The sequence below is a fragment of the Nansenia antarctica genome (assembly GCF_963989245.1).
Source record: "Nansenia antarctica genome assembly, chromosome: 7".
NCBI lineage: Eukaryota > Metazoa > Chordata > Actinopteri > Argentiniformes > Microstomatidae > Nansenia > Nansenia antarctica.
Genome location: NC_137677.1, coordinates 47,331,793 through 47,403,881, shown reverse-complemented (window position 1 = coordinate 47,403,881; position 72,089 = coordinate 47,331,793). Strand labels below are relative to the sequence as shown.

The following is a 72,089-nucleotide window of genomic DNA, read 5'->3' as shown; positions in this document are numbered from 1 at the left end:
CGATGCCTGGCCACCACACCAGGTCGCGGCATTGTTGCTTGACCCTCACTATGCCCAAATGACCTTCGTGCGCCATGGACATGACACGCGCACGCAGGCCACTTGGGACCACAGTGCAGAGGCCCCTGGAGACACAGACGTCCCCCCAGCATGAGAGTTCATGCCGTACTCTAGCGAACGGGGCCAGATCCTCCGGCACCCGTGATGGCCATCCGGTGCGTATGTAGGTGCGCAGGGTGGATAGCCAAGGGTCCTGTTCCGATTCCCGCTGCAGCTCCTCTAGTGACACTGCTGTCTGCAGGGGCCCATGCAACATCTGGATGAGCTCTGGCTCTGTGTCGTCATCCGGAGAGACAGTTGGGGTGGGGGCCTCGATAGACCGAGAGAGGAGGTCGGCCACTACGTTGTCCCTCCCCGGGGTGAACCTGAGCTGGTAGTCATACTGCCTGAGCCGCTCCCCCCACCTGTGCAAACGGAGAGGCCTGTGCCCACTGCCTGAGGCTGACAGCAGTGTGGTCAGGGCCTGGTGGTCTGTACGGAGGGTGAACCGCCGGCCGTATAGATAGAGGTGCCACCTCTCACAGGCCCAGACACAGGCTAGAGCTTCGCGTTCGCCGACTGAATACCTCTGTTCGGTGGGGCTAAGAGCCCTGGAGGCAAAGGCAACTGGCCGCTCGACGCCGTCCTGAACCTGTGAGAGCACGGCACCCACCGCTCCGGCTGAGGCGGGGTAGGGTAGGGCTGGACGGGTCAAAGTGGGCCAGGATGGGGGTTGTGGTGAGCTGGATCTTCAGCGAGTGGAACGCCCTTGAGCATGCTGCAGTCCACTTCCATGGCTCCTCTTTCTTGAGCAGTTGGCGAAGGGGAGCTGTGGTCTGAGAGTAGTGGGGCAGGAACCGGAGGTAATAAGCTGTCATGCCCAGGAATGAGGCTACGTGGGAGGCAGAGGTGGGCTCCGGAATCCGGTGTATGGCGTCGACATTGGACAGGAGAGGTGTGATGCCCTTTGCTGTGAGGCGAAACGCCACAAAGTCGATGGCGGTAGCGGCAAAGGAGCATTTCTCTGTGTTCAGGGTCAGATTATTGTCCAGGAGGGCTGCGAACACCCTGTGAAGCCGCTCGTTGTGTGTTGGCACATCTGGGGCATGGACCACGATGTCATCCAAGAACACAGCGACCCCAGGGATACCAGCAAGGATGGTGGTCATGACCTTCTGGAAGCAGCTGGGGGCGGAGCTAAGCCCGAAAGGCATTCGGGTGTACCGGAAGACCCCAGCGTGCGATACAAAGGCTGTCAAGTCTCTGCTGGCTGGGTGGAGGGGTACCTGGAGATAGCCCTGGCGCAGGTCGAGCTTTGTGAAAACCGTGGAGCCGTAGAAGTGGGTGGTCAGCTCCTCTGAGGTAGGCAAGGGATATTTATCTGGAATCACCGCCTTGTTGACAGACCGCAGGTCCACACAGACTCTCAACCCCCCTGACTTTTTCTTAGCGATGACCAGGTTTGAAATCCAGGGGGCGGCGTTGACCGGCTCGATGATGCCTGCCTGCAGCAGCATGTTGAGTTCCTCTGTGACATCATCCCTCAGAGCGAGAGGGATCCGGCGCAGGGGCTGCATGACTGGTGACACCTCTGTGTTCACCAGGGGTCTGTGTGTGAAGGCTGTGAGGCAGCCCAGTCCATCGAACAGCGCTGGCCATTTCTGCTCCCAGGTGGAGGTGACATGTTGAATGGCTGACCCACTGTCGTCATGCAGTGTGAATCCCAGGCCGTGAACAGGTCGAGGCCCAGCAGATTGGCACCCCGCTTAGCAATGTGGAATGGGAATGCAGACATGTGCTTAGATCCATAGTGCACTGGTACCTGAAGGATGCCCAAAATCTCGATCTTAGAGCTATCATATCCGCACAGAGGAGTGGAGGGCTGCTGCAATGGCAGATGGGCAAAGAATTTGTTGTAGGTGCTGAGATTGAGAAGAGACGCAGCCGCGCCTGTATCCAGTAACAAGGGAAGGCTGACCTCACCCAGCTGCACTGTGCATGTTTTAAAGCTCACATGGTTTGTAGACACAGTTCTGATTTCAGTATGGTCGCTGCGAGTTGAGCGGGGTCTGGACTGTGGGGGATGAGCCGCAGGTGCAGACCTGCACACTTTAGCAAAATGGTTGGGCTTCAAACAGTTCCTGCATATCGGCCCTCGAGCTGGGCAGTTAGGAGCCCGCTGTGCATTGTGTGAGCTAGCCCCACAGTTACTACAGCTATCAGAGCTACGTGTGTTCCCCTGTCTGCGAGCTTGCTGCACTGGGAACCACGCATCTGTGTCCTCTTGGCTGTCCTGGTAGGCAGGCTGAAGCTGTTGCGTGAGTGAGGCCGTGGGGGCGGAGTCGGAGCGTGAGCTGGCAGTCAGCATGCTAGTACACTGTAACGCTGATTCTACTTGCATGGCTTTAGCTAGAGCATCATCTAGTGTTAGCTCATCTGGCTCCAAAAGTAATTTCTCCCTGATTTTCTCACACAATGTCGATTCAATAAGTTGATCCCGTACGATTTGATCGTGAATCACCCCGTAGTTGCATTTTCGCGCCAGATCCCTGAGATCGGTCCGCTTGTCGGAAATGTCTGTGAAGTCCATGGCTTCTAGGTAGACAGTAAAGTTATCCAGCCATCCTACCCACGGAATCGGAGGCTCGCCGGGCAGAGACAAGAAAGGTGCCGGTGGTGGCAAGGTAAATTCAGCCATCTTCGTCGCCAATGTTGTGTTTGTGTGATGCTAATAAGTGTAGATACACACAGGTATACAAACTGAGCTCTGTTTACTGTCATGTGCCATTCATTCTGACAACACACACACACGGTCGTAAAGTTCTAACGGACGTACAGAACATGACGTTGTAAAGTGCAACAAAGTGCTGCAATGACATACTGTCGTACATAACAGATACAATACTGATAATGTGCATATTAAAACAAGAAAACTGATAAGATATGTAACATCATGACGTCTTGGAGCACCGGTAGCTAGGAGTTAGGTTACTAGGGAAGGTACACGCGTACTACCTACTCTCCGCGTCCTGATTGGTCAGCTGTCAGAAAGGTGCTTGACATCACACAGCGCCTTTCTGAAAAGTTAAATAAATTCAACTGAGAAAGGCAGTGGCAGCCATAGGGTTGTATGTAAAAAGGCGCTGAAGGCCGCGCTTTAAAAAAAAAAAAAAGAAGTCAAGTGTGAACACGGCCTTACACCTTATTGATATGTAAATTCAACTAACCAATCTGAATACATAACCATTCTAATTACTAAAGTGTCAAGTAGAAGCATCAACCCTGTTACATTAGAACCATGGACACCCTTTTGGAATCCTTTTTTCTAGGAGTGTGGGGCTGGACTAGAGTTGCTGCAGGTGTCTGCATTGGATCTGGAGCTACTGCTGGGGAGAGTGAGCCAAGGTTATCCTGACCGGAAGAGTCTGCTTTGAGCTGGGGATATCTGGGACTGGTCTGCCTGGTGCTTGGTTGATGCTGGCTCTGCTTGTGTATTCCCGTTGCGCAGAGCTTCCTTTATCTGTTGAATATTGAGAGTGTCTGTTTTGACATGAGCCAGAGGAGTGCTGACAGAGGCTCTTTAGTGAGTCACTCTCATTCTGACACGACTGGGCTGCGTGGTCTCGCTCCGCTGCCCAGCGGCAAGCCAGGGTCTTGGCCAGGGCCTCCACAGATACAGGGCCTATCTCTAAAAGCCCACAGCTGCCTCCACCCTCTCGCCTGGGTCAAACACACCCATCCATCACAGGGCTGTGTCTCTCTGCACCTCTCCAGGGGCCTCTCAGTGTGTTGGTGCCATTTTTCTCCCCCCTACTCGCAGACGTCAGTCAGGGACAGCTTTGCTGTAATAAAACTGACACGCTGTGACTTTAGGGAGTAATGAATAGCCTGACTTAGTCTATCAACCGTAACAGGAGCCACTTTCGGTTCTCCCTGGTTTTCATTCAACTGTAAACTAATTTCAGCCTAGACGGAGATGCAGTCACTTCCTGTCTGAGTGGTGCGTGGCTGCTGTAGAAACGTCCCCAGGGTGACAATGCTGTGAGTCCTACATAAAGCAGTATGTCTTATACTGCTGACAGTAGATGGTTTGGCTATCTTTATATTATTTATTTAAATTCTTAGCAATCTCTCACACTCTCTCTCCATCTTTCTCTCTATCTCTCTTTCTTTCTCTCTCTCTCTCTCTCTCTCTCTCTCTCTCCCTCTCTCATATTATAGATGGGATGGTGCTTGTCATTTCTCCTGCTACCCCTCCTTTCCTCCTCTCTCCCTCTCCTCTCCTCACCCTCACCCTCGCCCAGTACGTCCTCTCCTTCCTCCATCTCCTCCTCTCCCACCCTCTTCTTCCTCCTCCTCTCCTCTCACCCTGTCTCTTCTCCCCTCTCCTCTCAGCCTGTCTCCTTTCCTCTCTCCTTTCACCCTGTCTTCTCTCCCCTCTCCTCTCAGCCTGTCTCCTTTCCTCTCTCCTCTCCCCTCTCCTCTCACCCAATCAATCATAGGAGGTGACTCTGAGGGTACCGGGGGCATCCCCCACTGTGTGATTGGATAAACTCCTCTGAGTGGAGGGGTTTTATCACCCACTCAAACATACTACAAGACAGCAGTGATTGGAGAGGGTGGTAATCCCTGATTGTAGTGTGTGTACTTGCAACTAAAGGACGTCTGTGTTATTATTGTGAGTGAAGAGCCATGTTAAATAACATAATTGACTTTGAGAAATTAGGTTAGGTTAGGTTAATCGACATGTTCAGTGAGTCGTAACCAATGGGTATTGTCCACCTGTATTGGTTGTAGTCTTATATTTTCCTCTTTTTTACATGGCCAGTCTTCCTTAAAATGCTATATTATTTCAGTGTTGGTGTTGAATGTCCAAGGGGAAGATGATGTTCACTTCATACTACAGAAGTGCTTTCCATTCTTTCCCCTCAGTATTTGTTTCCTCCTTGACATTTTTCTCCCTCAGTCTGGCAGCGCCATTAATAGCCAATAAGATTTGACATTTTGATATATTTCTGGGGGAATTGAACCACTGAGACATGTTGTCACACAGCCACTTGACTGAGAGAATGCTGTTCTATTGAATGACCACAATATCACTCCCAAAAGACACCAAATTATATATTTTTAATACAGCAAGTCTGCCATTTTCCCTGCTAATAGAATGTCTGCTAATAGACTTGTGGAATCCATTGAGTTTGTGTTAATAAGCAAGGCAGAAGGTCAGCATTTAGAGGAACATGAGGAGAGTTATTTAAAAGGAGTCCACACAAAGGTTGTATTATGAAAGCATAGATAATAGTCCATAGCCCTGAGTCTTGTGTGAGCTTTGCTTTGCACGTGTAGAGAGATGTACAGTATGTGGATTGTGTCAAGAGAATATATCTACTATCACAACACCTTTATCATACTTATTTGTATTCATAAAAGAACAAAGAGGAGCCAATATGGAGGAACAAACATCAGACCACTGGTGAGGCCTTACAGCGGGCAGCCCCTACCGGCCCTCTCTCTCTTCCCTCCATTATTGATGCTCCTGGACTCACATCCTCCCAGCTGGGGCTTCAGAATGCTGCTGGTGAAGTGGTCTCTGGAAATGCATATTTGACTTTTCATCTCAGTGTTGCGTTGACGCTCACCGCTGTCGCAGCCCTTTGGGAGATGAAAGCCAAAACCATGAAGAGGAAGTGGTGACAGACAAACGTCCTGTGGGTAACCTACCTGAGTTAGTAATGGCACCCCAGCACCCAGGGAGACTTTCACATGTAGCAACTTTCACTTGGTCTCAAAGTCTCAAAGTCTCATTCCATCACCAACGTGTAACACTCACCTGTTGCGTCCTCCAGCCTGGGTCTAGGGAGAGTCAAGGGAGACGCCGTCACTCAAATCTTATAGTGGCCGGGTACAGCTGTCAGGGTGGGTTTGATGTCTGCTTGCACGTCACTGAACCTCTCTGCTACGAGTTCAGGAGTGAGAGTAATGAAGTTGTTTTTGTGAGTGGGGGAGGAGGTATTGGGAGGGGCGAGGGAAGGGCTGAGAGAGTTATTTAGTGGTGTTGTGGGCTGTCAGAGGGAGTATAAATAGGACCCCAGTGCAAGGCTCAGCAGGAGAGCAGCTCTTCATTAGAGACCCACTGGCACAACCTGCATCCGTCTGCATTAACAGTCAGCACTGATTACACAAAACCCTGCCTCAACATCCTCCCTCCCTGTCCTCCCCTGCTCCCTCCTTGTTTTCCCTTCCCTCTCGCCCTCCTCTACCTTGTCTTCCTCCTCTCCCTCTTCTTCACCCCCTTGATTGAATACAGAAAACACTGCCTGGATGAGGTAACCCCTCCTCCCCCTTTCTCAAACCCCCCCCCCCCCCCCCCACCCACGCACACGCACGCACACGCACACACACACACACACACACACACACACACAGACACACGCACACACACACACACACACACACACACACACACACACACACATACACACACACACACACAGACACACGCACACACACGCACACACACACACACACACGCACACACACACACACACACACACACACACACACAGACACACACACACACACACACACACACACAGACACACACACACACACACACATACACACACACACACACACACACAGACACACGCACACACACACACACACACACACACACACACACACACACACACACACACACACACCGTTTCATGCCCAGGATAGAGGTGATCACAGCTAGATTAACAATCTATGTTTCAAACAAGGCGTGGTGACCTGGTGACATTCTCCAGTATTGAGAAGGATACATGGATGGGACATCCAATGAGGACAATGAGAAAGCTGGGGTAGTGTACCTGGATCTGACTGCTGCATACGACACCGTGTGGCACCGGGGACTCCACCTGAAGCTGCTGAGGACAATACCGGACCGCCACATGGTGAAGTTCATCATGGAGACACTTTCCAACCGCAGCTTCATCTTACAGACCAGCAGTGGCCAGTGCAGTAGGCTCAGAAGACTGAGGAACGGGGTACCGCAGGGGTCTGTTCTCTCGCCGATGCTGTTCAACGTTTACATCCACGACCTACCTGATACAGCATCTAGAAAGTATGGCTATGCAGACGATCTTGCCATCATGCTGAGCCGACCAACGTGGAAGGCGATGGAAGAGGGTCTTAACGTAGACATAGGCACACTGGTAGCATACCTTCGAAGGTGGCGTCTACAACTCAGTGTCGGAAAGACAGTCGCAGCGGCATACCACCTCAGCACCAGAGAAGCCAGGAGGGAACTTGAGGTGCGCGTTGACAACAAATGTCTGGAGGTCCAGCAAGCCCCGAAGTACCTTGGAGTGCGCCTGGATCGGACATTATCCTTCAGGCAACACCTGGAAGAAGTCAAGGCCAAAGTGACATCCAGGGCCGCGCTGATCCGCCGCCTTGCTGGTACAACCTGGGGAGCCTCCGCTAAGACGCTAAGAATATCCACCCAAGCCCTGGTCTTCTCTGCAGCAGAATACTGCGCCCCAGTCTGGAGCAGAAGCCCTCATGCGAGAAAGGTCGACGTGGCTATCAATACCTCCCTCCGAATAATAACTGGATGCTTGAAGCCTACCCCTGTGTCCCTCTTGCCAGTCCTCGCGGGAATAGCACCGGCCGGCCTCCGACGGGAGGCTGCCACCCTCGCCCTGGCCAGGAAGGCACAAAAGCATGATTGGCACATCCTGCACAACACCACCATAACACCAGCACCTCCAAGCCGACTCAAGACCCGCCACCCTTACAACAAGGCAGCACAAGCCATGCTCAACTCCACCTCTGAGGACATCTCCAGAGATGCATGGCTGGCAGCAGCTTGGAAGCAGGAGTGGGAGTCAACCGGGCCCTCCCGAATCCACCGCTACATCTGGGACCCAGGAGATGGCGCCATTGGAGGAGACGACCTACCACGCCGGCAATGGACCACACTGAACCGTCTACGAACTGGTGTCGGTCGCTTTAAAACATCAATGAAGGCGTGGGGCCTGGCGGACAGTGCGGCATGCGAGTGCGGTGACCCAGAGCAGACCGCCGACCACATAATCACCATCTGCCCCTTATATAGACCACCCTCAGAAGCCAGCCTCTTCGACCTAGAACCAGAGATGCGGGCATGGCTACGCGACACCGAGTTGGACCTCTGACGTTACACGAAAGAAGAAGGATGGGACATCTCAGGTCATGTTCTCACATGAAAGTCTGAATCAGGACCCGGAGCAAGTGGATGAGTTTGCAACATTGTTGCATAAATTATTTCTCTGATTTGCGTTCTCACAGCCCTTCATGTAAACGAAGTAACATACGCAATCAAAGCAACAGACGTGGTAGTTGATTGGTCTGATAACACACCCTAAGACAGATCCCTGCTGTATTCTCCTGGTGACACATCACCTATCTACTGTATGACGTCAGACTGTAATGGAGGGATGTGTCATCCATTGTGAAAGAGTCTGAGTAGTCTACTGCATCACTGCCTAGGATCCCATTACACTGTGTGTCCACTCATCACTGTGTGGTGGTGGAGACTCTCTTTCATCTCCTTTACACACTCTAATCTGTCACCAGTTTTCTGGTGGTTGTTGTTGTTGCTGTGGTTCTAACCAGGTAGTCCCCATCATTTATTTATTTATTAAGAGACAATGTATTTTGCCTAAAGGCAATGGGCATTGCAAGTGCCCAACATCAATCTTTCTGGCCCATGAATTTTTACCACTAGAAGCAGTTGATTCTCATAGCTGGGATCCTGATACACTGCGTGCAGGGTATTTCATTCTGCGTTCTGATATGTCCATATGTTCCACATTACTCCCATGCATTCACCAAGGATGTCAGTATAAACATGTCACCCGCATGAAGCAACCCTGAAATGACAGCCCTCTCATATCCAGTTCCCGTCTATTTCCTCTGAGATGCATGACCCTGTCACACACGCACGCACGCGCACACACACACACACACACACACACACACACACACACACACACACACATACACACACACACACACACACACACACACAGGCCGATTACATTTGCAGAGATGGAGATAACACAGCACTACAGCAAGGAGTAAAGGCAGAGGTGGAAAGAAGAGTACTGAAATATCCCACTCAAGTAGAAGTACTGTTACATCAGTGAAATGTTAAAGTAAAAGTTAAAGTTAAAGTGTAGAAAACAACTCAATAGGACAAAGTATCTAATTAAAGAGAATTTAATTTACTACTTTCAAAATTAAAAATGTGCCTTGATTATTATTTGATTGACCTGGTCAAGCGTGGTACTTGCTATTAAATATGATTGGGCACACTGAGCAGTTTTGGCACTGCTGCTTTTTTCTTTGCTAAAAACCTGATCTTTACAGAAGCCAGCAAACACTGGTATGATTCTGCTATGAATATCATTGTACTCTGCAATGGATGATTAAAAAAAGTAGAATATGGTACTTTATTCAAAACATACTCAAGTAAAAGTAAAATTACCTACTTTTCAAAATACTCAAATACAATCATAAATAAACAACTCAGTTACAGTAATGTGAGTAAATGGAATGGACTCCACTTATATAACGCTTTAATCCAAAGCACTTTACGATGGTCTCTCATTCCCCCATTCACACACACATTCACACACCAATGGCGACAGGCTACCATGCAAGGCGCCGGCCCGCTCATTGGGAGCAATTTGGGGTTCAGTGTCTTGGCCAAGGACACCTCAACACGTGGACAGGAGGAGCCGGGGATCGAACCACCGACCTTGCGATCAATAGACGCAGGCTCTACCTCCTGAGCCATAGTTGCCCCTGTGGAGTAGGTTTCCACCTCTGATAACGGAGATCTGGATTGACCAATGACAGGCCCAAGTGTGTGTGAAATATGGCTTTCCTCTCTCTCCTCAGCTCCTCTCCTGTTTCCCTCCTCCTCCTCCTCCTCCTCCTCCTCTTCTCTCTCTCTCTCTGTATCACTCCCTCCCTCCCTCCCTCGGTCTTTCTCTCTCTCTCTCTTCATCAATCTGGTGGAGCGGTGGCCTGTGACCGCTGGCCCATAACTCAACATGTGTGTGTGTGATGTACAGTACTTGAAGATTGTGTGTGTGTGTGAGGATGGATGTGTGTGTGTGTCTGTGTGTCTGTGTGTGTGTGTCTGTGTGTGTGTGTCTGTGTCTGTGTGTCTGTGTGTGCGTGTGTCTGTGTGTGTGTGTCTGTGTGTGTGTGTGTGTGTGTCTAAGGAGCTCAAACACAGACTCTTCACCTTCTTTAAGTTTAATCTACACTGCCTCACCTTCAATCAGAGCTAATGGAGCCGCTGGCACGCGTTCAATTCAGTCCTAGCCAAACACACACACACACACACACACACACACACACACACACACAGACACCAAGTCCCCATTCCCAGCCAAGCCTAGTGTTGTAGGTAAACCAATGGGCCAAGTCTCTACCCCCAAACTGCCCACAGTGTCCGTCCTACTTTTACACAAGGAGTTGAGTAATAGGCAAGGCAGGCTGGTGGAGGCAGAAATGGGAGGACATGCTCATTGTAATACATGGAACGGAATGGGGAATGGTATGATTCCATTCCATGCATTACAATGACGCCGTCCTCCGATTTCTACCTCCACCAGCCTCCTCTGGTACCAGGTGTAGTGAGGTTAGGGGTGAGGACCTCTTTGTGACACCCATTAGGAAGTGTTTAAATTCTGGGTCACTGAGATGAGATGGGGACTGTGAGGTTGCACTACTTACTGTAACTACAGCTACACTCAGCAACAGCAGGGGAACCATCCAATATTTCTTTAAGCAATTAAGGAGCATCGCTCACTCTGACAGGAACCAGCCCAGAATACTAACCACTCCATTAGTGAAATTACACTGGGTCTAAGGGCTCTGGAGAGAGGGAGAGAGAGAGAGAGAAAGGAAGAGGGAGGGGAAGGGGGGAAGAAGAGGTGCAATGAGGAAGGGATGGAGCGGGATGGTGTGGGATGGAGAGAGAGAAAGAGAGAGAGAGAGAGAATGCAGTGCTGTGCTCCCTAAATAGAAATACAAAAGAAAAGCGCAATATTTCAGAGCACCATGGAAATGCCGCAGCTGTAAATTCATGATTCATGACTCACATACAGTACATTTACATTTACATATTTGGCATTTAGCAGACGCCTCATTCCAAAGCGACTTGCAATCAATACATTTGACTAAGTAAGTGATTCATCAAACCACCAGTCGTAGCAGGAAGAGTAATCTAGTTCAGGCCAGTGGCCATTAGCAGTCGTCATGATAGAAGAAGAATTTCATTATTATTATTATAAAAAAACATTGTAGACACTAGAGAAACAGTACAAGGGGGTAGTAGAAATCTTTGGAGAAACAGTATAGGAGGGAAGCAGGAATCTCTGGAGACACAGTGCAGGGGGGTAGTAGATGTCTCAGGAGGAGCAGTTAAGGTGCAGCCTGAAGAGATAGGTCTTCAGTAGCATATGATACATTCCTACAAGCATTGGACATGCAGTTGTGTGTAATCCAGCACACAATTTGGTAAAAAAGAAAAGAAAAAGGAAAATATGTATAATAACAGTGAAAAATATCCTAAAATATACTGACCTATCAGAGAGAATTCCAGTACCCAGTGTTGAGTAAATAATGATAATAACACCTTCTTGAGTTTATGTCGAACGGGCAGAAACGGCAATTAGCATCAGCATCAAAGGATGTGCAGGAGCCCTATACAGTAGGTGTTGCTAAGAGCAGGAGATTGTTCCCAGCTCTGATTCACCCCAACACTGTCTCACTGGGCTAATTGGCTATCAGCCCCTATTGAGGACAGCAGGGACAAATAAACACATTATAACAACCAGTGCAGCCTGTCTCACTGAGATCCAGATGATAGGAGAGGAGAAATGTGCAGAGTAGACATTATACTCTTCTCAATATGGACTCTGCCGTATCAGGTGCAGCTATTGTGACTGAAGAGGGCAGCTTGTCTCTAACATGTTGGTGGACTTCTTATATATAAGTAATCCTTCATACCAGAGTAAAAGTGCATAGCTCGATTCCTTCATTAGGGCTTACAATAAGCATTCTTTTCTAGATGCAGCAGACTTTTAGTTTTATCTGCAAGAGAATATCCATACGGTCATCCCTCATAATGAACTGAATTGAACAATGAAAGAAATCAATCATCACAATAAAAATGTTGAACAATTACAATAGCTTATCTCGGCATGGGATTTATGCTAACTCTTAGACTGTGAGATGCTGTATGTGAGCTGTCCTTGTCCCTAATGTGGGTTCCTGTATTTCTACTGTCTGGGTATCTCCCCTCTGTGTTCTGATCATGAAGAACTGCTGCGCACAACCAAAATCTAATCCAAAAAGCCCCCCATCAATAATATATTAAGGGCCGGTTAGCGGCCTAAAGACATCAGTATTGATTTGTTAGTCTTGCTCTCTGCCTCGTTGGGCTGAGAGACGAATAGCCTCTCCGACTCTCTCAAGGAACCCATTTAATTTCACAGAAAGAGAGACTCTGTGAGACGCCGCCATGGTACGGTACATGTGATAAACTGTACCGCTCCCATGGAGTGCCTTCCTGAGCAATCTTGATTTTCATGATGTTTCAAACCAACGATTCATTCTATAGGCATTGAATTGTAGGAATTCATACAAAAAGCAGAACACCAAAATGTGTCTTTGGTCCATAAAGGAAGTAGCAAGGGAAATGACATAAGTAAAAGGGACGTAGCAGATATTTTGTGAATGAGCGGCGGGCAGGTTTGCTGTGCTTCTCTGAGAGTAGGCACAGATCCAGGATCAACTTACCATTCCCAATATGGTTTGCTGGTAAACACAGGTCTGACTTCAGACCAGTGTCTAAGAACAACTTCATACTCAGTACAGGCCCCAACCCGCTCTTTTATGGCTATTTTAAGGACTGGATCGATGCCCCACTGATTCATCCCTTCCTTTCCTTCTCTTATGGTAATGAAATGTGTATACGGTTGTGACTTAGTGCGGCTCTGACTCACTACGCCACCGCAGCAGCCATTAAGATGATTCCTCTCTCTCGCTCACTCTATCTTTTGTTTTCTTTTATGTTTTCCTTTTGTCCAATCAATCGATGCTCTGCAGAGTGGAGACATGTTTATGCATGACTTTCAAATCATTAACCAGCCGAATGAATACTGATTTGGCATTTATCATTCAATTTGTTAATGTATCTCCCTATTCATGTAAACCAAGCACATTTTCTGTTTTGCCTGTACTTCTTTCATAAGATGAGTTGCTTTGAAACAATAAATGCTATACTTCAAACGTTCAAATGTTCAAACGTTTATCTTAAGGTTTACATTTTTTTTTATAGGTGTCCTATTCCTACACTGCAAACTAGACTGCCGATATAAACTGTCTGGTGATGAATGGTGGTTGCCAGGGGTAAAGATGTCAGTGGCCTTTTTAATGCATCAAAACAGACAACAACTATCCCTGCTGTGGGCCCAGGAGCTCTGACTGTCAGGACTGGGATGCTGCCTACCTGACATCCTCTACAGACTAGAAGTGAACAAAACGTGTTTGTCTGTTTGTTTTCAGATTAGCCCTGTGTGTGTATACTAATGTATACACATTCAGAGAGTTTATCTTTCTCCAAACATAAAATATATTTATATTTATATAATAAATAAAATGTGCTTAGCTGATAAGTTAGTTTGAATCACATGAGAGCCTGGAGGTCTGGTCTCCGACCTACTACACAAACTCTGACAGAAAACTAGAGCAGCTCAGTCCCCCGGATACATTGTGTTTCTCAGAAACAGCCCCAGTGTGTGTGTGTCTGTGTGTGTAGTGTTCACGTAAATGTATGTGTGTGTGTATTTGTTTCTGTCCTGGCTCAGTGCTCCCCTTGCTTTCATAGGGACCTTGAGGGCCACAAAGCACATCCATTCTGCAGAAAGACACATTAGGGCTAGTTAGCCCTCCCCCCACAACACACACACACACACACACACACACACACACACACACACACACACACACACACACACACACACACCCTGAGTTATCCTAGCTTGCCTCAAACCAAAACCTTTTTTAAAACCACTTGTTTTGTTTTTGTTGTTTTTTCAAGAGATTGTAGAGAAAATCTTACAATTACCAAAATGATATGCATACTATTATCACATCCTGTAGCCCTGCCAACTGTACTCCTCCCTCTGCCATTCCCGTCGTATTAGTAATGGAACATTGGTTGGAATTTGAAAATTGGAATGCCGTTTTATCAATTCTGAATCTATGGCCATTCCTCTGGATTTCCAGAGGGTGTCCCAATATGTAGCAGAGGGTATAAATGAGTTAGCCCATGTTTGATTCAATTTTTGCTCCCTGTTCAGGCTCAGGTAATCTTGTTAGCATCCGTGGCTTCCTGTATGGAGAAGAGAGAGAGGGAGGAGGCAGGTATGAGTGGGCAAACCATTGTCTCTCTCTCTCTGTCTCTCTGTTAGACAAGCAGCAATTACATTATTGGAGACATCACTTAAGGAACACATAAATTAGCTATTCCCTGTCGGATGATTCTAAGAATGAGATGACAGTGAATAAAGAGGGAAATATGCTGAACAGAACTATAATAACTCATCGTGATTAAATAGAGGGTTATTGCACTTTCTCTCCTGTGCTATAACTTTTAGGGATTTTGATGACAGTATATGATCATTGATCATACACCCACAAGGTCAAAAGTACTGAGGAGAATTCAGTGTCATTAATGATTTGACTGTGGCAATGTTAGAGTGAAAGGCTTAGTTAGTGGACCTGACCAGGCTGGCACTAATGCACTGGTACTCATAATGTCCTTTTACTCTCTCGACCCACAAGCGACTGCCCTGTATACGACAATTATTAGCATCGTTTTCATTCCATTATAGTCAAGATTTGGGATGATCTATATCTATCTATGTGTATCTCTTTAAACTTGTGTTTAATCTATACCAGCGTACCAGCCAAGAGTTTGGACACACTTCTGTGGGAAACTGTGTCCAAACTTTTGACTGGTACTGTATGTATCTCTTTAAATTTTTGTTCAATTAAGAAATAACACAAATTTAGTCACAGCTGAGCAGCATTGTTCGGCCTAATGTGAAGTGGAGGGCCGTCAACCAATCATCTGTGACTTTGTTCATGATGGAACACAGACTGGAGTAGCTTATTGCTTTTATACAACGGTTACAAAACAGAGAATTATAACAAGAAAACAATGCCTTATGTATTCTCAAAAATAGAAAAACTTTAGTTCAAAATGACCATTGTTGTCATTGTTGTTTATCATGATAAAGAAATATAGTAATTTAAGTAATTCAAGTGTTTGTAATTAAAGTAATTCAGGTGTTATAGCTGTCATAGCTGTTACTTTATCAGGGAATTAAGCACAGCTGTCTCTCGGCGAATCACAATGCTTGTTCTGATCAAACCGTCTATTGCTTGAAATATTATTTGATTTGTCAGTTTTAATTCATTTTATTGTATTTAAATGACTTGCCTGATCTATCTATCTATCTATCTATCTATCTATGTAATACCCATAGGGACTGTATGTTCTCCTCCAGCTGAGTGTTATAATTAGCGCTTGTTCCTGGACTCTGTTTCCTCTCATTAATTAATCAATAATTCTGTGCATCTAATCAATTAGAGATCAGCCTGGGGACACCGGCCCCTGAAATATTTATCCCTTACACGTGGCATGCTCAAATAGACACCGAAACAGATAGACAGGCAGAGGGTGGAAAGCCTAATTTGAAAGTTACGTTAAGTAAAAATTTGAATGCATGCCATGTGAGCACCAAACGTCTAAGATAGTCACAGTTACAATGGAAGACAATTTGCTGGACTAAAATTGAAAGGGGGGGAAAACAACCAAACAATATAACTATGTTGAGGTTGATGAGGTTGATCAGAGAAGATGGTCAGTCGACTGGACTTGATTTAATTGGACTGGACAGTACTGCACTCCTGGAAATGCAATCTGGATGACTCAAAAGAGCCCACCTCATCAGACTTAAGACCCAAACACTTGGCCTTAAAACAGAGAGAGAGAGAGAGAGAGAGAGAGAGAGAGAGAGAGAGAGAGAGAGAGAGAGAGAGAGAGAGAGAGAGAGAGAGAGAGAGACATCAGGGGCTTTCCTATAAATCCAGTTTGCTTGGAACTTTTTTCACTGACACAACAATAACAAATAACAACATTCACTTCCCTCCAGAGCTAATATCTGCCGGTCCCTCTGCTGTCTCTTAAAAGGTTATTTATAGTCACATATTATGCGGATGAGAGGAGCAGCTGTCCTTAGCACACACAACATATCCTCCCTCTCATCACCGGTCAGTATTGCACCCCCCTAAATAGGTCCTGACACCCCCCTCCCCCCAACACACACACACACACACACACAGCCCTGACAGAGACGAGGGCCGATCCCTGCTGTCACACACAGCCCCTCCTCCTGATTCATGGGGGACGTAAAGCATGAACAAATAATGAAATAAATAACCAACACTGGTCAGCAGCTACAGTATGCACACTCAAACACACACACACACACACACACACACACACACACAGACGCACGCACACACACACACACACACACACACACACACACACACACACACACAGACGCACACACACACACACACACACACACACACACACACACACACACACACACACAGGCAGAGCACAGACACCCATCCATCTCAGCCTCCCGTTGCACCCTCAGCAGCTGTATGTGGAGAGGAGGATATTGCCTGGCTAAATCCTGGCCTATCATGTGTCATCTTTAAATGACAGTGTCGTAAAGCATTAAGGGGAGGCGGAGAGGGGCTGCTGCCAGGGGTTTGTTAGCGAGATGGATGAGGCTGTCTCCGATGTGTTTCCCCTGTTAGTGAACGAGTGCCGCAAGAAGCCAATAACAGTTAGAGAAGCAGATACACCTCAGACACAGACCCCGGCAACAGGTGCTCTTTCCTGGAACTGCTGTGTCGAGGGAGGAGAAGGGAGAGGCAGAGGAGGGATGAGAGAGAGGTGGGAAGAGAGAGGAGAGGGATCTCTTGGAGCTGCCAGAGCGTGGCTCCTTCAGAACCTCTGAGGTGAAGGGACCTGATTTACTACACAATCCGTATAAAAGCTACACCTCACATTTCTCCAAGGCCTCCCCCTCCCCTCCCCCCCTCCCCGTATTGCTGCTAGGCATTAACGAAATCACTCTTAGAGACAACGCCCCCCCCCCCCCCCCTCAGCCCCCCCCCCGACCCCCGTATTCCTGCGTAATATCATTTGTGCATTGAAGGTCAGCTGGGTTACTGTTACCATGACGAGAGTCAGCGCCTGCCAGCTCACCAACAAGGACGAAAAGCAGGAAACCCTCTGTACATGTTTTGAATTGTCAGGATGCTATTCACCAAAGAGAGGGAAATAGAGATTGATCACGCGTCGAGTATGGTTGTTTACTCTATAATGAACTTGCTTGAACAATAGACAGCACTGGATTCAATGGTTGAGATTGTCATAAATAATATATCTCTATAAGAGAAGAGCACTTAATTTATGCATGTTTGTATAGGATTCACACATATCTATCATGTCTATCTAAGGTGTCACACTGATACATTAAGCCACCAGCCCTAAACCCTTCCCCATCCAAGTGCTCTAGCAAGCCTAATAACCCAGGGTACTCAACAATAAATTGCCGACTGAGAGCTGAATGAATCCATAGCTGACCACTTAAACTGACCAACTGACCACTTAAACTGACCCCCCCCACCCCCGCACACACACACACACACACACACACACACACACACACACACACACACACACACACACACACAACCTATTAAGACTAAATTGGAGCCAGGCTACTTACCGCTGATGAGATCAATGTAAGGACCACTGCTGGACACACACCATTTTCATTAGTCAACGCAGCTCAATACTGACGCAGTTTCTAGAACAATCAATGAATATGGCACTAATAAAAAAGGTTACAGAATTCATCAGAAAGAATCATTTAAAAGAAAATGTAAATTAGAAGAAAATGTCAAATACATCTGGTTATCCGGGGTCAAATTTCATATGACTGCACTTCAACGGATTGATGGCACATTTCAATTAGAACATTGATTTAAATTAGAACAGTGCAAATTATATTCAACCAATGTTTACATTCCAACCATGTTGATAATAACTCTAGCAGGCTGATAGTGGCAGGAATAGTAAGATGTTTCTTTTGTTAGAATATTTGTTTTTAGCCAAACAGACACATCAAAATTGTCCTTTCACATGATGTTTCAATGTGGTGCAACTCATAGCGTGAGGACTCAGTGAAAGGAAATCAATAAGTGCCTATATTGTTTGGGAGGGCAAGAGGGCAACTGTCAATCACATATGTCCGAGAAGGAAATACTACTCACCTAAACACCAGGACATAACATGACACAGAGACACGCAGTAACATGCAAACAGAAATATCTTCTGCGCTTCAAGGATGTTTTCACAGGTTATAAACACTTGATAATATAAAATTAGAAGCATAGAGTTGACATCACAAAATATGGATTCATTATTTCCCCAGTTGAGCAGTCTGAGCTGAGAACCATGATACAGTGTGCTGTGTCTGACAGCCAGCTTTCGGGGGTTGATGTGTTGCAGGAGAGCTGCCTGTCAGTAGGACACAGAGCCAGGCGAGACCAGAGGAGAAACAAACAGCAGTCGATACGTCACACCCAGCTCTCCTGTGGCTGCCTGACAAACAGGCCTGACTCCCATACAGTACCTGCTGCGGCGCCAACCTGCCGGCAGGAAATGAACACCATGAGAACTGACTCAATGCACCAAATCCCAATTGTTCCCCAAGTTGTAGTTCAGTCACTTTCTTATCTTGTTTAATTTGAGATATGTATTCGAGAATGTATTAAAGTTGTTCAATATCACCAGGTGTTGTTTTGTAAAGGAAATGTTCTTATGACAACAATCTTGTTTGTGACTGCTCATTACAGCAGTAGTGTATCATTATCACTGCCCTATAGCATGTCTTAAACATGAGTTAGGAGCCACCTCTATTGTGTTTGTCTGATTCAGCCTCCCAGGTAAAAGTGTACAGTAGAGAGGAGAATAAATGAATCCAGAATGCTGTTAAGCCAATGCACTGGCCTAATGAGGGTCTGGACATGGTCAGAACAACCCCTCTAGACAGGGATGGACATGCATGCAGAGCATCACAGATGCTCGAAATGAAATTAGACATCGGTCTTGTCATAACACCTGTTCTACAGTACGTTAAAACAAGTTTAGTCGTGATGGGCTGGTCTATGTTAAACCAAGTCGAGTCCTGATAACTAGTTGAGGTTAAACCAGGTGTGGCTAGTCCTGCCATCGGGTCTTTGTTAAAGCAGAGGGCAGTCTCATCAGTCTCAAAGCTACTGCAGGGCTCGCGGGGGTCGATGAAAGAGAGTGCTTTTGAGCTTGCACATCACCAGAGAAAGAGGCATGGAAGAATGATTCTGTACTCTCCTAGAATATAATGTTTGCCTTTCCAGGGAAAAAACGTGTTGTGGTACAGAATATTCCCTGTTGATTACCAGTGCTGTATTACTGTATATCATAAATAGTATAAGTATAAAATATAAGTATATCATAATATGCATAGTCCCAATATTAACTGATGTACAATATTCCCAGCATAAAGTATGTGTATTATACTGTATATCCAGTATAAAGTGAGCAGTATACAAAAGGTCCTCATGTCGGGAATTGTGAAACCTCGCAATCGAGCCAAATAAGTCTTGTTGTGATTTTTTTGGACGAACATTTAAGCGATGAAGAACCCAGTCAATATCATAACCAACGGTTTTACATTCACTAAATACCTACAGTTAGTTAGCAAAGTCGGCTGGGGGGATTTCAATATATGACATCATTTGAAAAGCTTACAATCTACCCTTTCATAATCTGGAAAAAACTGAAAAATTATGTAGCCAGACTTGCAGACTTTTTAACCAGACCCAGTCACCTATATATCCAGAATAAAGTGTGCAGTATACTATATATCCAGTATAAAGTGTGTGCAGTATTTTCCCAATAAAGAATGTGTTGAGCTGTAATACTGTAGCCCCTGCTGTAATAGCTCCTACAGTAATTTATGTTCCTGTCTGGGAGCGCGGGCGTTAATAAACTGGTGCCTGGGGGACGCTGGTGTAATGTTTGTGTGTGTGTGTGTGTGTGTGTGTGTGTGTGTGTGCTCTCTGTAACTAACACACAGCTTAACGGGCTAAGCCAGGCTGGTCCAGGAGGCAACAGTTAGCCCAGTAGACACAAACAGAGCTGTACTCCATTTCATGTCAAATGAATTTCTTGACAATAATAATTAATTTAATTTAATAATTTTGCCATTTAGCAGACGCTTTTATCCAAAGCGACTTACAATTACGAATTACAGGGACATTCCCCCTGGAGTAACTGAGGGCTAAGTGCCTTACCCAAGGGCACACTAGTAGTGGTGTGGCTTCAGGCGGGATTTGAACTCACAACCTTCCGATCACAAGTCCAACTCACTATCCACTGACTAGACCACCACTACCCCTGACAACCACCAAACCTGTTAGCAAGAGCACTGCTGTCTACATGTACATTTTACACACACACACAATTGACATTTAGGGCATTTAGCAGACGCCTTTGTCCAAAGCGACTTACAACAATAAAAAAACGTTGTTCAAATAAAAACGAGTACTCGGTCGAGATAAAACAACAGTAACATATTAAAACATAGGATATGAGACCTGACAAAATAAAGTGTATTATAAACACAACAGACAGGATGAAGGGAAGCTTCAGGAGGGACAGCTATAGTGCAGCCTGAAGAGGTGGGTCTTCAGTCTACGACGGAAGACAGGGAGTGACAGTGGTGGGGAGCTCGTTCCACTAGCGAAGTGCCAGGACGGTGAAAAGGCCCGCAGAGGCGCGCAACCACTGCAGCCCCGCAGAGGCGGTGGAGCCAGTTGGCTAGCAGAGGTGGAGGAGCGGAGTGAACTGCCCGTTGTATGGTGTATGTGGGCGCAGATCATTGCATGTAGGAAGGGGCTATTCCCTTAGCCGCCCGGCAGGCAAGCACACGGCTCTTAAACCTAATGTGTAACAGGATGACAGGCACTTGTCATCTCCCACCAGCACAACTCACTTCTGGCCAGGCTCCCTGCCTCCGCCATCAAACCTCTGCAGCTCATCCCCTACGCTGCAGCCTATGGTCAATCTCCCCAAATTCTCCCATGTCACTTGCCTCCTCCCAGGAGCAACTCAGAATCAGATTCAAGACACTGGTGCTCGCCTATAGAGCCGTAATGGGAGCAGCCCCTCTAAGATAGTTCCCATATCTGGAAACGATGGTCAGTCCCCAAAACCTGGCCCGATCACTCCGTTCTTCCACCTCTGCTGGCTGTTTGACACCGCCATCTCTACGAAGATCACAACTCTTCTCTGTCACTACATACCTTCTGCCGTAGGCTAAAGACCGATCTCTTTAGGGTACACCTGGGCTCAGTGTTTCCTCTACATGCATTTCATCGTGGCGGTCCGCCACGATGGAATTTCCTCCGCCACCATGCAGATTTCTCAACCCAAAAAAAAAAAAAAAATTTAGGCCGCTTTTCAGACCTTCACAGCGCTAGACACACCCACAAGCGCGAAGCGACGCGCTTGCAAAACTGTTTTGTGATTCCTCATTTAAATTACGTTGTACCTGTTACAATGACAATAAAGATCATTCATCTTCATCAAGATGAGAGATGGAGCGATCCGCTCACACAGCTGTCCCGCATCCGCTAATCAGCGCAGCACCGAACCGCCGGGCTCGTTGAGCGGATGCGAGGCAGCTGTGCCCGGGACCGGCCACTTCACATAAAGGAAGGAAGGAAGGAAGGAAAGAAAGAAAGCCGTGCACAAACGAGAGCTAAGTCAGACCGGGACGCTGCCAGTATGTGTGAGAGCCGGACTGCCGGCGTGAACATTTGAACCGTGTCATTTTATTTAATGGACCATTTCGTTGTCTGGTACCTGTACTGTAGCAATGACAAATAAAGTCCATTCCATTCCATTCCAGAGAGGGACGGACGGACGGACTACCCAGTGCATCTCTGAGAAGATTAGCTCCCAAACGGCAAGGACATAGAGAAGGACGTGTATTAGTGGGTGGAGTCTCTGTGTCCAGCCCATCTTTCATATGAGCTAATGGAGACACAATAAATGTCTGCCCACCATCCATCTCCCCTCCCCATCCACCCATCCCCAGGAGCGGAGCACTTAGAGTAATGTAAAATAAGAAATAACACTGGCTATTTGTAGACCCTCCACGCTGCTGTTCTGATTGGAAAAGCACTAAATGGACATCGCTGCATTGCTGTAAATTACATCATCCTCTCTCTACCTCTTACTCTTTCTCTATCTCTCCCCTTACCTCTCACTGTCTCTGCACTTGATGCTCCCTGTTGCTTGTTCCTTGTTTATTTAGTCTCTCTCTCTCTCTCTCTCTCTCTCTCTCTCTCTCTCTCTCTCTCTCTCTCTCTCTCTCTCTCTCTCTCTCTCTCTCTCTCTCTCTCTCTCTCTCTCTCTCTCTCTCTCTCTCTCTCTCTCTCTCTCTCTCTCTCTCTCTCTCTCTCTCTCTCTCTCTCTCTCTCTCTCTCTCTCTCTCTCTCTCTCTCTCTCTCTCTCTCTCTCTCTCTCTCTCTCTCTCTCTCTCTCTCTACTTAGCTGTGGTAGACAGCTGAGGTTGTGAGGCCTGGTGGTTCTTACAGCTCCACCGGGGGTCCTCTGTCTGTTGGACCAGAATGCACCAAGCTCAAGAGACCTCCCAAAATGCACTCGGTTAAACATAAAATATCTCCAAGGGCCACAAGTCCATCTCCACACAGAGGCATGAATAAACAAGTAATTTTTCATGACCCTGAAAGTGTTCAATAGGGAATGCATAACACACACACACACACACGCACACGCACACGCACACGCACACACACACACAGACACACACACACACACACACACACACACACACACACACACACACACACATAGTGTTGCATTAACGGTAGACTCAGCTATATTACATTAGTAGGATGACTTCCGACCGAGATGCTTCAGCTTCATCCAAGCAAGGCGTTTCACTCGTTAGAGGTTCCATAGGGAAAAAAACCCTGGGGAATAAATAGTCTTTCCTCACATTAGCTATCTCTGCTGGTGGCAGTCCCAGTATTTAATGCCTTTGTCATATCACTGTGTCTTCCTTTAAAGATTATTTCAAAAATAAACTGTAAAACATTTCTAGGACAGAAACAGAGTTGGCTGGATTTTTCGACAGACCCTTCTTTGTTGGTTGGTCAAAGCTCCTGTTACATACAGCACATTCATGGAGCCAATCAATTCATGGCAGTATGTCATTGGCATACTGTGATTCTTTTGGCTTGTTGCCATGGTTTCCTAATGAGAGCTCTACATGATGATTTGATTAGATGTATTATTCTAAAAGAGAAGTAAAAAGGGCATCACATTTTTTTTCCACCTGAGCTTCCACATCTTTACAAACACTTCCATGATTAGAGAGAATAACACATGAGCTGTGCTGCTAGGCTCTGTGTCCTGTGTGTGTGTACATGTGTGTCTACGCATGGGACGAATATATGTGTGTGTAAGCATGGGACATAGCGTGGGACGACGTCCAGGGAATTCTCTGTCACTTCAAACACGGAGGAAAGGAAACTTCACTGACAACAAAATGAGAATGGCCTCTGGTGTCTCCTCCGTGCCACAGAGAGAGGAAACACATCTAAAAAGGGAAACAGACAGCCTGCATTCACAGAGCTGGGAGTTCACTCTCAGGATTGTGACCACAACAAACATATTAGTGACTGGGAATCACACTTCCAAAACAGGATCAGATATTAGTACATGAAGGACTATGAAAGAACAACTGGCCTTTGAATAAAGATTCATTACTTGTGTAGATTAGTGAGTCTGAAACCAGGGCATCCTATCCAATGCTTGATGAGACACGTACTGTATATCATGTTCAGGATGTACATGTAATATGAATTACATTCAGAATTGATGTAATATGATGCTGGTGACATCAGAAAAATCTCATATTTGTTGCCTGGAAGCAAATCATCTTCCCCCACTGAGAATGTTTGGCACTCACACAAACTACTGCTGTAAAGAATAACAAAATGTCCAGTATATCCATTCAGTTTTGTGCCGAGGTGGTGTTACTCCATTATAGTCTGGAGTTTGTGAGAATTAAACCCCTGTAGTGCTGGGCTGATGGGTGTGTGGAGTGGCTTCCAATCCGCATCAGTGTTTCCTCAGGGTCTTTATCTGACTTTGGCCACATGTGCTTCTGAGTCAGCATCCAGAGCTGTCAATATCTACGTTTTCTATTGACACCGCAACTGAATCCATTTCCGGTTGCTTATGGCCTTTTGATGCTGTCTCCCTGTGTGGTGGGGACAGGGTCAGGTCCAGATTTTTGGTTGTATGTCTGCTGTCTGTCTACCCCCGTAACTGTCCATCACAGTTACTCCACACATCTTCATAACACAATGCTTCTGTCTTTAATGATTTGGCCAGCGCAGACGACTTTGAGGTGTCCTCTTCTCTCTGATGAGTTGGCTCATGGCTGTGGGGTTGAGGTGAGAGGGACAGTACACTGATGACTTCACAATCCAAGGTGGAATGAAGTTTGCTTGGTTTACATAGAGGAAATGTTTCTCTTTTTTTTTTAGCATCAAAAACCAATGTGTTCCACCATTAAAACCTTCATTGGGTGATCAGAGTGGGGAAGCAGGACCAGAGAGGGACTTCCTTGGGGCAGCGTCAGTATTGCCTTCGTGTAGTTTGGTGAGTGGTGGGCTGTCAGGGGCTGCTGATTGACCAGTGGAGAGTTTAATCTGAGGGTTTGCACCTGGAGAGATGCATCAATCAGAGGCCGACCTCAGAATCTCATAACCGCCGACGTTGTCAGAGCTGTCTATCACCACCCCCATACACCCACGGCCAACATATTAACGGTGAAATAAGATTCGTCTTCGTCGGAGGTCCGTCTGTCTTTTCACAGCTCACTAAGGAGTCGATTTGATACCCCGGTGTGAATGGATTTCACAGCGAAGGCAGTGGTGACACACATGAATGAAAAGGCAGTGGGCAGAGATGCTACAGTATGAGGCTTATTATTTGGGTTTTAAGCTATAGAATGGTATGACCATAGGCTTTAAGCTATAAGATTGTTAGTCAGTCTTTAACAGTGGTGAGCTCCATAAAGCTTCTAAATGGCTATGATTAATGGAGCAGAAACAAAGCAAGTTTAAAGATCCTTTTACAGTAAAACAAAACATGGTTATAGATCAAGAATGAATGACAAATTATCAATGTGCTAAATAATATCATTTATTAAATTTACCTCACATATTCATCACCATAATTTTATAGACACTGCATAAATAAAATAATTCTTACGTAGCTGTAATGTCACCTTCACCAAACAGATCAATCATTTCCAATGGTGCATTGAAAAGTCTACTCAATTTGTTCATATGCTGTGTTGGTATATACATGTATCACACAAAAATATACATTGCCATTTACAACATAGAACCATAGATATTAGCCAGTCGAGCAACTGACATGATTATAATTTTTTCACTTTGAACATAATTTTTTTGTGAAAGAACATCAGACATAAGACACCACACACTCTTGTCTCTTTGTTGAGGTCAATCAGATGAGGAGAGTTTACATTCACATCTAATTAGATTGCCTGATACAGCTCTGCTCCACCCTGACACCATTGCATACTGTATATCAGACCTGCTCCCCACCACAACTCAAATTAAGGCGATTCAACAGATTAAAACAGACTACAGACACCATTCGACTTTACTGACGATACTCTTTGAGAGGAATGACACATAGAAGTCAACCAGAAAACAGAATAAATACTCAACAACATCGAAGCCAAAGCTGTATGTTCAGTAGTTTAAACTGTATAAACCCAACTAGCACACCGAACTTTGATCATGTGAAGATTATTGCACACTCAGGCCTACTTCAATTCATTGAACCATAACACTGCTCTCCCTCTTACCATATCTGAAAACCATGTTAGACCACTAATCAAATGTCCTAGGAGCTAGCACAGATTGAATTGATCATGACTGGCTATTGATACGATCCCTAGAGGAGCAGTCATCCCCATCCTCCATGAACCCGCTCTGGCTCAGCAGTCAATAAGAGAAACAGCTATCGTGGACACACTTTAGACAACGAGGACCACTTCCACCACATATTCCGATTTATACACACACCGCATCAATAGGGTTCCATCAACCTCTACGACAGTTTTCAGAACCTTTGTTCTTGCAGAGGAGTGGTTTGGCACATACTGTAATAAAAGGGAATTGGATTTGGCTTTTCAACCCTGGTTAAAATCAAGTTGGTGTTAAATACTACCTGTGTTTGATTAAGACCACACAACTCAAAAACAGCCTTAAAATCTATTTGTCCAAGATTAAAAAAATAAAATAAATAGGAATGACTAACAATTCCATATACGATCTATGTACAGTATGGAACCTAAAATAGTTATTGCTCTACTATAGTTATTTTGAGCAAATTAGGTTAAAATCAAAGCAGTTTTCATACATACCCACTGGACACCACTTCTCACACACTCACACAGAAACATGTGTGATCTATTCCGTGGTTAGATATTGCACTATTCTCACCTCACTCACCGCAGTCCCTTTGAGAGCCCCAGTGAGATAACCTCCATTGATTACTTTGCTTTTACAAATCTCTCCTTCAATAATAGCAGCACTTAGAAAAAACACAACTAAAATGACGGTGGTGTTTGTTTCACAGACAGAGTCGTTGATATGATGAGAACACGTGGGGGTTTGGGTGGCTGAAGTGATCCAGACTGGTTCTGGGTCCTACAGTAGTCTGGTCTTGGTCTTGGTCCAGATGCTGGTCACTACTCATGTTCATTGTTTAACGATTCAGGGCTGGACTCTCCGTCATCACTAAGTGCCTCTGTGTTCGTGAACGTCCCGGCCAGCGAGGTTCTGAGTCGTGGTTTGACCGGGGTTATCTCAGACAGGATGATGTTGTCGTTATTACTGACCAGCGTGGTCTTATCCATGATCTCCTTGCTGTGCTTGGACACCACCGCGTCCAAGAAGTCATACTTGTGAGACAGCGTCCCGCTCTCAAACAGGTACTTGGTCAGATAGGAGAACGCTACGTTACCCAGAAACGACGCTAACATGGAAACCGTCTTGAAGGGGAACCTCTGTTGGATGAAATACTCCACATCCCCAGTGAGATGGTGCACCTTCTCCTGCCTCACCCAGCCAGGGTAGTACAGGAAGGGGGGTAGGTGGAGGTACGGCTCCCCTCCCCCTATACGCAGCAGCAGACCAAACACATATCCTGCTACTGACCCATACGTGTTGGTTCCCTTAATGAAGAGCACGCTGAGCAGCTGGGGGAAGATGATGACGTAAACGAGGTCAGAGCTGAGGTACCACAGGCCGTACACCGTTCCTGTTAGCAATGCCATTGCTGTGGCGAGAGCTCCGAACACGAAGATGGTGATCCGCATCACCCACACAATCTCACGGTCCGATGCCTGGGTGGAGGGGGGGGGGGTCATACAAGACAGGCCAGATTAGAGGAGGCTAAATTTACTGGTTTAGATATTACATTTGTAGTTGATTCGTTTTATTTGATTATATAACACACAAATAGCTGTATCACTTTGAGAGATTATCTCTCACACTTTAGAACAGTGGATAGAATCAATTATGATGCAATTCTATAAGGCTTCATCTATCCCACAACAGGCTGGACAGGGTAGTGTGTATTTGTACATGCTCAAAGACCAGCATACATACAGGTGTGATGAAGGATTTATTGATTGATTGGCTGATAGACTGATTGATGTACTCACCGACTGTCTTGAAGCTAGCTGGTAAATATTACAAGGGGTAAGTTTATGTGTGTGTGTGTGTGTGTGTGTGTGTGTGTGTGTGTGTGTGTGTGTGTGTGTGTGTGCGCACGTGCGTGCACACGTGCATGCGTGCGTGCACACTCACCGACTGTCTGAATGCAAGTTGGTAGATGTTCCGGGCGAACATTGAACTGGCCGAGAGGATGGACGAGTCAGCTGATGACATCACAGCAGCAGACACCGCCCCCAGACCAAAAAAGGAGATGTAGGAGGGGCACAGGTGCTGAAGTACAATGGGAAGGATCATATCTGACTGATCCCTCTCCTTGGGAGGAATTGGCCCGTATGATGTCTGGTTCCAGTCTGGGAGAGCAACAGACAGAGAGTTGCTCAATAGTTGGTCAATACAATATTCAATCAAACATGAGCTGTGATATTAATGTATCTACATTGTCCGTGCTTCTGGGTACTATTTAACTTGTACTTGTATACTTATATAAAAGAGATGTTGCTATGTTAAGGTAGATGCAATTTGATTTGGCCTCCTGATTAAAGGCAAGATACAACTCTGAAAATGATCATTTAATCTCAGGACAACAACATGCCTTTCAGCAGGAGAAAAACAGCCTCAGCACATGAGTAAATCATCACTCTGTCTCATTTTTTACATGTTTATGTACAGTATGTATGTTCCCTCTTCCCCCTCCCTGCTCAGCAGCAGCTGTTGATTAATGGTGATTTCAGATCAACCATGTTAATTAGTCCTCCTTCAGATGTAATATTCAGACTTCTCATCATCTAATGAATCTCCTCCACTCTGCGTGACAGCGACCGCCTGCTGTTGTTTATCCCACTCAATCCTGTCTGTTTTATACATCTGAGGTGAGCTACATGTAAACAAGCTAATAGTGAATGATGTGTCTTTTGATCAATCTTCCCATTGATAAATGTATGTACGGGTGGATTCTTTGATATTTTAACTGGGCACGTGTGTGTGTGTGTGTGTGTGTGTGTGTGTGTGTGTGTGTGTGATTACCTGTGGAGGCCCCTATAGCTCCAATAAGGACCGAGGGAACAGCCATGACGAGGCAGCCGAAGGCGGCCAGGAAGGAGAGGACCTGGGCGTAGGTAGCTGAAGAGGCAGAAAGAACCCGTTGAAAATACACCTGCCAGGGAATCCCCCCCAACATCTAGAAACAAAAACACCATAGTAAATACATACAGATACCAATCACAATTGACAAATAAACCTAACCTCAGGTTTACAGAGACTATGACAGCATATCACATGGAGTCTTAACTGCAACACATTTTGCAGGATTTTGTAATACTTGATAAGATAGTCTTTCATTTATGAAACATCATCACAGGACTACTACAAGATGTTGCAATGGCATTAACTGTTCTAGGACTGCAGGCTAGCTGCAGTTTACTACATGTGTTACTGACTGGGTATTAGGTATATAAAATGGTAATTTACCAGAAGACAGAAATTGTCGATCCACATCCAGGTGTCTGCTGAGTCAATCTTCCCTAGCCAGGGAGACTGATAGATCATCTCTTTGGCTGTTATACTGATGTCAGACACTGCAGGGTTTGATAGGGCGAAAGGCACACTGACCCACTGACAGAGAGAGAGAGAGAGAGAGAGAGAGAGAGAGAGAGAGAGAGAGAGAGAGAGAGAGAGACACACAGAGAGAGGGATATTCAATGTGTATTTAGAGGCTTTGAACCAAACCAATAAAGGGATAACCTGCCTGGTATGTGTGTGTCCTTAAGAAATCATGCAAGACCTATTGTCTTGGTGCCCGGCTGACTATTTAGCAGAGACGGCACTTGTACGTTTCCATACAGGGTGGCTCTATGGGGAGTGTGTGACTCACCAGACCGAGGAAGATACAGAAGAGCTGGACCACGTCTGTGTATGCCACAGAGTACAGCCCTCCCACCAGGGTGTAGAATATTGCAATTAGAGCTGAGATCACCACTGACACGTTGATGCCAATGTCAATAATGACACTCAGAGTAGCCCCTGTTAAAACCAAACAGAGGGCAAAAACACATCCTCAACTAGAACAGCTAGGTCATGTTGAATGTACAGATTAATAACACAACATAGTGATACGGTCTGGTGAAAAGGTCCGCATGTCGGCAGTTCTCAAGTCGTGCAAATGACCAAAAAAGAAGAAGAAAAATGACCATGTCCTAGTTGGGGACTTTTTCACCAGACCCTGTCACATACTAACCTATTGTAGGGTTAGTATATAAGTAATAACTGAGGAATGTAGGCCTACTGTAGATGGGCCTACTGGTGCTACTGTAGGCCCCTCTAATAAATAAATAAATGTTTTAGCCATGTGTGTCTATGTGTGTCTTGAGTAGAGAGAAAAACATTTTACTTCCTAAATTCAGGAAATAGCCTATCATTTCAAGGAATCATAAAATAAAAAGGCCAATCAATGAATCTTTTCAACTGATGGGGTTGATGTGAAATGTATCCCCAATAGCCCTAGACCCCGACTGTACCCAGGGCTGACAAGATGGCGGCGGACCAGAAGATCTCTCCCATAAGCGCGGGAATGAAGAGCAAGCCCCCCATGCGCTTCCCGTAGATCTGCTGGAAGGGGTCGAGCATGGTGACGTATCCTCTGGAGCGCATGGGCTTGGCGAAAAACAGGCCACCTGCAAGACAGACATATCAAGCACTTTTGGTTAATATAAAAAAATAAAATAAAAACTCATGGTCGTGTCCGGATCATAGTAATGACCGGTACCTTCCAAATCTCGGAACTCAGAATTTTGTGAGAGTAGGCCTAGCGCTCTGCCAATTAACCAGTTTACTGAAGCAGGATAATTATAAGTCACTGCGTATTGTTTCAAATAGCAGGGATATGCTCTTACCTACTACCAGGCTTAGAGCATAGCCGAAGGGAGCTTGCGCCCATGCCAGGCCGAAGTCTGGCAGGTACACATACTCTGCCGTCCCGTTGATGTAGCCGCCGCCTACCCAAGTGGCTAAGAAAGATGGGGGAAGATCAAGTTAACGAACAAAACAATTCTTCACACAAACTCGAAACACTTTTTTCAATTCTTTAAGGGTTTCATTGGATGTGTTTTTCCATGTCTGCATAAACAGAAAGCGTCATCATTGTTTTGATTAACCCCAATAAAGATTGATTTTGAGGAAATGTAGCCTATATAAATTACATTGACAGGTCTATTGTATAGGCCGAGCTAAATAACGGTGGAAAGCTGCTAATGTCACGTTCATTCAATGCTTATGAATGTGTAGAGATAATATAAAAGAGTTCGAGATACCTTATTTTCATGAGCATTTCTTGAACTTGCTGGAAATAAATAATTTATGGATTTCCCTTATTAAAACGACTCTCCCTTCGGGGCCTTTTATTAAAACAGCATCAAAGACATTGGTTAGGAAATGCTTTGGGTGTGTTAAGTCTTGCGTCAACAAAAAAATGTTGTACTCAAGAAAAACAGGGTAATGATATTAGGTAGGCTACATTTAAAATGCACGTGCCTTGTATAGAAACAGCTTCTATTGAAATAGTTCAGATTTTCGCCCGGGTTCTTTATCAGCAATTCCGTGCGTAAAACTGTTGGAGCGCGCGACTCTGGCGCAACAAAGTGTCCGGTAATTCGATTGTCGTTGTTTCATGTGCAAACGGAACTAAATTACACTTAGGCTATATTTACCATATCACATATTATATGATCTATGAAGTCTCTCTCGCTGGGTCTCCAGTGTTAATGGGTCACTCACAACTCACCGGTCATTGTGAATCCGCCAACAAATAATCCGATGTCCCTCCCACCAACCATGATCGTCTCACTCCGGTCTGTACCTTCCGAGACACCCGAGTTTTTGTTTTTCCACGCAGCCCATATCCCCACGCAGAGAATCAGCAGGTAGAAGATCACTATCGCCACGATCCCCTCCGCGTGGACGGCCATCTTCCACTCCCGAGATCAGGTTCTGAACGAGGACCGGAATCTCATTGAGCCCTAAACGAGAGAGAGGTGGAGAACACACACTCATGGCTAAGTGGTCGAAGAAAAAACAACAAAACATTATTATGTTCACATGGAGAAAAGTTGTAATGTAAAGCCTGCGCTTCATTGATCAATCATCATGTTTTTGCATTTGAAAATACACGGGACATGGACATTTGTGGAAGATAAACGAAAGGTGGGCTACGCGCGCCGCGCGCTCTCTCTGTCTCTCTTTCATCGTGCCTAAACAATTTAACACATTGGCAGACATAATAGACCAACAACATTATACGAGAAACAATGGTTTATGATATAAAAAGGTGTTTCATTTAAAAATAAAAATAAAAATGTTTTTATTCTGTACATCTTTAGCCTATTGTTACTTTTACCGATGTCGTTGTTGTGCGTAAAATGCGCTTCACTTTGACCAGTGAGCGCGCACCTTCAGAGTGTAAAGGAGAGATCTCATGCTAACCCACGCATAACCCCAATAGATAGTCTCTCATGCTGCATTACCAAAATCAAAGCTGCACTTTTCAGCTCTAATTCATGCTGACACATATTTTTCAGGAGCGAGTAGCCTATGCACTATAAAATCGACTTTGCTTCAAACATGAATGAAATATTGTCCAGTCATCTCAACTCATTTCACTATAACACAATATTTAAAGTCAACACAATTACTGCAACACAATTTGTTTGCATTGGTTACAAAAACCGATGCAAACAAAAAGGTACTTGTTTGGAGAATGAGAGTAGTGCAGTGGCGCCTATCCAAACATACTGTGTAGTCCTACCTTTGGAGATGGGTCTGACTCTGAAATGGACGTCGGGCGGTGGTTCCAGACGATTTTCCAGAGATTAATGGTATACGGTCTTTGTAGGAAAATGTTAGAACACAAGGTAATCCTCACAACCCATGCGTAATTCCCCTGCGTAGTTTAAGAGACCAATGTTCGTCAGACGACCGGGGGCTGAGAGAGAAAGTGGCGTCAGAGGGCTGAGAGAGAAGGGCGTCAGAACATATGAATGGGAGTGGTGGGCTTGCTTTATGAATAGGGATGTCAGTTTGTGCAGACGAGAAGCGTCCCTAAAAGTCTTCTTGGAGAGGACAGAAATAGCCGATAATTGAGAATGGCGTGACGCACACCCCTGGGAGAGCTTTCCAATGAAACATTGGATATGAAAGGAGCCCGGAACTCGCCAGGTTAGAGTTGATTGATGACCCTACTGGCGCCTATTGCGTTCACCTACAGGTTTCCTGCAAACGCGTGTGAGTGACCATATTGAAACCACGAGGTTTCACGAATGGCCACTGAATTTCATTATGAGCATAACACATATCTTGCAGTGCCTAATCTATAATAGGCTATATTAGGCTATAATCAGTTACTTTCTCCGTGTTCTCAAAACAATAAAATCCGTCTACACCTAAAAAAGGCCACTTTGTTATGCATTGAGAAAATCCATCTGAGCGCGTCAAAGCTGACGACTCCAGTCTCTATCCATGGTGCTGAGGTCTGCAGACATCAGTCCGTTAGTGAGGATGTGGGCCTGCCCTGTGAGGATGTCTTGTCGTCAAATTGATGTTTTTCTACTTTCTCTATGCAATCTATGATACAACAACTCCCAGATTATTTATTTTATTTTATTTCTTCATTTTTATTATTTCTTTCGTTTCTAAATTTAGACCAATTTAATAAACTGGCAATGCTACAGCTGATGTACTGTAGGCCCTACCTGCGACAGCGACAGTTTGTGTAATTTACTGCCCATGCAGATGACAGGCTGCCAGAGAGAGCAACAGTCTAATTGGATGGCTTCAGAATAAATAAACAACACATAAACAGGTCCGTAGTCCGGTGCAACGTGTTAACGGAGGTAATTAATCCAGAGATAGGAGGTCGCCGACAGTAATTCACAGTGAATAAAGGAAATTGACTGCTTGAAAAGTGTAGGAAAAAACGAAAAAAAAACGGTCTGCGACATTCTAAAAGCTTTAAGAATCAATAGGCCTACATTTTAAATTGATATTTATGCGTAGCCTAAATAGGACTGCAGTTTATCTGGACAAGCATAGCCAACATGGCTTTAGGCCTATATATATCAATTTCTAAGCGTCCATTCACATCAATGTATGCGTACCTCATATGACTCATGCCTACTGGTATGACTTAATTTATGGATTGCATTGCCAATGTTTAGGCTTATGCAGTCTATCTGGACACAGTTTAGGCGTAGATACAAAGCAATTCACAACTGACTTCTTAGGCCATAAAACCACATCTTGCAAATAATAAGAATAGCCTATGTTGAAAATATATGAAATAACGAAATTGTACAACACAAGCAAACTAGTTCACGTCTATCTACCTTGCCGCCTAATCAGGACCTCATAGAGCTGAACGCGCACCGTTCATAGGCTGCTGTCGCCACCTTGTGGTCATTTTAAGAGTTTGATAGCGTTGGGTAAATCTCCATACTTACAGTTTTTCTCTATCGCTTTACAGTTTTTCTCTATCGCTTTAACACTAACATTGGAACCTCAAACACAATGACCAAAACCTGAAACTGGTGTATTTTATCTCACACCAATTATTCACAATGACAAACACATTTCTTGCTGATCACTCATTTTGCAGCTCTAAACCACACAGTTAACAACACACTAAACACAATTCTCTACATTTGGCACACTCTTCCTTGATAAAATATCTTGTGTTCACATGGAAAACACTACTTCAGAATGCTAAACTCAAACCACATTTCACACAATCACACTCCTCATATGGGCAAACACCAAACACCTATTGCATTTGAATTAGCAATCATAGCTTTAGCAATAAAAGGACCAAAGGTGAACTCTCCTGTGTTGATATATATCAGGGTATATCAGGGCTGGATTCGTCATGCCAGACGATACTTTCCCCGCTGCTTGGACAGGGAGAACATTGCCTGTGATGTTGACAAGGTCTTGTGGCTTTTGACCTGCCCTATACAATGTACTAAACATACATAGTTACATACAAAAACAGCTATGATGGATCATCATCAACAAATTATGTATATGATTTTGAATAAATCAATCAGGTGCAGAAAATTGTGATACTTCAGTCACACTGCTTCAGTCACACAAGCGAAGAGAATAGTACACTGCTTCAGTCACACAACCGAAGAGAATAGTAGCCTACAAATTGGAATCAGACTTTGTAATTTTTTACTTTATATTTTCAAATAGCTGTACAAATGTACACATGAATACATATATAAATTAAATTGTATTTACAGAATGCAGCGTGCAGTAAGACAGTAGCCTGCATCAGACAAACAGTGCCTAAAAATATAGAGGACCTCCCGTTGAGGCCACGGTCATGTCTAGGGTACAGTGATGGGGTCAGACCAGTGTTCAGAAGTTCAAAATTACAATTTACTGCGTGAATTGGAATACACTTAAAAAAAATTGATTTGTTTTTGTCAATCTATGGGGCAATAACACTTGGAACAAATAAACATTTCTCATTGTCATACATGCTGTCATTGTTATAGAGGCATTTATTATAATGGCTGTTAAAGTAAAGATTTAAGGCAAAATCCAAACCAATCAGGCCTTAACCTACAATCAGTAAGGATAACTTGTTTCCTCTGTTGGATCATACCGAAACACACATTAACATTCCACACTCTATACTATTAGTGAATAAGTGCTTCTCTGGGCTCATTTGATCACAATAAATGTTGAGAAGTAGCTCACAGGCAGTACATATTATGGAATTATTATGGAATTGAAAAAAGTTTGGGGTGGTAAAAGCCTGGACAATACTGTAAAGCACAGTAGAGTACTACTTCAATTCTGACTGTGTTGAAGTTCCTCAACTCAAACATAGCCATTACTGGAAGTCGATATTACTCTTTTCCTCATTCAAAGTCATTGGTTTTGTGTAATCTTCCTTGCTCAGTAGTAGCTATAATGTTTGTATCCTCCTCCTTACACAAACAAAGTCATTGAGGCTGTATTCTTTGTTGTCATAAGTGTACTACCTTCTTTTCAACTCAGACATAGTCATTGAGTCTGTAGCCGCTGCTGGATGCTGAGGTACGTGAGGGGGTGTGATTGCCCTTAAGAGCTGCAGGGGGTTGGTAGGGGGGTGCAGGGGTGCCTATGGCACTCAGTACAGGAAGAGGAGGAGGGCGATAGCGCTGGTGCTGTTGAGGAAGAGGGAGGGGGTTCCTGGATGCCCCCCCACAGTTCCAACACAACACCAGTCCCCCCATCAGGCTCAAGCATGCAGACACAAACCCCACGTAGACGGCCAGTCCGATCTCATACTTCATCCCAATGGGGAGAATAGGGTTGTAGAAGTCCAGGATGACGTCGTTGGTGGTCCAGGAGACAGTGACGAGGCAGAGCAGGCCTGCACAGATGAAGCAGACCCCGCCACTGAGTGCCAGGATGTGTTTGGTGGGCGAGTTGCGGGCAAAGCGGGTACACTTCATCCCCACGGCGGAGACCAGGGCAGCCAGGGTGGAGGTGAGGCAGGACAGCACCATGAGTGACCTTGCAGCCTAAAGGGAGGTATGGAATATGTATCACAATGTGGGAGTCTTAAATTGCAGCAGTCATTTACAAACAATTTGGGATTTATAAAAAAACTAACTTGGCGTGAAAATGTGCCGTCCCCATGCACACTCTGATCCATGTGTACGCACATAAACTGGAGAAATGTGCAACTGCAACTTTTTTTAGCCTTTCTGTTGGGATTTGCCTTCATTTTCATCATGCATTCAGTATGGATTAGGGGTGTTTCACTGACCATTTATAGGCAACTATGGGCGTTAAAAGGGTGGGACAAGATGCTCGCTCACGTGCGGAAAATGTAGAGTTGATTGTGATTTATAAAGGGAAAAAGCTATTGTTATAAATCAGAATATTGGTGTGCATAAACATATTGGCTTTCATACGTACGCAGCCTTTTTACGCCTGTCCTACGCACGTTTTATAAATGACCCCCCAGAGCCCTACTCTATGTGGTGTTACATAATTCTGTCTATGTTATCCTCTGGGCCCAAATGGTATGCCCATTTACTGCATCCATGCATCCACCCACCCACCGAACCCACCGACCCATCCATCCATCCATCCATCCATCTATCCATCCGTCCACCCAACCACCCGCCCACCGGACCCATCCATCCATCCATCCACCCACCCATCCACCAATCCACCATCAATCCCTCCACCCATCCGTCCACTCACCCATCCATCCATCCATCCACCCACCCACCCACCCAATCCATCCATCCATCCACCCACCCATCCACCAATCCACCATCAATCCATCCACCCATCCGTCCACTCACCCATCCATCCACCCACCCACCCACCCATCCATCCTTCCATCCATCCATCCATCCACCCACCCACTCACCCACCCACCCATCCATCCATCCACCCATCCATCCACCCACCCACCCATCCACACACCCAATCCATCCATCTATCCATCCATCCATCCACCATCCCTACCTGCAGGTCTGGTGGCAGTGCCAGAAGAGAGCGGTGGAGCTCACACTGGTAGATGCCCGTGCTGTGCCACACACACTCCATCCACAGGCCCTTCATATAGGAGGTGGCAGTGATGATGTTGGAGCCAACGTAGGCCGTGCCACGCCAGTGGGGGAGTATTGTAGCGACTACAGTACCCACAAAGCCCAGCAGGCCCAGGAAAAACCCCAGGAGCTGAACAGCCATGCTGGCCATCTTTGGCACATTCGACAGGACAACTACACACAAAGTCACACAACTCCACACAGAAGGAAAACTACACAAAGAACTAAACCCTGAAATGAAAACAAACAAAGCTGCACACAGAACCACTCATAGGGTCACACACCCAACTACACACAGAACAACACAACAAGGTAACCACAAATAAAAGAACATAATCCTCCTCTTTAGTTTGGATTCCTAGTTGTACAGGCCAGACTCCAGAGTCAGTCACGGTGTTGAATCCATTCTTCAGTGGTTGGTTGTCTCTGTGGCTTTGTGGCTATGGCTGAGGTCTCTCTGACTGTCTCTGAGGCTCTTCGGCAGGCTGCTGAATGAGTGTGTGACTAATAAGAGCTCTGTTCAGCTTCACCTGTTTAACGTTCTCCTCTGGGCAATCATACTCTCATTGTTACTGCCCCACTGTTCCTGTGGAGAGGAGAGAAAATTAAACATTCACAGAAACACACAGCTTGAGTTTAATGTTACAAACTGCTGACTTCAAAATGAGAAACCAGTTTCATGACTCTAAAATGCCCTTTGTATTTCCATTAAAAGCAGCTTAATGAGAGAGCATGAAACAGACCCGTATGGGTTTGAAAACGACTGTCCTCGTATCATCATCTTACTGTTTTTAGTTTGGTTCATTGGACCTTTCCTACAGATAATATTTCACTTAACTTATGTATTTTGTAGTAGTAGAAACATTCCAGTTTGCAGAATTAACACTCTGTTGTCTACCTCTATCACACACACACACACACACACACACACACACACACACACACACACACACACACACACACACACAATTATGTAACATATTGCTGGTATCTTCTTTAAGTTCTTCCTAAATTCTTTCATTTAAGTTGACCAAAGGTGCCCCTGATGCGTAAAAAGAAAGTTCACAGGTTTACTCCGTACAGTAATTAGGTTATCCTATTCCTCCCTATCTCAGCAAAGGGTGTTTGACACCCAAGGGTAGTTAAGCATTGACTTTCACTCTGTTTGGTTTATATAACTTATTCACTTATTGAAGAAATTAACTTTGCTGGGCTGTAAAAAGTACAGACAGACAGAGTAACAGATATTGTACACGATAAACATTCTGCTATAGCCCAGTATTGTGATTACATCACATTCTGGTAATACTAAATGTCACAGTTAAGTTGTTTGTGTAAGACAATGAGGAGGAGCAGTGTGGACGCTTCATTCCTGTGTGGGTGTTTCTGTCATGACAGATCACGTCCTGTTGTGGTAGTGTCAGTGAGTTGGGTTGGATCGAGGTGTCTACTTTGTGACATAGTAGCCAATGAGGACACACACACACACACACAAAAACATACACAAACACACACACCGTACAGCACAGTGATAGACAGGCAGCCCACAGGCTTCAGACACTGCTGATCAACATAGAAATAGAACTCCTCAGACTGAAACCTCATGCTTTGTATTCACCACAAAGGATTCACCAGGAAAAAATGAACCTAATATAACATAATATGTTGTGTCACTTAACTTTCCATCAATTTTTTTCAAATGTTCAATCCTTACAACAGAATAGGGACTGTATTCATGGACATTATTATTACACGGTTCCAACGCAGATCTGTTCTACAGTACCGTATGTCTGTCTATCTAAACAGAACAAAGACTGATGGTCAGTGTACCCTGGCAGCGCTGTAGTAGAACACTAGAAACAGAAACTTCATTGTGCTTAATGATTGACTGTGTGAGGGAGGTGACAAACAGACAATAGAGAAACAGCTGCTTTGAAATCGATGTAAAGTATTTATTTTCTGCTAAACACAAGTTGTTTATGTACACCTCAACTATAATAAGCCATGCATGGCAGTTATAAAAGGAGGAATGTCAGGGTCTATAATGAACTAATGTATAATGCATCCCTGCCTTGAAACAAAATCTGACAACGTAAACAACTCACACAAGTTGTTAATTTACACCAACTCAACGTTGAGACAGATATTTGCAACAGATTGCAATACGCAAAACACACAACAGTTAATTTTAGACCCACTCAATCACACCTAAAGTATCAAACACCTTACCTCACATGCATAATCCTCGTCTGGAACTGTCCACTGTTACTCCAGGACAGTGGGTAGCAGCCTCTGTGTCCAAGGCAGTCTCACTCATCAAGTGTTTACACAACTTTTATACAATGTTTATAAGACGTTATTAGAGCACTTATAAAGCCTCTATAACGGACATGTTGGTCATTGTTGCTAGCAGCCAGACCAGCTCTATCTCTCTTTCTCTGCTCAATAGCTGAATGAGGTGTGTGTGTGTGTGTGTGTGTGTGTGTGTGTGTGTATGTGTGTGTGTGTGTGTGTGTGTGGTGTGTGTGTGTGTGTGTGTGTGTGTGTGTGTGTGGTGTGTGTGTGTGTGTGTGTTCTGGTCCTGTCAGGGAGGTGACGACCCACCAGTAGACATCATCAGCCGTGTCACTCTTAGTCCTGTCCTGTGGCTGTCAGTTTAATGTGGGGGTGGTATGGCTCCAACAGGGCGGATGTAAACATAGATCCTGCCCAGGGGGAAAGGGCTCTGGCTGTGGCAAGAGACTCATCAGACTGACTGATGCTCCTCCTCAACACTCACAATGGGAATCTGTCAACAACAAATAATAATATATAATAATAATAATAATAATAATAATAATAATAATAATAATAATAATAATAACAATATATAACAATAACATCATGACATCAATAAGCAGGGCCATCAGGGAAATGATTTTTCCTTCCTAAGAACTATTTCAAGGAGACTATTTTCATTAACAACAACAACAACAACAACAACAACAACAACAACACAGATTTCTAAAAATACATAGGCCTATATACCTAGACAGAAAAAAGTGAAATATCGCCTACCTGCTGTCTGGGAGATCCTACGAGGTTGTCCAGGTCTGCAGGTTTCACCTGGTCGAGCATTGGCCTACAGTTAACCTTTTGTGTCACTATAGGCATTAGTTCCCTTAAATGTAGGCCTATGTCTTGTGAGTCTGGAAGCCTGGCACATAAAACTACTTGTATTCCCTATCTAGCTCTCAGTACTTGGTGAACATGTAGTGTAGCCACCAGGGCAGTCACAGCCACATGCGTGTCTCTGAGAGGATTAGCCTATAGGGCCAGTGGGAGACTCCATTTTAATGCTGAGGAGTTAATAGCCTTAGTGGAAACAGTGTAATCCTATGATTAACGGGAGAGCTTGTGTGCTGCTGTGCAGGGCCAGTACAAGGACTAAAACATGTTTATGTTGATCTAGCAGCCTAATTAGACAATTTTTCAGCTGCGGCTGTGGGGTAAATCAATTAGCCGATCACAAATGTTAACAATGAATATCTCCTGAAGACAGATGGATAGCCTGGGTAAATTAGGCTGTAAACCTACATATCGATCGATAGTAGTCTAATATTGCCTAGATATACAATAGATCAACATCTATATTATTATTTCATACAAGTCACACTCTCTCACCTTAATGCTACAGCATTCATTTACATTAAACTATTGTCAGAAGTTGACGAAATGACGAAAACAGCAAATAAAGAGTCTTTATATTTATACAATAATATTATTATTATGAGTAATGTTTACTTTTGCCGCGAGATGATGCGGCGCGAGCTGATCGTATTTCGCGGTAGCGCTCCTTGGGTGCGTTCGTAAGTTTTCTCTGAGAGCGCCGGAACGCACACTGGGTTCAACGTCATAAACGGACCAAGTAATTTGATTGGACAACAGGCATTCCATGAGTGCTGATCAGATTTCCAGAGCGTATTTACGAACGCACCCCTTGTTGTTCAGCGAGTGTCCTCGCGAGGGAGCAGGAAGCGTGCAGCACACAAGCTCAATAGCGGCTCGCTGGCTGAGGTCAAACTGTTTGTGACTTTAGTTTAGATATATTATAGTATATATATTATATTGTCTCATGTCAGTGGTGTCAATATTTACCTGAACACATAACAGCATGTGAAGGAGCATTTAAAGCTAAGTAAGGCAACAATTTCAAAGGTTTATTGACAAGTGCCATTCTCCTCAGCTGGGTAAGTTCATGCAGCTATCCTAGCCAGCAACTTAACAGTTTGTGGCTAACCACCAAGTTTAACTAACTAGCTATTTCCTTTCGCTTCTAGATCATTTGTGGGACAATAAAGGCTTGACAGTATTCCAGTTATTTTGGCGAAAGTGACAAGGAAATTCACGGTGACCCTGACCCACAAGTATCACCGCAGACGCCGGCCGTATCCTGTCAGGACCATGACCACCCGCAGTCAGAGTCGTCAGGTTCGGGCCAGCGACTGTTTCTTTGAGCGGCTGGCCCCCGAGGTCTTTGACATGATCCTGGACAGACTCTCTGGTGGGTTCTGTTTGCTTTGGACATTTTTCAGGATGGGTGAATTATGATTATTTAGATCAGACATATCTATGAGGCTGAACTATTCTGATTGAAGCCGTTACCATGGGCAGGGTACTAATTAATTAATTAATCAATAATACTTTGAGTAATTGCATGATGGTCTTAAATATGTTTAGCTCCAATGACGTGCATCTGAATTAATGAGATGTTTCTCCCTGCCTCATTGTTTGTTGTGGTAAAGTGTTGCAGATCAGTGTGTTGAGCATGGTGTCCAAGGCCATCAGTCGCCACATCATGGGCTATGTCTCCACTCAGACCTGGAGGAAGAATAACATCGTACAGGGGTGTCATCACTCCACCGAGGTGTCCTCACTAGAACACTACACATCGCTGGGTGAGAGGCTCCTCAACAGCTTTATTTGATTAATTTACCTTTATTTTACTTAGTTGGTTGGCCAAGAACACACATGTTTATAATAAACTAATATTCAGAGCCACATTATTTCTGCTGTAATTCTTTATCAGGTAGATAGACCAAAGTATTATTTCTATCTCCTTTCATAGGGGGTCCGATGAGGAAAGCAAGTGGTCCTGGTTGGCAAATATAGTCACTATGTTACATTCTTGTGGTTTTTGCTCATCGTTTCAGGTTTATTGTTCAAGAGATGTACCCTCTTGCTGCCAACAAAGGATAGGCTAACGTTCATATATAGCAAGTTTTCACAGGTAAGACAGAGAGGTGAGGGAGGACAGATGAGGCAATGTTTAGCTGTGTGTGCTCTACAAACATTCTCACATTTCTAAACAAACCAAACAGTTGACAACATTGAATAGATTGTTATTTTCTAGTTAACCTTACTTAGACTAACACAGTTGTTACCTCCCACTCAGGTTCCTTGCTTCATGATGGAAGAGTGCATTAAATCAGTGCAATGCCAAGGCTTCTCCAGCTATGGAGCGTTTCTACAGGTGAGAGCCTAGTTACAAAGAACATCAGACAATTTAATATCAAAGGCTGAATCCTGTATTGAGATGGTTAATGTTTGACTGACAGACATTGATAGCCGGCTGGGATGAGCTGGAGTGGCCCAGAGTTTTCAACTTCCTGTGCGACTTCACAAATCTACCCCAGAAAATCATGTCAGTGGTCACAGGAAAGCCAGGTGAGTGTCTGTCCCTATAGAGAGAGAGAGAGAGAGAGAGAGAGAGAGAGAGAGAGAGAGAGAGAGAGAGAGAGAGAGAGAGAGAGAGAGAGAGAGAGAGAGGGAGAGAGAGAGAGAAACAAACAAAAAGGCTAATTGAAAGAGTGTGAGAGACGTGAGTGATCCGTATGTCTTTTTTCTCCTTCAGGTTCATGTCAGCTGTTGGAGCAACAGATCCGTCTGTTCTGCAGACAGGTTCTGTTGGACCCCTGGAAGAACAGCAAGGACACTCTGTTCTGGCTGACCCGCATCCTGAAACCCTGGCCCATTGTCAGCCAAGCCCGGCTGCTGTTCATCCTCTACGGACCACTGCTACCAGACGGTGAGAGGGACAACATGGGCCTTCTCGGTTTCTACCTTAAAAAAACTGGTTGCAATTTTGTACAGTATATAAATCACTTGTTAGTAATTACCGTACATGGTGAAATTCTAATGTTAATAATAACAAATGAAATGCTTGTTTTTTGGTTGGCCAGAGTTGCAAGGCAAAGTGTATGTGTAGTGTAAGGGAATGTTCTTTCCATGTTCGCTAGGCTGGCAGGAGCAGCTGCGTGCTGGGGTGGCCCAATCCGACCTGGCCAAGGCTCTCATCCTGCTACACAGTGACCGGGAAGCCAAAGATTGGACCACCGACACCATAATGGCCATCCTGGAGGAGCTCATAGGTAACTGCAGTAGCCCAGAGGACTTGGCAACTTTGAATGATTATATTTTACACACCCAGGAATGGTAGACAAACCTTTTACACTCTTGTCTGTATACTGTATATACTGTATGTCTGGTCAGTCCACACGTACAGTATGTACCATTACCATAGGATTATAGATTTCACTAAGCAAATGGTGCGATGATGACTGATGTATAGATGATTCACTTACCTTAAGCCTGGTACACATAATATGTGTAATAAGGCTTATATAATAAGGATTTTCTGATTATCTGAGAAGGACCCCACACATGAAGATAAAAAATCATGGATTGAACAGTCTTGATCGTATTGTGTGTGGTGTGCTCCAATATACAACCACATGCATAAAGATCTGTCCTCCGACAGTCTGGAGTCTCGCGTGAACAGGGTAGTAGTACCCTGACTGACCTGTAGAGGCAGCCATGTGCTACAGGGAAAATAAAGTGCAGAAGAACGAAAAGAAGAAGACGCGTCAGTCAGCTGGCTTCTTGATTGGCTACATTCCATTCCACGTCACAATCGGACTTGGGAGTTGTCAGTTTTGACCACAGACAAGAAGACTTTTGATCGTAAATATTGAACACGTCTAATATTTACGATCGTCGGCCCCGACCATTTTCCGAGCAGATTGTCGGGAGAAATTGACTCTTAACACACCTCACACCACAGGATAATCTTGTAGGATAATCTTTAGAGCCATCCGATAATCGGGCGTTTGCTGTCCTTGGTCGGAAGGGGGGAAATTGGGCCAAAATCGGCCAGATTATCTTTATGTGTGTACCGGGCTGCGATAAATGTACTGCGCTTGTAAGTCGCTTTGGATAAAGGCGTCTGCTAAATGTCAAAAATGTTAATGTAAAGTGTGAATGCTGTGTGTATGAATGACAGTTGTTTTATTTTGTGCTGGTTCTGTTGGCCTCCAGTCCTTCCCCAGGCATGGCACATGGAGAATGTGGCTCGTCTGTTGTTCCTGTGGGAACAGCATGTGCTACAGCGTGCTGGCCAGCAAGGCCCTCAATGGACGCCTGTTTGAGAGCTCACGACTCATTGTGTACCTCACACTGGTCAGTCACTGCTGCTAAATAACTTTATTATCTGCTCTAGGGTTCCGGTATCTTTTAACCTAAGAGACACATTTCCCCCATTTTGTGCCCACTTAACGGAAGGTACTGCCTGAACCGGCCTGAGCTACTGACATTTCTGGTTACCCCTCTCAGGTGTGTGAGAAGGACGGGTACTCCATGAACTGGTCCGTCAAGATGGTGCAGCAGGTGTGTGAGGTGTTCTCCACCTTTGCTGACAAGTGGTCCTACATCCAGGCCGTGGAAAACATGTTCTCAGAGGTTGCCATGGAGATGTACGAGATTATGGCGGCTCGTGAGTTGTTATAGGCACTTAGACTATCGTATCAGATCAGGGTCCAGATTCCTTCAAGCTTTGTAGCACTAAAATAATCTTAAAGTTAAGGGCATATTATTTGGGAACACATTAATAGAAAAACAGTTAAAATAAGTAGACATATGCAGATTTCTAACTGTCAACGATCTTGTCACAGATAACGATCAAGAAGACTTGGAGATCTTCCAGAGCTTCTCAAGCCTCCTCAACGCCAGTGCTCACCTCCACACTGTGATGCTCAACATGTTACTCACAAAAGAGTGAGATCGAGGAGAGGAGTAGTGTATATTATATATTATTATTATTATTGTTATATATTAATATATATTATATTATTATATAGAGTGATAAAGGGCATTATTTTGGGACCATGGGTTTTCCCTCAATGAAATAACATAACATTCTGTAGTATTACTTTCTTTCACAACTAACCGGATGTTCTGTCTTTGATTGTAATCTTTGAGAATCATCGTTTTTTTTTGTTATGTCTTTTATATATTTATCTATATCTATCTATATATCTATATCTATATCTATATATTTACAGTATACGTCTGTGTAAACTACTCTTCTGGATAGAGGTGTTCAACTTGTATTGTATTATGGTTATGTATTGATTATACTGTTGTTTCTGTATGAAATATAAAAACACATTTGCAGTATAAAGAGTTTATTCTGAATTGTCAATTATGTTAATAGACAGACCAATATACCATTTATTAGAAGTTTAAAGCAAGTCTCTGAGACTACGTAAGTGGTCAGTCCTTTTGGTGATACAATAGAAACAATGCAATAGAAACAATGCAAATTGACTTGAGTAAATGCCATTTTAAGACATTTCAAATCAAATCAAATCAAATTTTATTTGTATAGCGCATTTCTTACAAGATGCAACTCAATGCGCTTCACACAATGAAAATGTTCAGTCAATCAGTCAATCAATCAATCAATACTGACAGAGCCGCGAGCAGGCAAAAGTAAAAAACCTGTATACTATGTAGCCAGGAAAAATTCCCTTGCAGCCCTCTACCAATAGAGCGACTACTAGCCAGTTTGCTTACCAGTACCCAGCGGTCCCCCAGGGGAGGCCAGGACCACCGGCACAAAGCAAGCAAGCAAGGGCAAAAACCTGTACACCATGTATCCAGGAAAAATTCCTTGCATATTATCGGCGTACACACTGTCCATACATTTTGTGTTGTATTTGCATCGTTCTGCATCCAGTATGGTCACAGGTCCTGCCAAAAGAGAAACTTAAGCACAGTTATGATGCAACAACACAATAGAGACAATAAAGATGACAGCAATACAACCTGATGGTGGTCCTGGTACACCCTTGTACCGGTTCCAGTACTGCTCTAGGTGCTATTTGGAGCTGACAGTGCCTCATCAGCACCCGGGTCCATTTTCCTGTCAACACAAATCTCAAAACACGAGTATGGTGTAATGGCCTAGTGATCCTAGTTCTATAATGTCCAATGTCTCCCTTAGTATCAAAAGGCGACATTGAATAAGTAGGTTTTGAGGTCACGCTTAAAAATGTCCTGAGTTTTAGATAACCTCAGGCCCTCAGGTAGGGTGTTCCACAATCTAGGAGCATATATGCTAAAAGCTGATCCTCCAAATCTCTTTGTCCTAGCCTCTGGCACTATTAAAAGTTCCGTGTCACTAGACCGTAGGGGTCTAGCTGGTGTGTATCTTATGAGCATGTCCACCATGTAATTGGGTGCATCACAGTGAAGTGATTTATAAACTAGTAAAAGGATGTAGACTAGTAAAAGTCTATTCTATGACTGACAGGGAGCCAGTGTAGTGATCTCAAGACAGGTGTGATGTGCGCTCTCCGTTTGGTCCTAGTAAGGACACGAGCAGCAGCATTTTGAACCATTTGTAGTCTATTTATCATTTTTTTGGGGAGACCTGTCAGGAGAGCATTACAGTAATCTAGCCTACTAGTAACAAACGCATGCATTAATTTTTCAGTGTCTGCCTGGGAGAGAAATGATTGTACCTTAGTGATGTTTCTTAGATGGTAGAAGGATGTTTTAATAGTGTTATTAATATGAGTTTCAAAATTTAGATCTGAGATTCCTGGCCTGACACTTAGTGTTAAGAGCTAGTGTTTTCAAGTGTGCAGATAATTTCTCTCTCCCAGTTTTCTCGCCAATGATCAATACCTCTGTTTTTTCTTGATTGAGTTGGAGAAAGTTTTGTGTCATCCAAATATTAATATCGGCAATACAGTCTATCAGGTGGTCGATCATCTTGTAGTCGTTGGGAGTTACTGAGATATAAAGCTGAGTGTCGTCAGCATAGCTGTGGTAGTTAACGCTATGCTTCTTGATAACAGAACTGAGGGGTAGCATGTATAGGCTAAAAAGCAACGGTCCTAAAATGGACCCCTGGGGAACTCCACAGGTTGTGCTATAATTTTTTGACTTATGGTCACCAAGGGCTACAAAGTAGTCTCGGTCAGCCAGGTAAGTCCTGAACCAGTTTAAGACCGGACCTGAGAGGCCAACCCAGTTTTCAAGTCTCTCAATAAGTATGGAGTGGTCTACCGTATCAAAGGCTGCACTTAAGTCTAAGAGTACAAGAATCGTGAGTTTTTTCGAGTCTGCATTTATCCTAAGGTCATTAGTTACCTTAAGCAAAGCGGTTTCTGTGCTGTGGTATGATCGGAAACCTGACTGAAGTGGGTCATACCTATTATTTAGGACTAAGAATTCATGAAGCTGTCTATACGCTGCCTTTTCTAAAATTTTGCTTAGAAAAGTGAGATTGGATATTGGTCTACAGTTTTTTGGATCAGAAGGATCTAGGTTACTTTTCTTCAGGGTGGGTCTAACCAGGGCAGTTTTAAGCGCCGCTGGAAATATCCCTTTAAAAGTAGGGAGTGATTTACAATGCCTAGTATGTCACATTTGACAATACAGAAGCTGACTGATTTAATATGAATAAATATCACTGTGTGGTGATTCACATTAAGAGACATTCACCAAGAAGGGTTTGTACCTTTAAGAGTGGGGGTTAAAGGGGCAAGGGTTTCCGGTTCCGGGTGAAGTTATTGTGGTTGTCACTGAGAGTGTATGTTAGCATGTAGCAGAAGTGAGTGAAGTAAACATCCTCGACTCCAACCTACGTCTGTCGTCTCTTTGTTGCACTTCCCACATTGGTGACCCTGACGAAAGCGAACGAGATGTCTGTCAACGAGAACGCCGGTAACGCCGCCGCGTTGCCCATAGCGCCCGCACCGGACTATGCTAACATATACGCTGCAACCGTCAAGCTGCCCGACTTTTGGCAGCAGAACCCACGGCCGTGGTTTCACCACATAGAAGCCCAATTCCGGCTGAGAGGGATAACGCAGGATGGGACTAAATATTTCCATGTGGTGTCTGCGTTAGATGCCTCGACAACGGCGCGATGATGCTGTTAGAGGATCCACCGGCTGTCGGCATGTACGGTGCATTGAAGACATTCCTGCTGAAACTTTATGAGCTGTCAGAATTAGAGAAAGCAGACCGCCTGCTGTCACTCAATGGCCTCGGCGACGGCAAACCGTCGGAGTTGATGGAGAGAATGTTGTCTGTGCTGGGATCAGCTGATCCCTCGTTCTTGTTTACACACATTTTCCTGCGGCAGCTCCCGGCGCCTGTACGCACAGCACTGGCCAGTTCCCCCCTCTCCTCCACCAAGGATTATCGTTCTCTGGCTGCGGAGGCCGACAGGGTGTACCTCGCTAACCGGCAGCAGTTTATCCATGCGCTGCTGCCCCACCCAGACCACTTGACCCCACCTCCACCCCTGGAGGACTATACAGACACCGCGGCCGCGGTGACGGCCCGCCGCCAAGCCGACGACGGGCTCTGTTACTACCATGCAAGGTTTGGGTCCAAGGCCAAGCAGTGTCGCAAGCCATGCAGTTTCAGGGTACAGGGAAACGCCAGGGCCGGCGCTCATTAGCGGCTATGGGCGCCGGCCGTGACTGCAAGCTGTTGTTCGTCGCCGACTCCTTATCTGGCCGGCGGTTGCTGGTCGACTCAGGCGCTCAACGCAGCATCCTGCCAGCGCAGGCAGTGGACACCATGGCCGGCGGACACGGCCCCCAGATGGACGCCGCTAATGGCACACCCATACGAACATTTGGCATCAGGTATGTGGAAGTGTGTTTTGGCGGGCGCCGTTTCGGCTGGGACTTTGTTATGGCTGCTGTATCCACGCCACTTCTGGGCGCGGACTTCCTCTGTGCTTTTAACCTGCTGGTGGATATTAAGAACTGTCGCCTGATCGATGCCCTCTCTTTTGCTTCGTACCCCTGTACGCTGGGGGGGGCGGGAGCGCTTTGCCTGGCAAACACGCTGGCCACCGGGGATCCATATCAACGCCTGCTCGCCGGTTTCCCTGACCTCACTACACCCACGTTCTCAGCGGAGGTGGCTAAGCACGGCGTAGAGCACCATATCACCACCGTGGGCCCCCCAGTCTATGCCCGGGCCCGACGCCTCGACGCGGCCAAGCTTGCAATCGCCAGAGGGGAGTTTTCGACCATGGAGCGACTCGGCATCGTGCGCCGCTCAAAGAGCCCGTGGGCTTCCCCCCTACATATGGTGACTAAGGCCGACGGGGGTTGGCGCCCCTGCGGCGATTTCCGTCGCCTGAATAACGCCACAACCCCCGACCGGTACCCTGTTCCACACATACAGGACTTCTCTGCCCACCTGGCGGGGGCCGTAATTTTTTCCAAGGTGGACCTGGTGCGCGGGTACCACCAGGTGCCGGTCCATCCGCAGGATGTGCCAAAGACGGCTGTCATCACACCCTTTGGACTTTTCGAGTTTCTGCGAATGCCTTTTGGCGCAGACGTTTCAGCGCCTGATAGACTCTGTGCTCCGAGACATGCCATTCATGTTTGTTTACCTGGATGACATTCTGGTGGCCAGCGCGTCCATGGAGGAGCACATGACACATCTCCGGCAGTTGTTTGAGCGGCTCAGGGCCCACGGCCTCATTGTAAACCCAGCCAAGTGCCAGTTCGGGCAGTCATCCATCACCTTCCTCGGACACCATGTCGCTCCGCAGGGAGCCGCCCCTCTTCCCGCCAGAGTGGAGGCCATCACCAGTTTCCCCCGTCCCCGCACGATACAGTCTCTACAAGAGTTCCTGGGCATGGTGAATTTTTACAACCGTTTTATTCCCCATGCCGCCCACCTCATGCGTCCCTTGTACGAGACCCTGCGGGGAAAAGGGCCCAAGGACGTGTTGGACTGGTCCCCGGAGATGGACAAGGCTTTCGGGGCTGCTAAGAACGCGCTGGCTAACGCTGCTCTACTGGCGCACCCGTCTCCCACAGCCCCGGTCGCCCTCACGACGGACGCCTCTGACTATGCAGTGGGGGCGGTGTGCGAGCAGTGGGTGAACGGGGCTTGGCAGCCGCTGGCCTTCTTCAGCAAACAGCTCCGCGACAACGAGCGCAAGTACAGCACCTTTGACAGGGAACTGCTGGGTCTTTTCCTGGCCACCAGACACTTTAGATTCCTGTTAGAGGGCCGCCAGTTCACCGCCTTCGTGGACCACAAGCCACTGACATTCTCCATGGCCAAGACCTCGGAGCCATGGTCTGGGCGTCAGCAGCGTCAGCTCTCGGCGATCTCCGAGTTCACCACGGACATCCAGCACTTGGCGGGCAAGGACAACTTCGTCGCCGACTGCCTCTCACGGGCGGTCGTCGGGTCTGTTCACTTAGGACTCGACTATGCCGCCATGGCGGCGGACCAAGCCGCAGACTCTGACATTCAGGCCTACCGGGTCGCTCCTACTGCACTGCAGCTGGAGGACGTGGTGTTCGACGCGGCCAAAGCCACTCTCCTCTGCGACGTCTCCACCGGCCAACCACGTCCTATGGTGCCGGCTGCCTGGCGGCGCAGGGTTTTCAACACCATCCACGGCCTTTCCCACCCGGGGGTGAAAGCCTCGGCTAAATTGGTGGGGATTAAGTTTGTTTGGCCTGGCCTCCGGAGGGACGTTAGAACCTGGGCTGGCTCGTGTGTGGCATGTCAGCGCGCTAAGGTGCACCGCCATACCAAAGCCCCTTTGGCACCGTTTGTGGTGCCAGAGAGGCGTTTTGACCACGTGCATGTGGACCTGGTAGGCCCCCTGCCCCCGTCTCACGGATATACCTACCTCCTCACCATGGTGGACCGGACCACCAGGTGGCCAGAAGCTGTTCCCCTGGCCTCTACTACGGCAGCGGAGGTGGCCCGGGCGTTCATTGGGTGCTGGGTGGCCCGCTTTGGCACACCAGGTGACATCACGAGCGACAGGGGCCCCCAGTTCACCTCGGAGCTCTGGACTACGGTTGCTGAGCACCTGGGGGTGAAGATCCACCGCACTACGGCGTACCACCCGCAGGGCAATGGACTTTGTGAGCGGTTCCATCGGGACATGAAGGCCGCTCTTCGGGCCAGCCTGATGGACAGTGGCTGGGTGGACCGCCTCCCGTGGGTCATGCTCGGTCTTCGCTCTGCCCCCAAAGAGGATCTCCAGGCCTCGTCCGCCGAGCTGGTGTATGGCCAGCCACTGCGGGTTCCTGGGGAGTTTCTTCCAGAGGCTGCAGCTCCCTGGTCGGCCGCCTCTCATAGAACTGTGTTCCGGGGCATTGTGAATGACCTCGTCCCCATTCCGACATCACGTCACTGCCTCCCCCAGTCCTACGTCCCCAGGGACCTGCCATTGGCTAAGTACGTTTTCATCCGACACGACAGCCATCGGGCTCCACTGCGGCCCCCCTACGACGGGCCCTTCCGTGTCCTGGAGGCGGGCGCTAAGCACTTTGTGGTGGACATGGGGGGCAGGTCAGAGCGGGTCGCTATAGACCGTCTCAAGCCTGCTCACTTGAACATTGACGAGCCAGTTCAGTTGGCCCTACCCCCGCGGCGGGGGCGGCCCCCTACCCCAACCTCTGTCCCTACCCCAACCTCTGTCCTTACCCCAACCTCTGTCCCAGCTCCAGTTCCAGTTCCAGTTCCAGTTCCAGCTCCAGTTCCAGTTCTCACCCTTAATCCCCCTCCTGCAAAGCGCAGCCGTTTCGGCCGCTTGATCCGCCCCCCGCCACGTTAACTGTAGTACTGTTCATGGATTGCCTGTTCAGTTGGACTTTTAATGGTTATCTTGGTTTTTTGTACCTTCTGGGTTGGTGAATTCTGGGGGGGCCTGTGTGGTGATTCACATTAAGAGACATTCACCAAGAAGGGTTTGTACCTTTAAGAGTGGGGGTTAAAGGGGCAAGGGTTTCCGGTTCCGGGTGAAGTTATTGTGGTTGTCACTGAGAGTGTATGTTAGCATGTAGCAGAAGTGAGTGAAGTAAACATCCTCGACTCCAACCTACGTCTGTCGTCTCTTTGTTGCACTTCCCACAACAGCATATTTCATGGCATAAAAAACAAGCAGTGACAAATACAATTGAGAAAATGTTTGAGAAGGTAGAACTGTTTTCAACAGAATACATACAGTATATACAGGCCATGCCCACATTTGAAAGCACACTTAAGTGATTTTACCAATGAATTCAATGCTGTGACCATGTTCACAATGGTCCATGTTCACAGTAAGTTGCTCAGCAGAACTTGACATCACACCTGGGGAATTGGCGTAGAAGGGAACAACTTAACTACCATGCACCAGATATGTACTGTAAATACAACACCAATGAACACTTCCCCTCTCAAAAAACACAGAATGAACACGAGTGGTACCCTATGTACTACCTTATTGTATATACTTGCTAGATACTGTATGTAGTTATTGGATGTCCAAGAGGCTACTTGTAACTGGTATAAGGCCTATGTAATGTGAAGTCTGGCTGCCATTCCTCCAGAACAAGCACAGTCAGGCGAGCGATACTGCAATTGCCATGGTCCCTTTCTCCATGACTATCTTCCATCCTAAGATGTCATAGCTTCATTGTTTTGAAATGATCTGGGAGATTAAAGCGAAGAGAAGAAAGATCATCCTGAACTCAATTAGTTTAGCAGCTCACACTACCTTCTACATCACTTTGTTTTACCTATCATAGTAGGATCTGACCATGCAACTACTCAACCAAACATCAAGACAGGTATAGATTAAGAATAGGAGAGTTGTTTTTGTCTACCATCCTTACTACCCATGTGTCAATGTCAATTACACAGATCCGATCCATGGTTTTAGAGTAAAGTAATATTTCCCTCCCCTATTCTTAACCCATCCACAACATCATTCTCTAGTTAGTACTACTGGACAACACTACACAGTTCTATTTACTGTGATACTTACTGTGCAATTTGTTCTAGGGGTAAAGTGAAAAACACAATGCTTCAATAGTGGTGGCAGAATTAATCCGAAAACAAATACAATTTACAAATACAATTTTAACTAACCTTTCGCACACTCATCCACCCACCCACCCACCCACCCTCACACACACCCACCCACACACACACACACACACACACACACACACACACACACACACACACACACACCCACACACACCCACACACACACACACACACACACACACACACACACACCCACACACACACACACACACACACACACACACACACACACACACACACACACACACACACACACACACACACACACACACACACACACACACACACACACAGTGTTGTACCTTGTAGCCACTCCACCCCCTCCTGTAGTACCTCTCCTTTCACAGCATCACTGGCACTGAATCAGAGGGACAGGGTTTATCAAAGGACAGACAGATGGATAGATAGAAGGATAGAAAGATGGATGCACACTGCAGTTATGGTAAACATTGTCCTTGAAATGGAATTGACCCCAGATCTATAGCTGATTGTATTTACGTGCAGTATATCATGTACCATGATTGTACCATGTACCATGTTTGACCTGACCTAGCAGGAAAAAATCCCTGATCCTGAGACAGCTGGAGAAAATCTATATAAATTAGTAGAGAGAAATCCCAACTCAATGTTTCTCACAGCAGTGGATGAGAAAGAAATATGGATATTGTAAAACAATGTAAGAACAAAAAGTCTACTGACTTTAATGACATTGATATTACAGTAGTGAAAAACGTTATTGATGGAATTTCTAAACCATTAACATACATCTGTAACTTATCATTCCAAACCGGTTTATTTCCAGATCAAATGAAAATAGCTTAAGTCATACCTCTGTATACAACTGGGACAATAACTACAAAAGTTCAATATATTCACTATCTATTCTCCAAAAAAGAACAATACGGATAATTCACAATGTCGGATATCTGGAACACACTAACCCCATTATTCTTACAGTCAAAATTACTAAAATGTACAGATATTGTTACATACCAAACAGCACAATTAATGTTTAAAGCTAAAAATAATCTACTACCAGGAACTATTCAAAAACTGTTCAGTGATCGAGAGGGGGGTTACAATTTAAGGGGCATTTTTAATTTCAAAACACACAGTATTCGTACCACCAGGAAAGGGTTTTGTATATCAATCTGTGGAGTGAAGCTATGGAACAGTTTGAATGTGGAGTTAAAGCAATGTCCAAACATAATCCAATTTAAAATAAGGTATAAAAACATGGTCTTCATAATGTACAGGGATGATGGGGGGGGGGGGGGGGTGATAATCACAAGGTGTTTACAGGGGTTATTGTTTATTTATTATCATTTATCATTTGGGTTCGTAAATATTTATTCTTTATTTTCTTTTTTTATAATGTAATTAAGTATGTAAATATGATATTTGGGTACGCAGTATTTGTATATATTATGAGATTGTATTCATTTGTGCATTTGAACAGGAAGCATCTTTATGATTTATGGAGAAGGGGTGGGATTTAATAAGTTTGTACTTCTTCTCACTCCTTTTCAAATATGTGAAAAAAAGAGAAAGAAACTACCGTAAGTTAAATGTGCTATACTATATTTTGCTTTATGTTTTTTTCTATTAGTTTTGTTTGTTTGTTTTCCGTTATATTCATTATTGTTGCTGTTTTGCACACATTTGAAATAAACATCTCAATAAATCAAATCAATCAATCAATCCATCTAGTTCTCACTGCCCAAAAACGCAATGCATAGACCTACCAGATGTGCCAGGGCATAGATCACCTACCAGATGTGCCAGGGCTTGTCTTTGATGTTCTCCAGACAGAGCTGCTGGGAGACCTTGACTGAGGACACAGCGTCTCGCAGGTCCATCTTATTAGCAAAGAACAACACAGGCATCCTCCTGCTCCGGATGTCTGGACCAGGGAGGAACACAGGACAACCCCAATGAAGAAACGTGTTGGTTTACAGAAATACAGCCAGTGTTGGCCAATAGTTAAAGCAGGATGAATCCAAATTATTTAGATTTGGTTTGGACATTGGCACAGTTTGCAAAATTAGGGAGGTAGCGGTTTTGTAGGTTTGTGGTATGCTTACTGCTAACCAAGAGCAGGTTCAATACAATATCATGAAAAGTACAACAGTATCTTCATCAACTGGTTTCCGTTATTATCTTGACTGGTCTCTCTCACCTTGGTGGTTAAGAAGAGTGTCAAGCTCCTCCTTTACAACAACCATTCTCAGCTTGTCTCCACTGTCAACGACAAATATGATGGCGTGACTCTCTCTGTGGACAAGACAGAGATATGAAGATAAACAACACAGTATGATTATCTGCATCACAAATATGTAGGCAGCCATATTATATAGGCTAGGTAAAACTACTTTACAATAATGGGTAATATTATTATGATTATTATTATTGTTAGTATTATTAATTACAATTATAGAACACTTTTCATTATATAAGAATAATCATATTATTACACAATTATGATATATTATGCACTTATCTAAGTGCATAAGTTAGTTAAAGCACCTTTGGTATGCCCCGACTACAGTTCTATACATAAACATTTTGATGCAGTCTTACTTGTAATAATGTTCCCATAGATTCCTGTATCTGCTCTGACCTGACATGTCGAACACTGTGAAGGACAGACTTTGTAGAGGTAGAAAAGACACATTCAAATCAGAAGACGTGTTTGAAACAATCCTGCAATCTTGTATACTTGTATACAATCTTGTATACTGTATACTCTGGTATAATTTTGAAGTAGGCTGATATGTGCAAATATGAAAATGATAGTTTAATAATCAAGCAAGTAAATTACTACCTTGAACTCTTGAACTTTTCAATGTTGAAGCCAATTGTTGGAACAATGTCTTGAGTCTGGGTCTGCAACACACATACATTTTTGGCATTTAGCACACGCCTTTATCTCACACACACACACACACGCACACGCACACGCACACACACACGCACGCACGCACGCACGCACACACGCACACACACACACACACACACACACACACACACACACACACACACACACACACAAACACACACACACACACACACACACACACGAATAACAAAGCCACAAGCAATAGCACAAGTATTGTAATAACTGTATTATTGGAATTTTACCTAACATGTTTCCAATCCTCTGACATTGGGCCGAATTGGCTGAAAATAAGCAATCAGTGAATGATCGCAGTGCAATAAATAGACTTAAAATTATAGACTCACAACCTTCTTTAGCTATATTCTGAAAGTCCATCTCTCCCCCACTGCAGGCCGTGCACTCACTACTAAACTACTCTTCTGGATAGAGGTGTTCAACTTGTATTGTATTATGGTTATGTATTGATTATACTGTTGTTTCTGTATGAAATATAAAAAAACACATTTGCATTATCATCAATTAGCCGATCACAAATGTTAACAATGAATATCTCCTGAAGACAGATGGATAGCCTGGGTAAATTAGGCTGTAACCCTACATATCGATCTATAGTAGTCTAATATTGCCTAGATATACAATAGATCGACATCTATATTATTTCATACAAGTCACACTCTCTCACCTTAAGGCTACAGCATTAATTTACATTAAACTATTGTCAGAAGTTGACGAAATGACTTCAGTTGTGAATGAGAATCAACAGCAAATAAAGAGTCGAATATTATTATTATTAGTAATGTTTACTTTTGGCGCGAGATGCCGACCCACATACCTCCCGAGGGAATTCAACGCGGTGTACATAACATCTGTTTACATTGCGCCTAGCGCGGATGGTAGCTTAGCATTGGCGCGGCTACATGACGTCATCAGTAGTGGACAGAGCGCAGACCCACAGGCAGTTCATATAAACGCCGGGGACTTCAATCATGCTGACCTGAAGGTAGTACTACCGAAGTTCTATCAGCATGTTAAATGTGCAACAAGAGGAGAAAAAACACTGGATAAGGTATACACCAACATCAAGCTTGCTTACAAGGCTAGACCGCTAGCTCATCTAGGCATGTCTGACCACGTGTCAATCCTCCTGATCCCAGCCTACACTCCCATGAGGAAAAGTGCTCCCATCACCACTAAGACTGTCAGAACCTGGCCAGCAGGGTCCGCTCGGACTGCAGATCTGCCTGAATGACACCTCATGGCAGGAATATGAGCATGAGGACCTGGAACAGTTCACGTCGTCGGTTCTGAACCACATAGTGAACTGCACCAGGGTCTACCCCAACACGAAGCCATGGATGACTGTGAAGGTCCAAAAACGGCTCAAGGAGAGGGACAACGCCTTCTCAGCGAAGCACACACTGCTGTACAGCACCACCAGGGCTAACCTAAAGCGTGGCATCCGGGAGGCCAAGGCAGACCACAGAGAGAAGATTGAGGAATGCTTCCTGAGCAACGACTCCAGGCGGGTGTGGCAGGGGGTTCAGCACATGACAAACTTCAGAGCCAACAGGCTCACAGCCACGGAGGATGACCCCCTGCTGGCGGAAAAGCTGAACTCCTTCTACGCCCGGTTCGACGAGGGGCGAACGGAGGTAACCACAACACAAACACCACTCTCTCCAGCTCTCAGCAGCCTCACCCTCACAGAGCATGAAGTGAGACGCGTGCTGAAGGCGGTGGACCCCAGGAAAGCCTCGGGGCCGGATGGCGTCCTGGGACGGGTGCTGAGGGACTGCGCCGACCAGCTGGCCGGGGTTTTCACCAACATCTTCAACCAGTCCCTGTCCCAGGCCACCATCCCACCCTGCCTGAAAACCTCAACTATCATCCCAGTCCCGAAGAAAAGCACGGTGAGCTGCCTAAACGACTACCGCCCGGTGGCACTCACGCCAATCATCATGAAGTGCTTCGAGAAACTAGTCCGGGCCCACATAGTCACACGCCTCCCGCCCAACCTGGATCCATACCAGTTCGCCTACAGAGCCCACAGGTCCACAGAGGACGCCATCGCGACGACTCTCCACTCCACTCTATCCCACCTGGAGAGGGGAAACAGCTACGCGAGACTGCTCTTTGTGGACTTCAGCTCTGCCTTCAACACCATCCTTCCAGACAGGCTAGTGACCAAACTACTAGACCTGGGACTATCACACTCTATATGTGCATGGATCAAGGACTTCCTGTCTGACCGCCCCCAGAGGGTGCGGGTGGGCCCCCACACCTCCACAGCCCTCAGACTCAGCACTGGGTCCCCCCAGGGCTGCGTGCTAAGCCCCATCCTCTACAACCTCTACACCTACGACTTCACCCCCGTCCACCCCAGCAACTCCATCGTAAAGTTTGCAGACGACACCACCGTGGTGGGCTGCATCTCGGGGGGGGGACGAGGCGGCGTACAGGGATGAGGTAGAGCAACTGAGCAAGCTGTGCAAGGTTAACAACCTGCTGCTGAACAAGTCAAAGACCCAGGAAATCATCGTGGACTTCAGGAGGAAAAAGTCTGAGATCCAGCCCCTGCTCATCGACGGAGAGAGCGTGGAGAGAGTCTCAACCCTCCGATTCCTGGGGGTGCACATACAGGATGACCTGTCCTGGAAGAACAACACAACAGCCACCATCAAGAAGGCACAACAGCGGCTCTACATCCTGAAAGTCCTCAGGAAGGAACACAACAAGCAGGAGATACTGGTGACCTTCTACCGCGGCGCAGTGGAGAGCATCCTCACCTACGGCATCTGCAACTGGTTCTCCAGCTGCACAACCGCGGAGAGAAATGCGCTACAGAGAGTCGTGAGAACAGCCCAGAAGATCACCGGCGCCCCCCTCCCCTCTCTGGAAGAGCTGTACAACACACGCTGTCTCAGGAAGGCCTCCAAGATCTCCAGAGACCCAACCCACCCTGGGTACGAACACTTTACCCGGCTGCCCTCGAAAAGGCGGTACAGGACCATGGCCGCAAGGACAAACAGACTGAAGATCAGCTTCTACCCCAGGGCCATCCAGGCCCTGAACACAGCAAAGACCTAGGTTCTGGGCCCTGGACAGTCTGGACGGATTGATGGCAGCTGCTGGACTGAAAAAAATCAGGTGTAGTGCTGAGGCACAAATATGTACATTTCTAGCCTGCAAACTGCGACACTTCAAATGAATGTGCAATAACACTATGTGCAATATGACAACCCTAGTCGTCTATCTGTACAGTATAGTATAGGGGATAGTGTACATAGCCTTTATTTATTTATGTAAACCAGCTCCTTCCCTTCTTGATTATAAGCAAAGGTTTTTAGAATGGTTTTTAGAGCACGTTATCCTAAAACATTCTGGGAACAAACAAAAAACTTAAGCTGAAAATGTTTTGAGAACACAAGGTGTAATGTTCTAGCAATATTGTCAACTCACATTTTAAGAAGGTTATTACCAAACATTTGTAGAATGAATGAATGAATGAATGAATGAATGAATGAATGAATGAATGAATGAATGAATGGTCTTTATTGTCATTGATATAGTACAGGTACCAAACAACGAAATTTGGGAGGGGGGGCTCCCCTGGTGCTAGGAAAAAAAAAAAAAAAAAAACTAAAAACAAGAAGGGAAAAGAGCTGGTTTACATAAATAAAGCTGGGTGTTGAGGGCACCGCCCTGGACTGGCTCACCTCCTACCTCACCAACAGACACCAGTTCATCTCCCTCTCCGGTCACACCTCCTCCTCCTCCTCTGTCACACAGGGGGTCCCACAAGGCTCAGTCCTCGGCCCCCTGCTCTTCCTCTGCTACACACTCCCCCTCGGTCACATCATCCGCCAATTCAACCTGGACTTCCACTGCTACGCTGATGACACACAGATTTACATCACCACAAACTCCACCCAGAACCCACCCCTCACTCACATCGAAACCTGCATCTCCGCAATAAAAACCTGGCTCACACACAACTTCCTCAAACTGAACAGTGAAAAGACAGAAGTCATCCTCATCGGCACCAAATCCACCCTCAATAAAACCGGACCCATCACACTCACCATTGACGACACTACCATCACCCCCTCCCCCCTGGCTCGCAACCTCGGCTTCATCCTGGACCCCACCCTCTCATTCGATCCCCACGTCAGTTCCATTGTCAAGACATCCTACTTCCACCTCCGAAACATTGCAAAAATCAGACACTGCCTCTCCCCCCCCGCTGCTGAATCCCTCATCCACGCCTTCATCTCCTCCCGCCTCGACTACTGCAACTCCCTACTCACCGGCATCACCTCCCGCTCCCTCCATAGACTCCAGATGGTCCAAAACTCTGCTGCACGCCTCCTCTCAAACACCCGCTCCCGTGACCACATCACTCCTGTCCTCCACTCTCTCCACTGGCTCCCCATCAAAGAACGTATTCAATTCAAAGTCCTCATCCTCACATACAAAGCCCTCCATAGCCTGGCCCCCCCTTACCTGACTGACCTCCTTCTCCCCCACCGCCCTACCCGTACCCTCCGATCCTCATCCATTGTTCCCCTCACTGTCCCACCCTCAAAACTCAAAGGCTTCGGTCACCGTGCCTTTTCACGAGCCGCACCCCGCCTCTGGAACTCTCTCCCTCAACCACTCAGAGACTCACCCTCACTCCTCACTTTTAAATCCCACCTCAAAACCTACCTGTTCTCCCACGCCTACAGCCTCCCCTACCCCTAGCCATCTCCCCCATCCCTGCCACCCCCGCCCCCCCCCTGGACATGCATACAACCTTCCCCGTTCGTTAACTCTGTGTTCTATGTGCTCATGTTATCTGTTGCTTGTTGTTTCTGTGTTTTCCGTTCTTCCCATATTGTCAGCGTCTTTGAGCCTCGGAAAAGCGCTATATAAATCCAATGAATTATTATAAATAAAGGCTATGTACACTATCCACTATACTATATACAAATAAAACACTGTGCTGTACTCTATGCTATGCTATACCTATTCTAACATTTCCTATTCTCTGAACCTTATGTACCCTAGGGTTGTCATATTGCACATAGTGTTATTGCACATTCATTTAAAGTGTCGCAGTTTGCAGGTTTGAAATGTACACAGTTGTGTTTCAGTATTACACTTGATTTCAATCTAGTAGCTGCCATCAATTTGTCTAGATTGTCCAGGGCCTAGAACCTAGGTCTTTGCTGTGTTCAGGGCCTGAATGGCCCTGGGGTAGAAGCTGAGCTTCAGTCTGTTTGTCCTTGCGAACATGGTCCTGAACCGCCTGTTCGAGGGCAGCCGAGCAAAGTGTTCGTACCCAGGGTGGGATGGGTCTCTGGAGATCTTGGAGGCCTTCCTGAGGCAGCGTGTGTTGTACAGCTCTTCCAGAGAGGGGAGGGGGGCGCCGGTGATCTTCTAGGCCGATCTCACGACTCTCTGTAGCGCATTCCTCTCTGCGGCTGTGCAGCTGGAGAACCAGATGCAGATGCAGTAGGTGAGGATGCTCTCCACTGCGCAGCGGTAGAAGGTCACCAGCATCTCCTGTCCGATGTGGTCTTTCCTGAGGACTCTCAGGAAGTAGAGCCGCTGTTGTGCCTTCTTGATGATGGCTGCTGTGTTGATCTTCCAGGACAGGTCATCCTGTATGTGCACCCCCAGGAATCGGAGGGTTGAGACTCTCTCCACGCTCCCTTCATCGACGAGCAGGGGCTGGACCTCAGATTTTTTCCTCCTGAAGTCCACGATGATTTCCTGGGTCTTTGACTGGTTCAGCAGCAGGTTGTTAACCTTGCACAGCTTGCTCAGCTGCTCTACCTCATCCCTGTACGCCGCCTCGTCCCCCCCCGAGATGCAGCCCACCACGGTGGTGTCGTCTGCAAACTTTACGATGGAGTTGCTGGGGTGGACGGGGGTGAAGTCGTAGGTGTAGAGTTTGTAGAGGATGGGGCTTAGCACGCAGCCCTGGGGGGACCCAGTGCTGAGTCTGAGGGCTGTGGAGGTGTGGGAGCCCACCCGCACCCTCTGGGGGCGGTCAGACAGGAAGTCCTTGATCCATGCACATATAGAGTGTGATAGTCCCAGGTCTAGTAGTTTGGTCACTAGCCTGTCTGGAAGGATGGTGTTGAAGGCAGAGCTGAAGTCCACAAAGAGCAGTCTCGCGTAGCTGTTTCCCCTCTCCAGGTGGGATAGAGTGGAGTGGAGAGTCGTCGCGATGGCGTCCTCTGTGGACCTGTGGGCTCTGTAGGCGAACTGGTATGGATCCAGGTTGGGCGGGAGGCATGTGACTATGTGGGCCCGGACTAGTTTCTCGAAGCACTTCATGATGATTGGTGTGAGTGCCACCGGGCGGTAGTCGTTTAGGCAGCTCACCGTGCTTTTCTTCGGGACTGGGATGATAGTTGAGGTTTTCAGGCAGGGTGGGATGGTGGCCTGGGACAGGGACTGGTTGAAGATGTTGGTGAAAACCCCGGCCAGCTGGTCGGCGCAGTCCCGGCGCAGTTAACGGTTAGTTTGTGGTCAAGAAAGTAAATGTATCCATACAAAGTAACGTTAATCAATTAAAAACAGTTATTGTAACCTTACCGTTTAATCCACAGTGTCCCGTTCCCTTGTGCTGTCTTCAACTAAAACCGTCTACCTGTGCCCGATCACGGAGGTGAACTGAACATCTCAGTCAGGCGTGAAATCTAATCAGAGTCGTTTGATTGGTCTGCCACGCCCTCAGCCTCCTCGGTTATTGGTGCAAGTCTGAAACTTGAATTTTTAATAACATCCCAAAAACATTTTCTGAATGTTTGGGCATAATGTTTTAACAGGGTTTTCAGTAAACATTTTAAGAAGGTTATAAGCAAACGTTTTTAGAATGGTTTTTAGAGCACGTTATCCTAAAACATTCTGGGAACAAAAAAAAACTTAAGCTGAAAATGTTTTGAGAACATAAGGTGTAATGTTCTAGCAATATTGTCAACTCACATTTTAAGAAGGTTATTACCGAACATTATTCCTGACCAGTCCTATTAAGAATCCTAAAACATTCTGGGAACTTCCCACTGAAAACGTTTTCAAGAACATTAGGGCATAATGTTCTAGCAATGCTGTCACTTAACATTTTAAGAAGGTTATCACACAACATTTTAAACATGTTTTTAGAGAACGTTATCCTAGAACATTCTGGGAACTTGAAGAAAACTTCCCGCTGAAAACGTTTTCAAGAACATTAGGGCATAATGTTCCAGCAATGTTGTCACTTAACATTTTAAGAAGGTTATCACACAACATTTAAAAAATGTTTTTAGAGAACGTTATCCTAGAACATTCTGGGAACTTAAAGAAAACTTCCCGCTGAAAACATTACGAGAACGTTCTAGGTAACATTCTTTGAACATTTTTAGAACCAAAAATTGCTAGCTGCATGGGTTGATTATAATTAGATGCATGTGAATGTCAATTGAGAATATAAATTCGGAATAATAAACAGCAATGAAAACATTATCCAAATGTTGCTTTGAAAATGTCCTTCCTTTGTTATCGTGTAACATTGTGGGAACATTTTATAAAAGAACATTCTATAATCTGTTACCTAATATGTCCCCAAAACATCCTCAGAATGTTGCACCTAAAACGTTCTTACTTTGTTAACATTTAACGTTATAGAAACATTATTTGAAATGGTAAACATCCTTAAAATGCTCTTTGAACATTAGATGAAAACGTTTTCTTTAAAACATTAGCAGAACTTGTAGGGAATGTTAGCCAATGTTGTGGGAACATTCCCTGCTAGCTGGGAATAAGCCACGGCTTCAGCCTACACCTTTTTTGTCCTAGTGTTATAAATTGTGACTGTGTACATTTTTTTTTATTTTTTTTATATCTGTATTGTGAATTGCATAGGGGACCAAAATAAACATTCTCAATCAAGATGACGGCGCGAGCTGATCGTATTTCGCGGTAGCGCTCCTTGGGTGCGTTCGTACATTTGCTCTGAAAGCGCCGGAACGCACACTGGGTTCAACGTCATAAACGGACCAAGTAATTTGATTGGAAAACAGGCATTCCATGAGTGCTGATCAAATTTCCAGAGCGTATTTACGAACGCACCCCTTGTTGTTCAGCGAGTGTCCTCGCGAGGGAGCAGGAAGCGTGCAGCACCAAGCTCAATAGCGGCTCGCCGGCTGAGGTAAAACTGTTTGTGACTTTAGTTTAGATATATTATAGTTTATATATTATATTGTCTCATGTCAGTGGTGTCAATATTTACCTGAACACATAACAGCATGTGAAGGAGCATTTAAAGCTCAGTAAGGCAACAATTTCAAAGGTTTATTGACAAGTGCCATTCTCCTCAGCTAGGTAAGTTCATGCAGCTATCCTAGCCAGCAACTTTTCAGTTCGTGGCTAACCACCAAGTTTAACTAACTAGCTATTTCCTTTCGCTTCTAGATCATTTGTGGGACAATAAAGGCTTGACAGTATTCCAGTTATTATGGCGAAAGTGACAAGGAAACTCACGGTGACCCACAAGTATCACCGCAGACGCCGGCCGTATCCTGTCAGGACCATGACCACCCGCAGTCAGAGTCGTCAGGTTCGGGCCAGCGACTGTTTCTTTGAGCGGCTGGCCCCCGAGGTCTTTGAGATGATCCTGGACAGACTCTCTGGTGGGTTCTGTTTGCTTTGGACATTTTTCAGGATGGGTGAATTATGATTATTTAGATGAGACATATCTATGAGGCTGAACTATTCTGATTGAAGCCGTTACCAGGGGCAGGGTACTAAATGGTCTTAAATATATATAGCTCCAATGACGTGCATCTGAATTACAGTTTTTCCCAATTGCTAAAACACAAAAGCCAATTCTCTAAACCAAATGACCAGTTCTCTAAACACGTTTAATAAAACTAGCTCCCATTTGCCAAAACCATAAACACATTTCACATGAAGACACAATTCACAAAACACAATCCTCCTTTTCTCATAAATCTAAACACATTTTGTCTTGCTAAAACACAAGTTGCAAAAAACTCTGCTCAAATTCTCAAATTAAAGCTCATGTGATGCAAAATGCTTGCCACAGTCAGCAAAATTTGAACACAATGAACACACCTAGCTTCATTCATTAAACATAACGACTCAAAATTTAAGACACTTGTTGCAAATGATTGTGGTGTGTGTGTGTGTGTGTGGTATAGTTCCATAAATAAATAAATAAACATCACACCCTGAACATTGTTTTCAGTGAGTATTGTTGTGTGTAATGGATCCTCTGTAGTGTTTGCATTGAGTTGTGATACAGTACAGTAGTGTACATGTTACGGTACATGTGGGAATACGGTACATGTGGGAAAACTAGGGTTAGGATTAGGGGTATGGTTAGGGTTAGGATTAAGGTTAGGGTTAGGGTTAGACATGCCAGCATGTACCAAGTCACCCTAGCACCTAACCCTAACCCTAGTTTTCCCACATGTACCGTAACATACCGTACATACTGTATTTTCTGTAGATTTACATACTGTTCATATGAAACACACAAACCTATGAATGCCCAATACTTACAGTGATATATTCTGAGAACAGATACTGTAAGGTTTCTAAAAATGTGCTTTGGCAGTTGTGGAAAAAAAAGAACATTCTCACACACTGAACATTGTGTTTTCAGTTGTTTTGTTGTAGTCTGTAATGATGCTTATAGTGTTTACATTTTTGCAGGCTTTGAGCAGCTGTTTTGGTGTGAAAGTTTGAGTTTTGAAGAGAGAAGGTGTGGTTTTGATTATGTAGCTTTAGAAAAGTGTGTTGTGTTTAGAGTTTTGGGAAAATGGAGGAAAGTTTTGTGAAATGTGTTTTAGCAATTGAGAAAAACTGTAATGAGATGTTTCTCCCTGCCTCGTTGTTTGTTGTGGTAAAGTGTTGCAGATCAGTGTGTTGAGCATGGTGTCCAAGGCCATCAGTCGCTCCATCGTGGGCTATGTCTCCACTCAGACCTGGAGGAAGAGGAACATCGTACTGGGGTGTCATCACTCCACCGAGGTGTCCTCACTAGAACACTACACATCGCTGGGTGAGAGGCTCCTCAACAGCTTTATTTGATTAATTTACCTTTATTTTACTTAGTTGGTTGGCCAAGAACACACATGTTTATAATAAACTAATATTCAGAGCCACATTATTTCTGCTGTAATTCTTTATCAGGTAGATAGACCAAAGTATTATTTCTATCTCCTTTCATAGGGGGTCCGATGAGGAAAGCAAGTGGTCCTGGTTGGCAAATATAGTCACTATGTTACATTCTTGTGGTTTTTGCTCATCGTTTCAGGTTTATTGTTCAAGAGATGTACCCTCTTGCTGCCAACAAAGGATAGGCTAACGTTCATATATAGCACGTTTTCACAGGTAAGACAGAGAGGTGAGGGAGGACAGATGAGGCAATGTTTAGCTGTGTGTGCTCTACAAACATTCTCACATTTCTAAACAAACCAAACAGTTGACAACATTGAATAGATTGTTATTTTCTAGTTAACCTTACTTAGACTAACACAGTTGTTACCTCCCACTCAGGTTCCTTGCTTCATGATGGAAGAGTGCATTATATCAGTGCAATGCCAAGGCTTCTCCAGCTATGGAGCGTTTCTACAGGTGAGAGCCTAGTTACAAAGAACATCAGACAATTTAATATCAAAGGCTGAATCCTGTATTGAGATGGTTAATGTTTGACTGACAGACATTGATAGCCGGCTGGGATGAGCTGGAGTGGCCCAGAGTTTTCAACTTCCTGTGCGTCTTCACAAATCTACCCCAGAAAATCATGTCAGTGGTCACAGGAAAGCCAGGTGAGTGTCTGTCCCTATAAGAGAGAGAGAGAGAGAGAGAGAGAGAGAGAGAGAGAGAGAGAGAGAGAGAGAGAGAGAGAGAGAGAGAGAGAGAGAGAGAGAGAAACAAACAAAAAGGCTAATTGAAAGAGTGTGAGAGACGTGAGTGATCCGTATGTCTTTTTTCTCCCTCAGGTTCATGTCAGCTGTTGGAGCAACAGATCCGTCTGTTCTGCAGACAGGTTCTGTTGGACCCCTGGAAGAACAGCAAGGACACTCTGTTCTGGCTGACCCGCATCCTGAAACCCTGGCCCATTGTCAGCCAAGCCCGGCTGCTGTTCATCCTCTACGGACCACTGCTACCAGACGGTGAGAGGGACAACATGGGCCTTCTCGGTTTCTACCTTTAAAAAACTGGTTGCACTTTTGTACAGTATATAAATCACTTGTTAGTAATTACATGGTGAAAATCTAATGTTAATAATAACAAATGAAATGCTTGTTTTTTGGTTGGCCAGAGTTGCAAGGCAAAGTGTATGTGTAGTGTAAGGGAATGTTCTTTCCAGGTTCGCTAGGCTGGCAGGAGCAGCTGCGTGCTGGGCTGGCCCAGTCCGACCTGGCCAAGGCTCTCATCCTGCTACACAGCGACCTGGAAGCCAAAGATTGGACCACCGACACCATAATGGCCATCCTGGAGGAGCTCATAGGTAACTGCTGTAGCCCAGAGGACTTGGCAACTTTGAATGATTATATTTTACACACCCAGGAATGGTAGACAAACCTTTTACACTCTTTTGTCTGTATACTGTATATACTGTATGTCTGGTCAGTCCACACGTACAGTATGTACCATTACCATAGGATTATAGATTTCACTAAGCAAATGGTGAGTGCACCATCATGTGCGATGATGACTGATGTATAGATGATTCACTTACCTTAAGCCTGGTACACATATAAGGATTTTCTGATTATCTGAGAGAGACCCCACACATGAAGATAAAAAATCATGGATTGAACAGTCTTGATCGTATTGTGTGTGGTGTGCTCCAATATACAACCACATGCATAAAGATCTAACCTCCGACAGTCTGGAGTCTCGCGTGAACAGGGTAGTAGTACCCTGACTGACCTGTAGAGGCAGCCATGTGCTACAGGGAAAATAAAGTGCAGAAGAACGAAAAGAAGAAGACGCGTCAGTCAGCTGGCTTCTTGATTGGCTACATTCCATTCCACGTCACAATCGGACTTGGGAGTTGTCAGTTTTGACCACAGACAAGAAGACTTTTGATCGTAAATATTGAACACGTCTAATATTTACGATCGTCGGCCCCGACCATTTTCCGAGCAGATTGTCGGGAGAAATTGACTCTTAACACACCTCACACCACAGGATAATCTTGTAGGATAATCTTTAGAGCCATCCGATAATCGGGCGTTTGCTGTCCTTGGTCGGAAGGGGGGAAATTGGGCCAAAATCGGCCAGATTATCTTTATGTGTGTACCGGGCTGCGATAAATGTACTGCGCTTGTAAGTCGCTTTGGATAAAGGCGTCTGCTAAATGTCAAAAATGTTAATGTAAAGTGTGAATGCTGTGTGTATGAATGACAGTTGTTTTGTTTTGTGCTGGTTCTGTTGGCCTCCAGTCCTCCCCCAGGCATGGCACATGGAGAATGTGGCTCGTCTGTTGTTGCTGTGTGGGAACAGCGTGTGCTACAGCGTGCTGGCCAGCAAGGCCCTCAATGGACGCCTGTTTGAGAGCTCACGACTCATTGTGTACCTCGTACTGGTCAGTCACTGCTGCTAAATAACTTTATTATCTGCTCTAGGGTTCCGGTATCTTTTAACCTAAGAGACACATTTCCCCCATTTTGTGCCCACTTAACGGAAGGTACTGCCTGAACCGGCCTGAGCTACTGACATTTCTGGTTACCCCTCTCAGGTGTGTGAGAAGGACGAGTACTCCATGAACTGGTCCGTCGAGATGGTGCAGCAGGTGTGTGAGGTGTTCTCCACCTTTGCTGACAAGTGGTCCTACATCACGGCCGTGGAAAACATGTTCTCAGAGGTTGCCATGGAGATGTACGAGATTATGGTGGCTGGTGAGTTGTTATAGGCACTTAGACTATCGTATCAGATCAGGGTCCAGATTCTTTCAAGCTTTGTAGCACTAAAATAATCTTAAAGTTAAGGGCATATTATTTGGGAACACATTAATAGAAAAACTGTTAAAATAAGTAGACATATGCGTATTTCTAACTGTCAACGATCTTGTCACAGATAACGATAACGAAGACTTGGAGATCTTCCAGAGCTTCTGCTGCCTCCTCAACGCCTGTGCTCACCTCCACACTGTGATGCTCAACATGTTACTCACATAAGAGTGAGATCGAGGAGAGGAGTAGTGTATATCTATATATTTACAGTATACGTCTGTGTAAACTACTCTTCTGGATAGAGGTGTTCAACTTGTATTGTATTATGGTTATGTATTGATTATACTGTTGTTTCTGTATGAAATATAAAAACACATTTGCAGTATAAAGAGTTTATTCTGAATTGTCAATTATGTTAATAGACAGACCAATATACAATTTATTAGAAGTTTAAAGCAAGTCTCTGAGGCTACGTAAGTGGTCAGTCCTTTTGGTGATACAATAGAAACAATGCAATAGAAACAATGCAAATTGACTTGAGTAAATGCCATTTTAACACATTTGCCAATACAGAAGCTGACTGATTTAATATGAATAAATATCACAGCATATTTCATGGCATAAAAAACAAGCAGTGACAAATACAATTGAGAAAATGTTTGAGAAGGTAGAACTGTTCAACAGAATACATACAGTATATACAGGCCATGCCTACATTTGAAAGCACACTTAAGTGATTTTACCAATGAATTCAATGCTGTGACCATGTTCACAATGGTCCATGTTCACAGTAAGTTGCTCAGCAGAACTTGACATCACACCTGGGGAATTGGCGTAGAAGGGAACAACTACCATGCACCAGATATGTACTGTAAATACAACACCAATGAACACTTCCCCTCTCAAAAAACACAGAATGAACACGAGTGGTACCCTATGTACTACCTTATTGTATATACTTGCTAGATACTGTATGTAGTTATTGGATGTCCAAGAGGCTACCTGTAACTGGTATAAGGCCTATGTAATGTGAAGTCTGGCTGCCATTCCTCCAGAACAAGCACAGTCAGGCGAGCGATACTGCAATTGCCATGGTCCCTTTCTCCATGACTATCTTCCATCCTAAGATGTCATAGCTTCATTGTTTTGAAATGATCTGGGAGATTAAAGCGAAGAGAAGAAAGATCATCATGAACTCAATTAGTTTAGCAGCTCACACTACCTTCTACATCACTTTGTTTTACCTATCATAGTAGGATCTGACCATGCAACTACTCAACCAAACATCAAGACAGGTATAGATTAAGAATAGGAGAGTTGTTTTTGTCTACCATCCTTACTACCCATGTGTCAATGTCAATTACACAGATCCGATCCATGGTTTTAGAGTAAAGTAATATTTCCCTCCCCTATTCTTAACCCATCCACAACATCATTCTCTAGTTAGTACTACTGGACAACACTACACAGTTCTATTTACTGTGATACTTACTGTGCAATTTGTTCTAGGGGTAAAGTGAAAAACACAATGCTTCAATAGTGGTGGCAGAATTAATCCGAAAACAAATACAATTTACAAATACAATTTTAACTAACCTTTCGCACACTCATCCACCCACCCACCCATCCACCCTCACACACACACACACACACACACACACACACACACACACACACACACACACACAGACACAGACACAGACACAGACACAGACACAGACACAGACACAGACACAGACACAGACACAGACACAGACACAGACACAGACACACACACACACACACACACACACACACAGACACAGACACAGACACACACACACACACACACACACACACACACACACACACACACACACACACACACACACACACACACACACACACACACACACACACACAGTGTGGTACCTTGTAGCCACTCCACCCCCTCCTGTAGTCCCTCTCCTTTCACAGCATCACTGGCACTGAATCAGAGGGACAGGGTTTATCAAAGGACAGACAGATGGATAGATAGAAGGATAGAAAGATGGATGCACACTGCAGTTATGGTAAACATTGTCCTTGAAATGGAATTGACCCCAGATCTATAGCTGATTGTATTTACGTGCAGTATATCATGTACCATGATTGTACCATGTACCATGTTTGACCTGACCTAGCAGGAAAAAATCCCTGATCCTGAGACACCTGGAGAAAATCTATATAAATTAGTAGAGAGAAATCCCAACTCAATGTTTCTCACAGCAGTGGATGAGAAAGAAATATGGATATTGTAAAACAATGTAAGAACAA

At 45.3% G+C, this 72,089-nt stretch overlaps 4 protein-coding genes and 1 pseudogene across 5 annotated transcripts in view; 1 reads left to right on the top strand and 4 right to left on the bottom strand.

The window, feature by feature from the left end:
• Window positions 1-27,125: 27,125 nt before the first annotated feature.
• Window positions 27,126-32,075, bottom strand: LOC308162177 (high-affinity choline transporter 1-like; the record flags this gene model as incomplete). The annotated part of the gene is made up of 8 exons (XM_080536302.1): window positions 27,126-27,782; window positions 28,249-28,466; window positions 29,140-29,293; window positions 29,584-29,727; window positions 29,987-30,135; window positions 30,630-30,785; window positions 31,005-31,118; window positions 31,892-32,075. The coding sequence occupies 8 exons, from the start codon at window positions 32,073-32,075 to the stop codon at window positions 27,126-27,128; spliced, it is 1,776 nt and encodes a 591-aa protein (XP_080392428.1).
• A 4,089-nt stretch (window positions 32,076-36,164) lies between these two features.
• On the bottom strand, window positions 36,165-37,872 carry LOC308163074 (claudin-14-like; the record flags this gene model as incomplete). Its single annotated transcript, XM_080537256.1, has 2 exons — window positions 36,165-36,677; window positions 37,639-37,872. 2 exons carry the CDS (start codon window positions 37,870-37,872, stop codon window positions 36,165-36,167), a joined length of 747 nt encoding a protein of 248 aa, XP_080393382.1.
• Window positions 37,873-42,164: 4,292 nt separating this feature from the next.
• LOC308162683 (F-box only protein 47-like) lies at window positions 42,165-45,816 on the top strand (annotated as a pseudogene). Its single transcript has 10 exons — window positions 42,165-42,264; window positions 42,506-42,658; window positions 42,914-42,990; window positions 43,156-43,233; window positions 43,319-43,427; window positions 43,615-43,788; window positions 44,000-44,131; window positions 45,078-45,218; window positions 45,372-45,531; window positions 45,710-45,816. The product of its transcript is annotated as an F-box only protein 47-like (transcript).
• A 6,901-nt stretch (window positions 45,817-52,717) lies between these two features.
• Window positions 52,718-57,817, bottom strand: LOC308162682 (ADP-ribosylation factor-like protein 6; the record flags this gene model as incomplete). The annotated part of the gene is made up of 7 exons (XM_080536826.1): window positions 52,718-52,764; window positions 54,233-54,288; window positions 55,704-55,833; window positions 56,110-56,204; window positions 56,511-56,579; window positions 56,755-56,816; window positions 57,779-57,817. 7 exons carry the CDS (start codon window positions 57,815-57,817, stop codon window positions 52,718-52,720), a joined length of 498 nt encoding a protein of 165 aa, XP_080392952.1.
• Window positions 57,818-70,579: 12,762 nt separating this feature from the next.
• The window catches only part of LOC308162681 (ADP-ribosylation factor-like protein 6), a gene marked incomplete at both ends in the record, with an annotated part of 4,286 nt that continues 2,776 nt past the window's right edge, over window positions 70,580-72,089 (bottom strand). The window contains 2 exons of the mRNA XM_080536825.1: window positions 70,580-70,602; window positions 71,706-71,761. Coding sequence (XP_080392951.1) covers window positions 70,580-70,602; window positions 71,706-71,761 — 79 coding nt within the window. The remainder of the gene's footprint in view (window positions 70,603-71,705; window positions 71,762-72,089) is intronic.